This window comes from Mauremys reevesii, linkage group 25 (genome assembly GCF_016161935.1).
Source record: "Mauremys reevesii isolate NIE-2019 linkage group 25, ASM1616193v1, whole genome shotgun sequence".
NCBI classification, from domain to species: Eukaryota; Metazoa; Chordata; order Testudines; family Geoemydidae; genus Mauremys; species Mauremys reevesii.
The window spans coordinates 13,673,538-13,734,951 of NC_052647.1; the positions used below are offsets into that span (position 1 = coordinate 13,673,538).

General features: G+C 46.5%; 2 protein-coding genes across 8 annotated transcripts; both read left to right on the forward strand.

The window, feature by feature from the left end:
* The first annotated feature begins 3,539 nt into the window (after window positions 1–3,539).
* NIBAN3 (niban apoptosis regulator 3) lies at window positions 3,540–28,420 on the forward strand. Of its 5 annotated transcripts, none has more exons than XM_039513995.1 (16): window positions 3,540–3,676; window positions 3,799–3,973; window positions 4,499–4,749; window positions 12,982–13,112; window positions 14,536–14,667; window positions 15,114–15,228; window positions 16,341–16,508; window positions 17,443–17,558; window positions 17,652–17,756; window positions 18,345–18,507; window positions 18,920–19,107; window positions 19,818–19,976; window positions 20,286–20,402; window positions 20,634–20,741; window positions 21,716–21,827; window positions 23,831–25,469. In XM_039513995.1, the coding sequence occupies exons 3-16, from the start codon at window positions 4,695–4,697 to the stop codon at window positions 25,402–25,404; spliced, it is 3,243 nt and encodes a 1,080-aa protein (XP_039369929.1). In that variant the 5' UTR covers window positions 3,540–3,676; window positions 3,799–3,973; window positions 4,499–4,694; the 3' UTR covers window positions 25,405–25,469. The 5 variants fall into 5 exon arrangements, 4 of the variants coding, with proteins under 4 accessions (XP_039369929.1, XP_039369927.1, XP_039369930.1 ...); XM_039513993.1 differs by having other exon boundaries at window positions 4,629–4,749; XM_039513996.1 differs by lacking the exon at window positions 3,799–3,973 and having other exon boundaries at window positions 4,629–4,749.
* Window positions 28,421–33,525: 5,105 nt separating this feature from the next.
* On the forward strand, window positions 33,526–56,177 carry COLGALT1 (collagen beta(1-O)galactosyltransferase 1). Of its 3 annotated transcripts, none has more exons than XM_039513998.1 (12): window positions 33,526–33,889; window positions 37,462–37,572; window positions 38,828–38,945; window positions 40,126–40,260; window positions 40,421–40,625; window positions 42,144–42,263; window positions 44,187–44,263; window positions 44,530–44,636; window positions 45,296–45,428; window positions 46,346–46,473; window positions 47,574–47,780; window positions 54,048–56,177. In XM_039513998.1, the coding sequence occupies exons 1-12, from the start codon at window positions 33,684–33,686 to the stop codon at window positions 54,313–54,315; spliced, it is 1,815 nt and encodes a 604-aa protein (XP_039369932.1). In that variant the 5' UTR covers window positions 33,526–33,683; the 3' UTR covers window positions 54,316–56,177. The 3 variants fall into 3 exon arrangements, with proteins under 3 accessions (XP_039369932.1, XP_039369933.1, XP_039369934.1); XM_039513999.1 differs by lacking the exon at window positions 33,526–33,889 and adding an exon at window positions 35,739–36,326 and having other exon boundaries at window positions 54,048–56,173; XM_039514000.1 differs by lacking the exon at window positions 33,526–33,889 and having other exon boundaries at window positions 37,505–37,639; window positions 54,048–56,173.
* The last annotated feature ends 5,237 nt before the right edge of the window (window positions 56,178–61,414 follow it).

Here is a 61,414-nt window from a genome sequence, read left to right on the forward strand (position 1 = left end):
TCATTGTCCAGCGGACCTGGTCCATCACAGAACACGGACATCAGTAGTAGTTGCATGTTTTTGGACCCTGGTTACACTGTTTGTGAATGGACTCTCTCTGGAGAGGTTCTCTCCTCAGGTTTGCACTAGGTACTGGCCAGAGTTACCCTGTTTGATTGGTTCATAGAATCATAGAATCTCAGGGTTGGAAGGGACCTCAGGAGGTCATCTAGTCCAACCCCCTGCTCAAAGCAGGACCAAACCCAACTAAATCATCCCAGCCAGGGCTTTGTCAAGCCTGACCTTAAAAACCTCTAAGGAAGGAGATTCCACTACCTCCCTAGGTAACCCATTCCAGTTCTTCACCACCCTACTAGTGAAAAAGTTTTTCCTAATATCCAGCCTAAACCTCCCCCTCTGCAACTTGAGACCATTACTCCTTGTTCTGTCATCTGTTCTTTTGTGTTTAAGACAAGCAAGGATTTCACTGTTAAGCCAAGCTGGTCGCCTGCCATATTTACTTTTCTTCCTACACATCGGGATGGTTTGTTCCTGCAACCTCAATAAGGTTTCTTTGAAATACAGCCAGCTTTCCTCGACTCCTTTCCCCGTCATGTTATTCTCCCAGGGGACCTTGCCCATCAGTTCCCTGAGGGAGTCGAAGTCTGCTTTTCTGAAGTCCAGGGTCTCTGTTCTACTGCTTTCCCTTTTTCCTTGTGTCAGGATCCTGAACTCGACCATCTCATGGTCACTGCCTCCCAGGTTCCCATCCACTATTGCTTCCTCTACTATTTCTTCCCTGTTTGTGAGCAGCAGGTCAAGAAGAGCTTTTCCCCTAGTTGGTTCCTCCAGCATTTGCACCAGGAAATTGTCCCCTACACTTTCCAGAAACTTCCTAGATTGTCTGTGCACTGCTGTATTGCTCTCCCAGCAGATATTGGGGTGATTAAAGTCACCCATGAGAACCAGGGCCTGTGTTCTAGCAACTTCTGTTAGTTGCTGGAAGAAAGCCTTGTCCACCTCATCCCCCTGGTCCGGTGGTCTGTAGGAGACTCCCACCACGACATTACCCTTGTTGTTCATACTTCTAAATTTAATCCAGAGACACTCAGGTTTTTCTGCAGTTTCATACTGGAGCTCCGTTACGTTGTGCATAAATCTGGTTGCTACAGGATCGTATACATTGAAGATCTTCATAGGTACACTTTGGGTTAGTGAGATATGAGAGAACTATACTTTTAAGCTTCTTGTCATCTTGCATTTCAGACAGTCATGGCCTTATGTCCTTCTTTTCATCTGTGACTATTTCTGCTGATGTCAGCATTAAGTTCTCAGGAACATACTCCTAGGACTGCAGTCAGTCTAGGAGGAATAATAATTTGCCAAAGAGCTGATTAATATTATATTGGCCTCAGAGCTACCAGTCCTGCTTTTTGTTCTCTGGAACCAAGACTAGAAGCTGGTAGTAATTCTACTACTACTATACACATATATAGCCTCGAAGTGTCTCCAAGTGATTTATAAAGGGGAATAAATATTATTTAGTCCTATTTTACAGTTGGAGAAACTGAGGCAATGAGGGTAAGTGACTTGCCCTAGGTCCACAGCAAAACTGGTAGAACTGGGAATAGAATATAGGAGTTAGGACTTCTAAACCGTAGATCATACATATTATGTAAATATGACATGCAGAAGCTGGACAGAACTTTGATGGGCATTTGTCTGCAAGCAGAGATATTGAAGCCAGGACTATGATCCAGAACATCAGTCTCTTCTCCTTCCATGGATGTTTTCCTTTCCTTTCCTTTCTTCCAGGTAAATCTGAGAGAGAGAGCCCTGCCAGGGCATTAGGATGACAAGTGTTCATACCTCCATTAATAGATCAAACCCACAGTTCAGTGTCCCTTCTCATCAACCAGTACTGTATAAACATACCACCTTCCTCCCCAAAAAACCTCCATGCGTCTCCTGCATGGTTCTGTGGCTTCTCGATTTGTGGTGCACAATCTTCTCTTTTAGGGCATGAATTCCAGCAGGCTGGGCAGAGTGTAGGGCTTGTTAGTGAGCTGTATGCTCTACCCTTCCCTTAGGTTGTTAAAGTTAGTTTACAGAGATCCAGATAGCTTCTAACAATATTCACAATAAATAAAAAAATATTCACATCCGGGGTTCTTACCACTCCTTGGCTCAGACTCTTCTCTCTGAAGGCAGCTGCAGTGCACACACTGGAACAGGAAACAGATTTACTAACAGTACTGTGAGGAGGAAATGCACCTGTACTTTTCTGCCTCATCTGACTGAGTGAAAGCTGGGTTTGCGGGACTTGGAAGCTTTTTTGTTTTGTTTTTCCCCCCCCCAGCCGTTAATATCAATCCTCTTGCTTTATTGCTGTTTTCATCTTTCTCCCACTGAGGGTGTAGGTTCACCTCATGCTTCTCCCTGTGTCTGGAGCAGTCCCCCTCTGTATCTACCAAATTTTATGTTCTCTTAGTCTGTGAGGTGCTGAATTCCTATTGACTTTTGTTGGACTGGAAGTCACAGATCACCTTCCAGTATTAGGCACGTAGAATAGAAGCTCTTAAGGGCAGAGGATGAGACTTGCTGTGTTTGTAAAGCACCTGGTACTTTTATGCAGCTGTGTAAGTCATTTTACAGAGTCCCTTAATACTATTTTAAATAACAACCCCCACCCCCTTTAATAGGATTCTCATTGTACATCCTTCGCAGAAAAGATGCAACTACCTATTTCGCCATGGATTTATTTAAGCAGCATGAGAAAGTGGGATCTCCTTGGAACTTTGTAATTGGTTCCGTGAATAAAAAAAAGAACTGAAGTAATATTTTATTAATATTAAACTTGGAAACTAACATAGAACACATGTGCAGAATGGGACTTTCAAACACCCAGAATCCTGGTTATTGCTAACGCACATCTCTTCAGACATATGAAATGCACTTGTCCTCGCTCAGGACTCTTACAAGCTGGAAATTTTAATAAGCAGTTTTTGAGCTACCTGAGTTCTAAGAAAGTGTTTGGAAATGCTTCTTCATTCCATCAGAGGAATTAAGTTTGTTTCGTCTTACCCTCCAATGTTGTGTGTGATGTTTTTCTAGAACATTGTAAGCATGTCTCTTCTGCACACTTGCTGTGTGGTCCTGGATCACCTTTTGGATGATTCTCAGGCCCCTTTTATATTTGTTTATTTAATCGTCCCTACTGCTCTGTCATGCATAAAGGGTTATCTTGCTTTTTATCTAGCACAGGAGCTAATGTAAGTGCTGAATGCTTCAGCTTAAAGAGAGGGTGGAAGATTTCCTGTTTCTACATATCCTGGAGGGCGTCACTGAAACTGGCTATCACATAATGTTAAAACTGGAAGGTTACTGAATTAATCTTAATCAGGAGAAACTAAGTACAGAAGGGAACTGAGAGTTGAGAGCAGGTGCTGAGCACTGACCTGTGGCATTTCCAAGCGAAATCAGTCTTTAAATAAATGCTTTCAGGTTCAGAAATACTTCAGAAAAGTCCCACAGTGGCACTGCTAGATTCAGTCATTGGTGCCTGGTTTGCAGATGAACTATCTCTGGCTTTTGGTGCAGTTGGAGGAAGCCCCTGAATCACTGTGAAATGCTCTGTATGGATGGTGTACAGAAGGGTATAGAGCGGGAGGATGCCCTAAGTGAGCATAGGACAGAGGTGGGCAAACTACAGCCCGCAGGCCACATCCGGCCCGTGGGACTGTCCTGCCTGGCCGCTGAGCTCCTGGCCTTGGAAGCTATCCCTGGCCTCTCCCCTGCTGTCTCCCCCCTCCCCTGCAGCCTCAGCTCGCCAGCGCAATGCTCTGGGCAGCAGGGCTGTGAGCTCCTGGGGCAGCACAACTGCAGAGCCAGGCCTGACCCGGTGTCTGTGCTGCGCGGTGGCGGCGGCGTGGTCTGGCTTCAGCTGGGTGGCGCAGCTGTAGCACCGCCAGCCACCAGTGCTCCAGGCAGTGCGGTAAGGGGGCAGGGAGCAGGGGGGGTTGGATAGAGGGCAGGGGAGTTCGGGGTGGTGGTCAGGGTGGATAAGGGTCGGTGGGGGAACAGGGGATTGAATGGGGGCAGGGGTCCTGGGAGGGCAGTCAGGAAGGGGAGGGGGATTGGATGGGGCAGCAGGGGGCAGTCAGGGGCAGGGGTTCTGGGGGCAGTCAGGGGATGGGGAGAAGGGGTGGTTGGATGGGGCAGGGGTCCCGGGGCCCTCAGGAATGAGAGGAGGGGTTGGATGGGGCGCCGGGGGTCCCGGGACGGTCAGGGGACAGGGAGTGGGGGTGTGTGGATGGGGCAGGGATCCTGGGGGGGGAGGAGGCAGATAGGAGGTGGCGGCCGCCCACAACCCTCTCCCTTAACCAGCCCGCCATACAATTTATGGCCGGAACTCTTTTAACATTAAAGGTTTAAGGATATTTTGAGGCCTGTTTCTGTGTCGGGGTGTGGGTTCATGGGCCGCAGTGCTGCTGCCCCTTTAAGGCCTGTTTGTGTGTAGGGGTGTGGGTGCAGGGACTGCTCTGAGACAGAAACATTATTTGAATATTTATGAGCTGATGATCTGAAGGCAAGTGTGACAGAAAAAGACAATCCCTGCCGCTCTTGGAGCCTAAAAATCACTTTACCAGGCAGCTTCTCTCTGCCAAGGACTCTGACTGGAAGCATTGGAAACAGGCAAGATACTAAAGTGGAAGATGGGAGGAAGGTATTCAAGTCTACTGGACGGAAGACAGCGCAGGTACCTGAGAGGTAAGGAAAAGCTTTGATGATTACCATTTCCAGAGTGATGGTTCCTTTTAAAAATAAAACTATACAGTTAGTTCAACGTATAAACATGTAATCTGAGGTGGCTGTGTCTGCAGGTTATTGGGATATGGTAAATTACCATAGATCCATCTCTGGGGCAGGAATGCTAAACAAAGAGGACGGGAGAAGGGGGTTCAAGATGCATCTAGTGGACAACAGCAAGTTAAAACATAAATGTCCCAAACAAGTTATGTTGCAGATCGTTCAGATATAGTGGTTACTACTTACGGTGACTTCTGTGCAGGGAAGCTGATGGCAAAAGAGATTTGTTACAATAAGGAAAGAAGACTTTTTCTACCTGTTTTCAGAAGTGCAACCACATTTTAAAAAAAACAAAAACCAGGAATGAAAATGCACAAGTCCTACAACCATGTTGGGAGGGATAGTTAAAAGATCCTCCCACCATGTTTGAACTGTTGCTTATTTGATCACGACATTAAGGCTGGAAAGAAATATGTATCAGCAATGTTCTACACAGTGGTTAAATCTAACTTGACACGACAGTCAGGTGAACCTCTGTAACGTAACTTGTGAGTCTTAGTGTCATATGGGAATTCAAAAGTTGGAGCCTGGCCATCAGTTAGATATCAGTACTCGCATTTTTGCCAAGCTATAATATATGGTGCTGAGAATCCATGCTTGCCAGCAGAGTTGATGAGCCTTTTATGAGCACAGAGGCACCAATAAAGTTATCACATCTGTCTACATTGCTTCAGCTGTACATCACAACCTGGCACCATATGTGAGTATCTGATACTGAATCACTAAGGTTCCCATCCTGGTATCGGTCCAGTTTGCCTCTGCTCACAAGGGCAGCTGGAGAATTTGTCTGAAAATAGCTGAGCCGTAATCTTAGCAACAACTCATCTTTGTTTTTAGGGCCTGTCTATGCTACAAAAATACTATGTCAGAGAATCTGGTTACAATACAACTAAGACAGAAAAGTCTTTCATCTTGTAGTGTAGACAGGAACTGGAATGACATATTTTTAATCGTGCAAGAATTGTGCTGCAGCCCTATTCTGCCCATGGCCATTTCTCTACTGTAGTGTTGGAGACTCTTTCAGGTGTGTTCCAAGCTCCAAAGTGTTTTACAAACTATATATAGAAGAATCCCTTCACCACTGGGCCAGGACAAGCACCTATGGGTGAAACAAAGCGAGAGTGTAATGATACTTGGCTTTAAAAGTACAGTGCTTTTTAAGTATTCATTCAGTTCCATGCAAGGTAGGGTTGTATAAGTCCCTTAAAAGGTTGGTATTATTAGTACTAAGTTAGTAATTACTTTTATTATTTTACAGATGGGGAAACTGAGAATCAGAGTTTAATAACACAACTAGACACAATAACTTAGGACAGAAAGAGAAGACCTGGCAGGGACCTTTGGGTTATTTGGTTCCCTCTGGAGCATTGAAAAGGAGCATCTATTAGGACCAGGTGGGAGTATCCCATATAACTGCCTGTGATTGTAGGGGTGCAGGTATTGGAGGATCTGTTCTTCTAATTTTATATTTCTGTGTTCCTACTTGAGCGACTTTGAGCAGACAGGGTGTAATGGTCTGAGCTGCAGTTTGGCCAGGACACTATTGTTAATACCTGGGCTCATACAAACAGCACACAGGACCTTTAGTGACCATGGCTGGACAGAACTTTGGTTTTGTGTGTCTAATCCAAACTACTGTTAGTTCTCAGGTTACTTTTAAAAACCTCCGTTGGCTTGTGGAGGGTGAGTGAAGGATACAGCAAGAGAGAGAAAGAAGTCATCTGAAGTGACTAGGATGGTATTCACCATGATTATTTACCTCATGTAAAAACACAGATGTCAGGATGTTCCTCAAACATCAAGGGGCGAAATATACCCCAATGCAATTTGATTAACTCCTTCCTAGATACACCAGGGACAGCTATGGCCAAGTTGTGTGTCTTGTGGGGTGTTGTTCCTTCTCTGGCATGGCTGTAGCCTCCTCTTTCTAAAAGGATTCTGTCATCCAAACATCATTCCTCCATCACCTCACTTATGGAGATCACTGTCATTGAATCATAGACTTAAAGGTCAGAAGGGACCATTATGATCATCTAGTCTGACCTCCTGCACAACGCAAGCCACAGAATCTCACCCACCCACTCCTGTAACAAACCTGTATCTGAGCCATTGAAGTCCTCAAATCATGGTTTAAAGACTTCAAGGTGCAGAGAATCTTCCAGCAAGTGACCTGTGCCCCACACTGCAGAGGAAGGCAAACCCCCAGGGCTTCTGCCAATCTGCCCTGGAGGAAAATTCCTTCCCGACCCCAAATATGGCAATAAGCTAAACCCTGAGCATGTGGGCAAGACTCACCAGCCAGACACCCAGGAAGGAATTCTCTGTAGTAACTCGGATCCCACCCCATCTAACATCCCATCACAAGCCATTGGGCCTATTTACCGCTAGTAGTCAAAGATGAATTAATTGCCAAAATTAGGCTATCCCATTATACCATCCCCTCCATAAATTTATCAAGCTTAATCCTGAAGCCAGATATGTCTTTTGCCCCCACTACTCCCCTTGGAAGGCTGTTCCAGAACTTCACTCCTCTGATGGGTAGAAACCTTTGTCTAATTTCAAGTCTAAACTTCCTGATAGCCAGTTTATATCCATTTGTTCTTGTGTCCACATTGGTATTGAGCTTAAATAATTCCTCTCCCTCCCTGGTATTTATTCCTCTGATATATTTATAGAGAGCAATCATATCTCCCCTCAGCCTTTTGGTTAGGATAAACAAGCCAAGCTCTTTGAGTCTCCTTTCATATGACAGGTTTTCCATTCCTCGGATCATCCTAGTAGCCCTTCTCTGAACCTGTTCCAGTTTGAATTCATCCTTCTTAAACATGGGAGACCAGAGCTGCACACAGTATTCCAGTTGAGGTCTCACCAGTGCCTCGTATAATGGTACTAACACATCCTTATGTCTACTGGAAATACCTCGCCTGATGCATCCCAAGCCCGCATTAGCTTTTTTCATGGCCATATCACATTGGCGGCTCATAGTCATCCTGTGATCAACCAATACTCCAAGGTCCTTCTCCTCTGTCTTCCTCAGTGGATCCCTTTCCCATCTAGGCAATAGCCACCTCTAAGTCTGACAGCTGAAGTTGCTGGCTTAAATTCACCTGTCATGGAGCCCTGTTCTCTTTTTGTCAGGCCAGCAACCCTGGCTAGCATAGACTGTAGGCTGGATACCTTGCTTGCCGTCTCACTGACTGACTTCCAGTTGCACTGCAGGAGCTACAGTCTCTGTTTAAAATCACTTGGATGTACTCAGTGGCTTTTGTTTTGCTGGGCATTTTGCTGGGAGGTGCTGAGCACCTGCCACTCCCAGTAACTTCAGTGCAGGTTCAGTGCTTAGCATCCCCCAGTACCCTTTTAGTTTCTTCTGAAATTAGCCAGTCGTGGTTTACTTCAAAATATTATCCATAGCCATCATCATCCTGGTAATAACCGTGTGGAACCACAGGGGAAACAAAAGGTAGGTTACTGCATGGCGCTCAGCCATTATTCAGGGACCTTACAAGGTTAAACAAGTAAAATGGGAAAAACACTCAGCACAGGCAGGGAATAAGAACAGGAGATGCCTTTTGTTCCACAGCAGGTTGAATATCCTCCTGGGTCCCAACTTTAATTAACTTGTATATTTGTTACATAGAGTGTGTTTGCACATCAGCAGGCATTGCTGAACTCTGGGCCAGGGAGACGAGACTAGTTCGTAATCTCTATCTAGATCGTTAGGCACTGCTGCCAATGCATGTACAGGGTATCTAGGTCAGGTGAGAGAGGCTTATAAGAGAGACATGACTATCCTTAGGTCGTTGTTATAGTTTCACTAAACACTAGCACATTCATAGATGTATAGATTCTAAGGCCATTGTGATAACCATCTGTCCCCCTATAAAACAGGCCATAGAACTTCCCCAAAATAATTCTTAGAGCAGATCTTGATTTACAAATTGTCAGTGTGGAGAATCTACCACAACCCTTGATAAATTGTTCCAGTGGTTAATTCCTCTCACTGTTAAAGTTTTATGCTTTATTGCCAGCCGGACCTTGTCTAGCTTCAACTTCCAGCCATTGGATCATGTTAGACTTTTCTCTGGTAGACTGAAGAGCTCATTATTAAATATTTGTTCCCCATATTGATACTTATAGACTGTAATCAAGTCACCCCTTAATCTCGTCATTAAGGTAAATAGATTGTTTTCTTTGAGAGTGTCACTGTAATGCATTTTTTTTCTAATCCTTTAATCATTATTGTGATGGGTTGGATCACAGAAACCCCTTGAGAACTGCCAACTGATGTGCCAAGACTACTTCTGCCCTTGCTTTCCCTGCCAGCCTGGGACTCCAGCACCCTGTCTTGCTGAGCCAGACGCGCCAGTCTGCTCCAACACAGACCCAGGGTCTGAACCACGTGCCCCAAAGCTGCAGACTTAACTGAAAGTAACTTGAGAAGTGTTTCTGTCTTTAACACTCAGATGCCCAACTCCCAATGGGGTCCAAACCCCCAAATAAATCCGTTTTACCCTGTATAAAACCTACTGATAAAGATATGCACAGCTGTCCCCCCCCCAGGTATTAATGCATACTCTGGGTTAATTAATAAGTAAAAAGTAATTTTATTAAGTACAGAAAGTAGGATTTAAGTGGTTCCAAGTAGTAGCAGACAGAACAAAGTGAATTACCAAGCAAAGTAAAATAAAACATGCGAGCCTATGCCTTATACAGTAATAAAAATGAATACAGATAAAATCTCACCCTCAGAGAAGTTCCAGCAAGCTTCCTTTTACAGACTCATCTCCTAGTCTGGGTCCCGCTATCACTCACACTCCCTGTGGTTACTGTCCTTTGTTCCAGTTTCTTTCAGGTAGCCTCTCCACCCCAAGGATCTCTCTTGAGCCAACTGAAGACCAAAATGGAGGGATCTCCCAGGGGTTTAAATAGACTTTCTCTTTCTCTCCTCTCTCCTATGCAAAGTCCAGCTCCAAGATGGTGTTTTGGAGTAACATGGGCAAGTCATATGTCCATGCATGAGTCATTTTTTTCAGGCAGCAGCCATTGTTTACATGTTACCCTGAACGTCCTCAAGTAGACTTCTTATGTGGATTGGAGCCTTCCAAGATTCATTGTCCTTTAAGTGTTTCTGGACTGGGCACTTAATTTGCACATTCCTTTCTCAAGAAGCTGACCAAATGCTTTACTAAGGCTACTTAGAAATCAAACAGGTACACAGCCAGTATTCATAACTTCAAATACAATGACACATGCATACAAATAGGATGAATATATTCAGTAGATCATAACCTTTACATAGATATGTTACATGGCATATGTAACATAAAACATATTCCAGTTGTATCATATATACATTCATAAGCATATTCCCATGAAGCCTTATGGGGTATATGTCACAATTATCATGGCTCTTCTCTGAACCCTCTCCAATTTATCAATGAGTCTCTTTGTTAGTGAGCTCTCACAGATAAATCCTTCTAACCTCTGGTGAGATTTCTGCTGTTGCATCATCATCTCCCTGGGCAGGGTGAATGAGCCCACAGGAAATTTTAAAAAATGAGGAGCCCTCCCATAAAGCGTTGGAGTGAGTGAGGACTCAATCTCAGCTTCTATTTTTCTGTGCAATTTGCTGTAATGATTTGGTCTGATAAGAAATAAGACAGTCCCCCAAGGTTTTGACTTATCAGTCTCCTACGTCCTTGGAAGGGGTTGCACTATTTGCACTATTCAGAGCACCTTCCTGAGGCCCATTTTGCTGGCCTCAGTACAGTGGTCTGAAGCTCTCAGGTGCTCACTTTTCATATTTTTGCATTTGAGGTTGAGGGTGGAGGTCTGTTTAACTAACCTGCATCTGTTGGACCTGATTGTCCCCTGCCTGGTACCTTGTGTTGTCATTTACACCTATGCAAAATAGTTGTAAAATGTTGCTATTTTGATTTGGTAGCAGTCTGCATTCATTTTGCAGAGGTGCAGATGACAACGCATATGGTGCATGGGGATGGAAAAGGAGGTTCATTCATCAGCTGTGTTGGGTCACAGATGTGGTTACTCCAGCTAAAGCTGTTTGTGTTGCTTTGGCGGAGTAGCTGTGGCAAAAGGAACTTGAAATCTCCACTGCAATCATTGGCTTTACTGGAAATTCCACCCTCAGTTCCATTTAAGCAGCTTTAGTGGTCCCATCAAATTCAATCCAGGACTCCATAAAGAGGGTAGTGCAGTAGCATACGTTGTCTTCCTCCCAGAAGCTGGCAGACTTTTCCAGCAGTGAGTATGACCACATCCCACAACTTGTTCTGAATTTTTGGAAAGCTACTAATGCTGGCTGAGTGCTCACTGAGCTCACATTTGGGCTGTGAAACACCAAATCTAATTTAGGGTTTGATTACTTTTCTTTTCCATAGTAAATCAGCCAACAGTTCAAAGGCATTAGAATATGCAGGCAAACACACACAATTAGTTTGACAGTGAGAATGGCCCCTCTGGTGGTGTGTGTGTGTGTGTGTGTGTGTGTGTGTGAGAGAGAGAGAGAGAGAGTTGGGAAATATCTTGTTTTTATACTTTTTGTCATTCCTTTTTTCCCCACTCACTGTTTGAGCCACATTTTTCTCTCTGCCTCTTTGAGTCTCCAGGCTAAAGGGGGTGGGCTGGGGAATGTATCACAGGAAATCTTCAGAAATTCATACTGTGGCAGCATTGTCAGCTTTGCCTGAAGTCACAATAGAATGCAGGCATGACCTTTCAACAGCTTCTCAGTTATTAGTGAATTTGCTCTCGTTTTATTCTCCCCTTCTAAACTATGGAGAGAATCTGTTTGGAGAAGCAATGGCACATAGGAATCTTTTATCTTTTAATTGCATCAGACCCTCTGACATTCAGAGCCATCTTCCTAATGATTCACTGTTTGCCATTTTCACAGGCTGCTTTGGTTGGCTTTTGCTTCCCGCAGCGTAAAAGTATAGCAGTTCAGGAGTGTGATCTAGTGGTTAGAATAGGGAACTGGCAGTGGGGGTACCTGGGTTCTCCAGGCTGTGGTTGACCAGGGAAGGTTTCTTCATATTTCTCTGCTTCACTTTCCCCACTGCAAAATCACATTAAGCTACCTCGTAGGGCAGTGTGAAGCTAAAATGTCTGGCAATCATATTACAATCCATGCATCCGATTAAGTGGATATTCACCCACGAAAGCTCATGCTTCAATACGTCTGTTAGTCTATAAGGTGCCACAGGACTCTTTGCTGATATTACAACCTGTGACTGTAGGTGGAAAGAACCTTCGGGTTCTTCCTATGCTAGATACTGGTGGGGCAGTGGCAAGACTCTTCCAAAAGAAACTTACTGTCAGGCCAGGGCAGGGAGCATCTCCTTTCTACATTTGTACAACAGCTACCACCATGGTGTCCCAATCTTGACTGGGGTTCTTGGGTGCTACCATAATATACATGTAATAACACCAGAGATGCTATAGTAAATCTTATATCTCAAGTCTGGCTCCTCTGTTGTGGTGCTCCCCCCATTCCTCAATGAAAGTAGAAGATTCCTGCCCCGCGTCTGCACACCCTGCATCATGTCAATGTTCCTTGGTCAAAGAAGGTTAGATGGAATCTCTTGTCGGAACCTATCAGTGCTGCTGCTCCTTGCTCAGCTGCAGAGGTCACTGCAGAGTGACACATTTCCTTCCCCCATGCCAGCTGAACATGGTCCTCCTTATGTTTGGTAGGCACACGGTACTCATCAGCCAAGAGAGGGACATAAAGGCCCATAGCGTGCACCTCCTAGGCACTTTTAGAGTCAAAGGGTTCCCCAGCATTGTCTGCCTGCATGTTGTTTGTTCTGATTCCTCCTCTGATGAGCATTAGTTGCTGTTAGAATCTGGTGGTAGCCTTACACTGATCCTGAGAGTCTGGAATATGTGTAGAGAGAGCCCAGATTAGAATTTCCACATAGGGGTGCTCATGAACTTTGGAGAGGTTTGGATCTGGATCTGAACTTGTTGGCCTCATCCTTGGGGGCCCACACTGGCAATTCACAAGCTATTGGGTAAGTGAACAATGCTAATTAGACACAGAAGCTTGTATCACCTCCCGCGGGAAAGCACTGAAACACCATGATCATCTCTCTTCTCACTCCCCAGGTCGCAGCGATGCCACAGTGAAGAATTTCATGCCCTATTATCAGAGGCAACTTGCAACGACCTTTCTGAGACGGGTCTCAAAGGAGCTGGACCCGCAAGGCAAACCTGCTCTACAGCTGCTGCAGAGCAAAGTAAGTATCACACCTCCTGTACATGACACACTGCCCCTACTACAGACACCTGATCCCAAGGGCACCGGTGTCCTTTTCATGGCTCCGTTCCTCCAGAAACAACATTCTCTTAGCAGTTCTGTAATGTGGAAACTACAGCTGCTTCTTCCTAGGCTCTAGCAGTCTCATGTAATTATTTGCTAGGGTGTGAATTGCTGACCTAACAATAGGGGCTTCTTTGGCTTCTCATGCCCTGGAAATAGGTCTTTAGGGATATATTTTAAAATGCAGATAGCAGGTGTGTGTGTGTGTTTGTTTAGGGGCAGTTTCTGCATGTCAGAGGCCAGTGGTGGCATGGCTCAGTTCACTTTTGAGGGACTGACTAAAGTTTCAGATAATTCAAAAGGTCTTCTTTTCCTGCATACCACCCCCTCTTTCTCCCTCCCTCACTGATCCCTGCTGACTCCTGTAGGAGCTGTGAGCTTGGAGAGAGGGCAATGTATGGCTGTTGCTAGTGTTCTCAGAGATTTCTCCCCCCCCCCCCCGCCGAGCTGTTGCCTTCTCCCTGATCTGAAGACAACTTTGCCTTCCTCCCTCATTCTCTCTAGCATCTTGAGGTTCTTTAGGGCTCCAGTTCTATTAATCTCTGACACATAATTGTGTGTGTTGCTGAATGAATCAAGCGTGAGGATACACACCCTGGTGGCCCAAGCCCGGGCATAGGAGGTGGCAACTTCCAAGTTCTAATCTTCACTGCTGCCCTGCTGCCACTAGAAAGGTTTAAAAATTGCCACTCACTGTTACTTGCTCATGCTATCTTTCATTCCGTGCTAAAGAAACAAGGTGGGTGAGAAAATATATTTTACTAGACCTACTTCTTCTGGTGAAAGAGAGAAGCTTTCAAGCTTACACAGAGCTCTTCTTCAGGTCTGGGAAAGATACTCCGAGCATCACAGATAAATACAAGGTGGAACAGATTGTTAAGCATAAGGAGTTAACACATGTTGCAAGAGACCATTCATGGTGAAGTGGGCTGTTAACACCTCTGCATGTGTCTCTAATAATCCTGGGATGAACACAGCTAAAACACTGCAATTCCATACTACATATAGTTTTATAATTTTATATACATAGATGCAGCTGATAAACTGTGACCTCTCCTCTGGTTAGACTGAAAGACCTTGTAAGTCCTCTTCAGAGCTACTGTGACTGTAATTACAGTGTGTGTTGTTGTAGATGTTTTATTTACTTTCAGTGTCCGCTAGATGTCCTCATTCAGTTGTCTCATTATTTATATTGTGGTAGCAGCCAAAGGCCCCAGTCAGGGTCCCCTTGTGCTAAGCACTGATAGACACAGATGACACGGTCTCTGTCCCAAAGAGTTTACAATTGCATCTGCACTTTCACTGGGACTTCTTTCCTGTCCTCTCTCATCCATTCCCAGCTCCAGAAGCCACCTGATGCTCTTCTGCATGAGGGATTCCTGACGCAGTATAATGGGGACACCTGCAAGTGGAAGAAGAGTTATTTCATTTTGCTGGGAAACTGTACCCTGGAGTGGTTTGATAGTAAAGAGGTAAATGTGCTGCTTCAGCTGCTTTGTCCCCACTTTATGGGCTGTAAAATGTATATGGATCTTACGTACTGTTACCCCATTCAGATGTGTTTCCTGCAGACACATGTACACTCGGACATCTGAACATGGGTTCTCCTTCTCAAGGGACAGTTTGTCCCACTGTTCTGGAAAGTTATGTTCTGACCCCCGCTAAAATTCCTCCTTCTGGCTTATAGGGTTACAGTCTCCTCCTTCATTTCCTCTCCAAAATGAATGTGTGGTGTTTATTAAACAGCTCCTGAATTCCACCTCCAGAGGTGACTGTATGCTGTCAATGAGTGAAGTTAAGAGAGAGAGATTTGCTGTCAGTCACTCAGACCCTAAATACCAACAGCAAGGTGTGTGTGTGTGAGGAGTTTTGCCCTTGAGCCCTCATTAAGATAGTTCTGTTTGGATTTCTTTTCCAGGCCCAGGGAAAAGGATATAAGCCCAGAGGATCCACCACTCTGTCCGGATACTTGCTGGTGACCTCACTCAGTGAATACAACAGGCTGATTGACAGTCTCTGCCAGGGATTAGTAGGTAAGTCTGTGGTGTGCCCTGTTTGAGAACTGTGCCGTGACCCGGAAGGGAACAGAGTCTTACTGGTCCCTCACAACATTATACAGAACAGCAACTTCAAGAACTCTTCAGCAACACCAGCTCTAAATAGAAAGGGCTCCATTTCTGAATTCTGGACTTTTTTTTGTTGCAAGGATGGTAAAGTCCAACATATAGAAAAAAGAATATTGATTATACATATGCAGAAGCTCCATTGCTCATGGGGCTGCTGTACTGCTCAAAGCTAGAGACCACAAAATAAACTGAACATACTGATGTCTCTCAAACAAGATTTTCAGGACCGTGTGCTGTTTAAACCTGTTTCCTTTTTGCCATGCTGTTCTGTCCCTCCTTTTTCTCTCTTTGAAGGAGTACATTTAGTACTGTTGGTGGGTTACAGGGCTTTATTCAGCCAGATGACGAACCCAGATTCCATAGTGAAGTGACATGAAATTAGAAGCAGATGCGGAGAGATGTTGCCAATCCTTGGACTCGTTTGAGACAGCTGCTCTGTTCCATTTCTCAGTGCTGCTTGCCAGCTCTGAAAAGAAAATGGCAATGTACCCTAAAAGTTCCATCTGTTTGTAACAATATGTAAAATGCTGATCTTTTTATTTCACACAATACACATTAAAAATTTCTAATGAAGCAGGAATCTTTCCTGTCTGCTCAAGAAAGGAAGTGAGACTTCAATAATCACTTTCAGAACAGAACAGATTTTGTTAATGGCAGAACAGAAAAAATCCTTAGTGTATAATTTTGGCACAGTATTTTCTAGTAAATACTAACTAGAAAAATGAACATGCCTTAAAGTGACTCTGCAAGTCTCAAGCCTGAGTCAGTGCATTCAGATTTCTCAAATTATGGGCTGAATCTTAGCAGGTACTGATCACATGTAGTTCCCTCTGATGTCTTAGAAGTTGCTGGTGCTCAGGTGTCTGTCAGCAGACAGGATTTCCTTCTGGCAGTAAACTGGCAGCTGTGAGTGAGAGACATTAGGATCATTAAGAGCTGTGGAGACATTACACAGTATTTCTAGAAACAGTCAATTCTAACTCATTGTTGGAAGCATGTTCTGTGTTTTTCTTTTCAAGTTGACTACACCCACCGAGACCAAGACCCCTTAAATGGGCCTCCAGAAGAGTTTCTGCTGTTCCTTTATCATCCGTTCCGAAAGTCCTTCTGTTTCTGCACAAACTCTGCAAAATCCCAGCACGCCTGGAAATCCGTCCTTCGAGATGGGATCCGATATTGCAGCACAGGTAACACCTGGAAGTGCCTGCATTACTAGACCTGAGGCAACATCTGCAAATGAGGCTGACAGCAGGCGTTCGCTACTGACATGAGGATCCTTTCCTAAAATTGTGTGGAGTCCATTTAGTGAGACATCACCTGTGAATTGAGGGCCCAGTGAAACCCTGAGGACCACTGTAGACTCTTGGGTTTCTGAATCAGATACGCATGTGATACTGATGAAAGTCCAAAGAGTGTGAAAATTTCCTACATTTTTCATTCTTCCCTGGATTGAATTTATTATTTTAAATTTGAGCAAGTTCAGGTAGTTAGGCTTTCATTTCTTTAAAGGGAGAGGCTGGTGCACTCAGATCCACAGAAATTTCCAGAGGTTCTTCCCCCTTCTTTGTTGTTAGTGTAATGTTAGTCTCTGTCATAGGTTTTATATAGTACTTATTGCCATAGCATTTAAGCACTGCTTGTAACCAGCAATCTTAGTTACATGTAGCCAGATTTGAGTTTGGAAAAAAGAAGACTGAGAGGGGACATGATAGCAGTTTTCAGGTATCTAAAAGGGTGTCATAAGGAGGAGGGAGAAAACTTGTTCACCTTAGCCTCTAAGGCTAGAACAAGAAGCAATGGGCTTAAACTGCAGCAAGGGAGGTTTAGGTTGGACATCAGGAAAAAGTTCCTAACTGTCAGAGTGGTTAAACACTGGAATAAACTGCCTAGGGAGGTTGTGGAATCTCCATCCCTGGAGATATTTAAGAGTAGGTTAAATAAATGTCTATCAGGGATGGTCTAGACAGTATTTGGTCCTGCCATGAGGGCAGGGGACTGGACTCGATGACCTCTCGAGGTCCCTTCCAGTCCTGGAGTCTATTACTGTGCTAAGAGTGGATTGGACTTTTCTGATTAACCTCAGCTAAATGTTGCTTGGATTGACTGGTATTTCGGATTCAGTTTTACAGAGACAGGACTCCTTTGAAGTAGAGGCTTTCCTGGAAGCTGTGCGATTTTACAGGCAAGAGAAAGGTAGTTACGGAGCAGGGGATCTCCTCCTGGGAACACAGCCTGAGGTTTGTAAAGTGCTGAGCATTCCAAAGCTGGAGTATTTAATGCATGCTCTGTGCTGGTAACTTGGTGAAGATGGTCTTTTTCTTTGGGTTTAGATTCTCAGTAATGTGCTGATGGAGGATTTGCTTCCAGTGCTGCAGTCTCAAGTCCCCCCAAATCTCAAAGGATCAGAAAGCAGGAAGAAACAGACCTGGTGCCAGGTAAGTCCACAGAGCAATGCTTACATTTGAAACCCAAACAGTGATGTTTTGGGAACTAACGAGTGACACACAGCTAACTTTTTAGACTCTGGTTGCGGAGACCACATTAGGAGTTTGTACCTTGTGTTTATTTGTCTGCCGCAGAGCAAAGAACAACTCCATTAGCTACTGCTCTCAAATCCAACTCTCAGCCTCTGCCTTTCATGTCTCCTGTGAAACTGCTGCCTTTGATGTAGTGTGTTGTGCAAAATTTAAACGGGGTATTTGTGGGGAGTGAATAGCATCCTGCTATCTATAGCTACATGTAGCTACCAAGTAAATGATGGCCCAGGAGTGATTGGATTGGCCTTTGAGTTGGGTCAGATGGCTCTGCATGAGTCAATTAGACCCCCATGCTTACAGATGTAATATAGGTAGAAGACAGTGTGCTAATCAGCTGCAAGTAGAGTGACCTGACAAGGACTGTGCACCCAACAGCACCACCAGAAACTTCTCCTGATCTCTGCACATGGCCTGTATGATGCCTCTTACTTTTCCCCTGTTTTCTCCTCTCCTTTTGCTTATCTGGTCCCTGCTGTGGGTGGTCAGTTCCTAGAGGAGGTTTATACATTGGTCCTCAGCCAGGTCTCCAGCGAATTTCTGGATTTTCAGAGGGAGAATGAGAAACTCCACATTCAATTGGAAAAGAAGATTCGCCCTGATCTGGATCAGATGCTGATTTTAAAGGATCAGATATCTATGAAACTCCAAGGTGAGAGGAAAGGGGGTGAAGGGATGGGGTGTTTGGTTCTTTTCTGTTAATCCATCGGATTTACTTTGCTTTAGAATTCTAACTCTCTCAAGTGTATTTGAAATTCTAAGAGTGTGCAGCATTATCTGCCACTAGAAAGGTTGGATTGGGAATGAGTTCATTATGTCTTACTGTTTTAGACAATGCTATGTGAATCTTGATTACTGTATTTATGATTAGATGCTATTGTGATGGATACCCTAGATTCATAGAAACTACAGGGATGGGCACATCAGAAATAAAGGATAGGTGGATGAATGAGTATTTCACATTCCAAGACCTTGCAGTCGTCTTCTTGAACCTAATTAATCCAGGGCAACCTGAGTTCCTCTGTGACTCTGTCAGGCTAATTGAGGGGTTTCCATCTTGGCAGCGGTGATCCAGAACCCAGTGGAATCCTGCTGTCACCAAGGAGTAGAGCCTGACCTGGACTGTGTGATGGAGGAGCTCATACGCCCCATTAGCTTAGGATTTGACATGGTGCGTTCGCTCTTCACAGACAGAATTGATGAGATGATCAGACATGTGCAGAGTTTGCCTACCACAGTCTTCCAGAAAGAGGTAAGATATAGATATGAGAGAGGGACCATTTTGTCTTATTCCTCTGGAGACCACATTACACGTCCACTTTCAATATTGTGGATGGCAACTTAATTCCATCTATCCCATAGACCCCAGAACACCAGTGATCCACCTGCTCCAGTATCCTGCCTCCAACAGTAACCAATGTAGAGTACTTGTAATCTCCTCATCATAATGATGTATCTAAATTGTGCAGAACTGTACAATGGGAGGAAAAGTTTCCCTGACCCCCAGCTAGAGAAGAAATTATGCCCTTAACTGTGCAGATCCTGAGCTCTTGTAACTTTCACCTAGCAGCTGTTGTAACTGCACAGTGCAGCTCATTCAGATCAGTGCCACATGCTGTTTTGAATCTCACTACACCACAGAGGCAGCTTGATAAAGGGAAGCAACTTTGTTAGACAAGAATATGGCATCTGAACTTGTCTGAGTCTGCTCGGGTATTCCACTGCCTGTTCATGGATCACCCATAAACAGGTTTTGTGGGACAAACATGGCTCCAGAGACAAGTAGTCAATGTCTTTCTGCAAAGAGATGCCATCTTTTCAGTTTTACATTGCTTGGGCATGGATAATGGCTTTAACTCAGATCCTTTCCCATATAATAATAATTCTTAGCATTTAGGTAGGGCTTTCACTGCCTCTAGGCACTGTACAGACCTTAACTAGCTGACTACTGGTCTGATGCAGGTTCTCACACTTGGGGAAATGCCCTGGAAACCTGGATTCATGGAGCCATGTTACGAGAAGGCTAATCTCTACAAAGACAGTCTGCAAGGACTGAAGGAGAAATTTCGCTTTCACGGTGTGACAAGTTTAGTCCTTGGAGCCCAAAACCTCATGCAGCAGGTAAGTGGTGATACTTTGAGAGAACAGACTGGGGTGAGTCAGCCTCTTAGTGGAGATGAAGGGAAGGGGCAGTGCATTCATTCCCTGCGTGTTCAGCTCTGAGCTGATCTATTTTTACCTTTATTTTGTGCGGGGTCTACTTTTTCCCTTGGGCATCAGCAGGGTATGAAGGGATTATTTAACCAATCTTAGAGAGAAAGCAGGTTGCATTATCCAGAGGGTGGCTGCTGAAGATATGGAACTGAGTCCTGACTATAGTCTCTGAATGTGCTGGCTCCCCTACTCATCTGATGATTTTTTCTTTTGTAGCTAATGCAGAATTCGGTCCATACGTTCCACCAGCTTTCAGAGCAACATCTGAGCTTGGCAACTAACCACAGCCAAATCACCCAGACTCTGGAAAAGATCAAAACTCGTGTGCTGAAGGTAAGGTGTGTGATGTTCTTACCTTCTGTTTGTGTAAAGTCCTATTTCATTGGATCATATTCTCTCTGCACGTGTTGGCCTTTCTGCTCTGTGTGCTGCCTTGGACACTGCGTTCCTCACATGTTCCAGTCCCTGAGCTGCTCTAGGTGGATAGATGCAGAAGTTGTTGTGGGGAAGTTTCCTGACTGTTGCGCTGATTCCTTTTTCAATTTGGTTGCGATTGGTTTTCAGAAATTTGACCATGACAGCAGTTCCACCAGGAAGCAGTTTGCACAAGAGTGGCTGGTTCAGATCTTTCTTCCCTTTCTGCTGAAGAATCTGGAGCCGAGATGTAAACTGGTGAGGCCTGATTCTGAATGAAGGTGAAGGAACCCAAACCCCATATATGAACTGATGGCGCTCATACAAGCTGATTTTATCTTATCAAACTATTCCATTTTAGTCTTCAGAAAAGCTTTGCTAGCCCAGTGAACTTCAGTGGGCTTATAGGAGAATCCCCTTCCCCTCAGTGTCTTTCACAGAATTTAAGACCAGAAGGAATCATTAGATCATTTAGTCTGACCTTTCATTATAGCTTTCCAGAGTGGCAGGGCTGGACTGTGACTCCAAAGAGAGGAGAGGACTTAAGCAGTATTATAGGTTCTTCAATGTCACCAAAATGCAGGCCACTCTCACCAGGCAGCCAATAAACTCCCTCCAGAGGGCCATGAATCTACTTCTATTTCACATCATGACTCTTACTGCCATGTAAATGTACCCCAAAATTTTCTCTTCTGTTTTATCATTTTTCTGCACTGCTACCACCCTAACTTAGTACCTCGTACCAGGACAATGGTTAAGTTTGACTCCCTTTGAAGGTAGTCCTGGTGCATGTCAGTGGGCTATTGGTGGTAGAGGGCACTGTGTCCTGAAGAGATTTAAACTTTGTCTTTAGTTATCAGGAGTCTGGGAAGCTTGATCCTAAACTTTCCCCCAGATTTCTGGAGAGTTTGAACTAATTCCAGTGAACACCTTCCATTCTGGCTGTTTAACCATGAGGCTCCACTTTCCTTCTGAACCTGTAAATACACACAAAACATTGTGCAGGACCAGCATTAAAGGTTGGACAGGCAGTTCAGGTGCCAGAAACTACAGGGTGCCATTGGAATTTCAGGTCACTATTTATTCCAAGGTGAGGGCAGAACACCATATTTTGGCTCACTTCAGGTGCTGTGTAATCCAAGGCTGGCCCTGCCTATGTGTGTGTGTGTGTGTGTGAGGTGCATCTGTAACTGACGCTGGCTGATTTTCCTCTCTTCTACCTCCTTTGATAGGAGCTGCCCAAGTATGAAAATTACGTGTTTGCTGACTTCAGTGGCATCATCAATGTTGAAAATATTTATGAAGAAATGATTCTGGCTGTTTTGCAGCAGGCAGTCACCAAAGGTGAGTAGAAACTGGGTTCCATCCTAAAACAGGCCAAAGTCAGCACTGTTAGGTCCTTATCTTCTGCTAAAGAGCAGACAGATTATCCAGACCAAAAATGTTTACAGTTGCCAGGCCTGTAACTTCCCCTCTGTTGACTACTGTTGGGGTTTTTTTTAAAGTGATGTTTTGGGGTTCAGTCCAGACCAATAATGGGTTGTCACTGCCTGCCTTGGAACTTTGGGTGCCTTAAATGCTGGGTTGCTGTGGCTCACAGCCCTGACACTAACAGCCAGCCTTACAAGCATGTAGGCCACACCCTGCTTGCACTAGCCAGTTAGTGTTTGCAGAGTGACCCCAACACCCTGCCCCCCATTCTGAATTTTCCCCAAACTGTGTTCCTGCAATGTCCAGCCCTCTCATGGAACACTCGGGACTCTTTTAAAGAGACAGAAACAACAGCTGGTTATCTTGACTTAACAACCACTTCAGTTCAGCCAAAGCACTGGATTGGGTTTGGTAAAGAGTAAAATAAGTTTATTCAATCAAAAAGAGAGAGGTTCTAAGAGTGTTCAAGTATCAGGAATAAAGAGAGAAAAGAGTTGCAAACAAACACAAGTAAAACTACACTTTCTAATGGTTAAGACCTATCTTAACAAGCTATGGTCTTTGTTCAAGGTAGTTTCCTCATCAGTCTTCCTTTTCCTGCAACAGTTGACTAGCTCTTAGTCACGATCCCCACAGAGTCCAAGGTGCTGGTTTTCCTTGTCTTCTCAGGTGAAGAATAACTTTGGGGCTCTTTTCACCTCTCTGTATAGTCCAGTAAACCTTGGAAAAGTCTCTCTCAAAGTTCATTGACAGTGCTTCATGAGGCAGAAAGTCTTCCTGGGGTGTTGTCTTCAGACCCTGTTGAAATTAAGTGATCATTTCCCCCCCCCCTTGCTCTTCTGATGGTTTTGTTTGCCTGGCATGCAAATGTGCTTTTCATTGATCACACTTTGCTCAATTTACATGGGAGATGCATTCAAACAAGTGGAACCGCATTCCTCTGTCTTGGGGAAAAACTGTTTTTCATCTCCCCCTGACATGCCTGATCTAAACACATTTTAGTCGTAATTCCAGCACAGCTGAATAATCTTTTTGGGTTGACCTTACAAACATCATGCAAGAATATTAGTGATCAGTGTGTTATTGGGTTTTCCAATGACATATAACATGACACCTTTTAGATACAGATCATAACAATAGAGAGTTGGAGTAAACCTGAGCTGGTGAGGCCAGCTGAAACTCTCTGCTAGATACCAGGGAGCCAGTTGCCTTCTGGCATAGGAATGCTCGTATGGTCTCACACATCTATAGGAATCTTTATGCTTTTCTGTTCAAACGACTTTCCATATGTTGTTTGTGGTAAATTCCAGTATTCCTAAATTGAAATATCTTACTTTTGCCAGACTCCGCCTTCTCTTTCTGCTCTGATTGTAGCCAAAACATTTCCCACTGGCTAGTGTGGTAAAATAAAATCCCATTTTACAGACATGATGTCATTGCATGGCTGCATGTTACTAGTTGCTTTTCAAGTGTTAAAAACAAAAGAGCTTTTATGCTCAGGATAAATGGTTAATGTGGTCATTTTAAAGCCAGGCATCCTGCTCATCTGCTTGCATTGGCTCCTCTGATCAAACCAGCCCCAAAGTCTATTTTTAACTCTTCAGATATGTTTTTGGTTGGGGATAAGCCAGATGGAGCATGTGACTGAGCTTTCAAAGCCTCCAGGGCAGTCACAGACCCTTGCTCCTGGCTACCACACTAGAGCTGGGGATAACCTGGCTTCCCCTGTGGAAAGAAAAATGTCAAGAAGGGCTCATAAGAACTATGACACAGGACAGATGGAATATTAATGTTTGGGTTTGTGCTGCACGGGGAGTGTGACTATATAGACACATGCAGTAGGGAGGGAGCAGGGGTAGAGAGCAAAGCAAGATTTGGTATTTCTTTCTCTCACTTTCTGTTGTTCTTTGTTTCAGCCTTGAAAGAGGCTTCAAGTCAAAACAGACATAATCTTTACAGTGATAGCTTCTCCTGTGTTCTGGATAGCGTGGACAACTTGCTGCAGCAGGACAGAGTCCAGGAACACCCTGAAATAAGGACAGGAGCCTTGGGTGGTAATGCCACATCAGACACCGTGAACCTCATGTCCTGTCAAGTCAGTGAGACCATTTCAGACAAGAAAGCATGGAAAGATGAAGGAAGCTCAGCTGAGGCTGAAAATCCTCCCAAAGATAAAGGGCAGATCTGCCCAGTAACTTCCCATTGCCATAAAGAAGCAGAAAAATCTTTGAGGGTGTTGCCTGATGGTAGGAATTGGAGACACAAGAAGGTCTTGGAACCAGACATAGGAAGCAGCTGCATTACTGAACCTGCAGGACATGTTGCAGAGAAGACTGCAGTTGTGTCTGAGGCTGAAAGCAATATGTGCACAGAGGACCCAAATGAAAACAAATGTAATAACAAGTCATGGAACCCTTTTGCAAGGAGCAAAGATCTACAAGAGCCACAGAACATCATAAATGAACATTCTGTAGACAAAGCTGCTGTAGAGAAAATACGAGAGGAATGGGGGAGGGCAGTGTTTGAGCAAGGAGGTCAAGGGCAGGATGGAGAATTAGAGTTAAATCCAGCTTGGATTAAAGGAGCAGGACAGAGTGGTAAGAATAACCAAAAATACAGAGAGTTATTGCAGGATCAAGAAGGTCCCTGCGAGGTATCTTGTAACTACACTTTTTTTGCAAGTACAAGTATGTCCAAGAACCAGAGTCCAAGCCCAGATAGTACAAATTCTGACAACTCTCAGGCTAACTGTTGGCCTAATACCAATTCATTGCAGGTTATAGGTTTGGACAGAGATACATATAGGGACAATGGAGGTTTAACAGGGGGAAAATTACAAATATCAGCAACAAATCATGTGGCATCAATTGAGTGGGACGGAGACAAGTTAGGAGAAAATCAGAGCAGTTGGGAAATGCAAACAATATCAGTGGGTGAAGGCAAATGCAGGGTCAGGGAAGCTTGCAATGGGCAAATGATCTCTCCCGGTCAATTTTCTGTGAAAGAAACGAGGGATGCCACTTGGACACACCGACTTCAGGAACATGGTGATGAAATGATCGCAGAATTACGTGTCCAAAAGTTGGTTCCTGCGGAGGGTCTGGAAAGAAAGATCTATCAGCTGGAGCTAGGGCACAATGTTCAGGAGGAATTCAAGGGGCATAGGCATGCAGGTGGACTGGCTGAAGGTAAGTCTGCTCCCTTTTTACTCACTGGAAGCCTGAGATATGAAGATGAGCATGAGGGTCCTGTCCCTGGGCACCAAGAAGAATCTAGTCAAGTAACCTGCCAGACCTTGCAGTCCCAACAGGAAATGAACAAGGAGGAGATGACAGAGGCAGACTTCAATGAGCTAGACAAGACTGTTTTTCTAGAGTGTCTATCCATAGCTATCGAAATGGAAATCTTCCAAACAGATCTGCTGGAAATGGATCTCGAAGACAGCAGAGACCAGGGAAGTGGTTGTCAACAAACTGAACCTCTGAAATAGAAGTACAAGGAGCAAGATCCAACTGACATTGACCCTCATGGAGCAGAGACATGACAAAGCTTAATTAGGGTGACCAGCCGATTTCTGTTTATCGGGACTGTCCTTGTTTTGTTTGTGTCAACCTCGGGACACTGCCGGGTCTGGACGAACAACCAACATTTTGTGCCGATCTCCGACCGCGGACGGAGAGGGACCCCCTTCCCCCCCACCCCCCCCACCCCCCCCCCCCCCCCTCCGCCCCCCCTCCCTCCCTCCCCCCCTCCCCCCCCCCCCCCCCCCGCCCCGGCTCCCAGCCCCCCCCCCGCCCCCTCCCCACCCCCCCCCCCCCCCGCCCCAGCCCCCTCTCTCCCCTCCTCCTCCTCCTTGCACTGGGGGCCGGCCAGGGGAGCTGGCCAGGGCAGCTGGGAGGCAGCTGCAGCTGCAGGCCCTGCAGGGCAGCAGGCAAGGCCTGTGTGGACACGGTGGGGTGCGAGACACACGCTCCTGCCAGAGGGCCCGGGCCCGGCTGCCTGGTGCCCCCCCTGCCCCCAAGCTCCCCTGCAGCAGCCGCGGGGGGGGGGCTGGTGGTGTCCCGGGCGGACAGAGTGGAGGTGGAGCTGGCTCTGCTGCTGGGGCTGCCAGGAGCAGGAGGGGCTGCTGGGGGAGGAGCTGCAAGAGGGGGCTGGAGCTCGGGCTCAGCCTGGGGCCCAGGGCCAGGAGGAGGGGGGGGGGGGGGGGGGAGGGGGGAGGGAGAGAGGTGAGAGAGTTGGGTGGAGGCCACGGGGCTGCCCCACTGCCACTGGTTTTTTTTTTTTTTTTTTTTTTGCTCCCCCCCCGCGTCCCGATATTTCATGTTTGTCATCTGGTCACCCTAAGCTTAATACACACATTCAACTTTCCTGATACAATGATGGATGCTTCATATCCCTATATTAGCAAATAATGGAGAGTGCCAAGGCAACTGAGGCTATGAAGGGGCTGCCAGTTACATGGCAGTTGCAGGTTCACAGGTGGTTCAGCAGCACTGACCAAGACTTAGTGGGAGATGCAGAGATTTTCAGTCTCAAGGCCTTACAAATGTGAATTGAAAGAACTGGAATTGGTCTGGCTTCTCAGAGCAGAAAACTAAGCAAAAGCTGAGGGATTGGAAAGGAATGAACTGCTCCTTTGTGAACATTTATGTAAGACATGTAATATTTATGCATATCATATAGTGTATCTTAATACCCTCATGCTCTTAATTCTCACCTTTCTGCCCTTTGTCCCGGTGTGGCTTTTAATTCTATTAGTAAGTGATAATACTGAAGGTGTTTGTAAGGGGCCTTCAAGTCAGGGTGTGTATACAATACAGTATTCTGTGGTTATCTCACGGTATTGATGTCCTGGAACAGTGTTTCAGAGAGAGACAACAGAAATTCTGCAGCTACGAAGACATCACCAATAACCCTTCCCAGTTTCTTCAAACAGCAGCATACACTGATACAGTTTCTGTCCTGTTCCCAGGGCCAGCTGTAGGCACCAGCGTTCCAAGCACGTGCTTGGGGCGGCACTCCGTGTTTGTTTGGTTTTTTTGCTTGGGGCGGCAAAAAGCCTAGAGCCGGCCCTGCCTGTTCCACTCCCTTTGTGACTCAGGCAGTGCAAAGAGAGTGAAGCCTAGCCCCATTCCGCTAACTTGGGGCTTCCTGCGAGTACAGAGCTGACACAATCAGATCCTCTCACCCTCCTTGGAGCCCCCAGTGCAGTAGGGAGGATGGAGGTTATTAGGAATGGAAGAGGGAGTAGCTGGAGTGTGCTTCGCTACAGCCATGCTCAGGTGGAAAAATGGGGCTCCACATTATGCATTGCCAAGCATAAACTCAAAACAAAAAATCTGCTCCACTGTATCTAGCTTCTTTGAATTTGTTTCTTCCAAGGCAGTTATAGCAGGGGAAGACAGTGAAGTGGTGTCATCACTGATACTTTGGGCCCAACCCTGCTGCTGTTGAAATTAACAACTCATGGAGTTCAATGAGCAGGATTGGGCCCATTGTGTAATAAGGCTCAAGGAGACTGTCTTACAGTGGCCACAAGGATACCTATTTAATCCGTTTATTACGTTTTGCTAAGCTGGACTGACCCACAGAACCTGAAGTTCATTGGAATGGTTGCCATAACAGAGGTAATATCTGTTTTATATGTAAAACTTCACCCCAAAATAGAAGCTACTAATTTAAAACTTCAGGTATGTAAAAACCTCTTAGTGAATTTTTAGTAATGTTCATGCCTCATGCTGACCTGTAATTTGCTAAGAGAAGGGAACTCTATCTAGTGTTGTCTTTTTCTAATCCCCACCATGCTGTTAAACTTTAAGTTTTTAAACTTTTATTACAATATATGGCTTATTATTTAATCCATAAAAGCCTATGTATCTTATACCAACAGGTGTTTACAGTTAAGTACTAATATCGTTAGATAGTGATGTAAAAATATGTAATCTGGTGTAGTTATTTGAATAAACCTATTAACATTCAAAGTGTGGTGTTTACAAAACTGTCACTTTATAATTTTGTGGTTTTCAAAAAGGGAACAAATGCATTCATGTTTCTGTATTTCATAAACACAATTTCTTGTGCATCCACCCCACTGAGATGACTCTTAACTGCTAATCAAATGATACTAATGATTTTCCATGGACTGAAGTTGCACTGATTGATAAGAATCAAATCACCGGCTTTTAGGTTGCAATTACTTTACTAACTGCATTCATTTCACATCTTGCACTTTGAAATTTGGTCTTATTGAAACCACGGTCTTTTAAGACCCCCAGTGCTAACCTAGTTATTCATTCTCTTCAGTACAGGTTTTGTACAATTCCACATGGTCCATTTGTAGGAAACTGGAATTTATGCCTTACTTCTTGTTCAAAACATCTGTTTTACAGTTTGAATTGGTTGCACTAGTGAGTTGGTGGTGGTTGGTTTTGGATGATATTGCATTTTAGCTGTATATTTTTAAAGAGAAAATGTAACATTAGCCACTGTTGTCAGCTGATACTGACCTTGACCACATGATGAGTTTACTTCTTGCAACCCTCTCCTGCCACAAGAAATAAAGACCACTCTTTAACCAGTAGGCCTGTGTCTGTCACATTTCCTGTCTGGCATTAAATATGAGGCAAGATGGTATAGAGTTATTCATTATATTGATTAAGCTTCATACTATGAGCACATTTGGTAGTGGATTAAGTGATGTGATTAACATCTGTCTCATGGTTGTTCTCTCTTCCTCTCCCCCCGGGGGAAAAGTGTGTGCAGTGGAATTTTGTTTTGGAATTTTTTTTATAATATATATTGCACTGTTGAAATAACTGAGCCTACAAATTTAGCCAAAGTGTGAACTCAACTTTAAAAAGTATGTAAAAGTTCATAACGTTACAATAACCTATAAGAAGTGGTGATGAGAAAAGTACAGAAGGCAGACAGACTCTAAATTAGTGCAAACATACTAGGCCAACTCAATATGATTCAAGGACTGTGTTGAACTGAACACTTGTTAAAAACAGGAAATGTAGAGCTGGAAGTTAATGAGCCAATTGGTGTGTTGGATATTAGGCCTATTGGTAGACAAAATAATGAAGGGATGGTCTATACCCCCCCCCCATCACTCTCTTTTTGGGTCCTTAAAAGAAAGATTGCGTGGCGAAAGTATTAAAAAACAAACAGAGGCTTTTGGAATGAGCTTCACCATTGTGGCTGCTATCCCCATTGTTTCCTGGGACCCTGGGCCTTTGTCACCCTGATCCTGAGAGGGGGGGACCCAAATCATCACCCCTACAAGCTCCACATGAATCCCAAAACCACCTCGAATAACAGTTACCATCATCTTTGGTACCAGCAAAGAGACTGTCAAACAAGAGGGCTTTTCCTTCTAAGACTGGACTTTAGCAGCAGCAGCAGCAAAGACATCTCCAGCCCATCTCAACTACTTCTCTTTTCCTCAAAAAGACAGTTATTACCATCTTTGGTAACATCCAAGATACTGTCAAGCAACAGGGTCTTTTTCCTTCTGAACACTAGATACAGCTAAAGAAAAAAGGAATATTGTTAAACTAAAGCCTCCCTTAACACTACATTTCAAATGCTTTTAACTGTTTTTTCTTCTTTTCTCTAGCTTTAATAAAAGGTTAACATGATTTCTAATGACAGGTTTCAGAGTAGCAGCCGTGTTAGTCTGTATCCGCAAAAAGAACAGGAGTACTTATGGCACCTTAAAGACTAACAAATTTATTGTAGCATGAGCTTTCGTGAGCTACAGCTCACTTCTTCGGATGCATAGAATGGAACACACAGACAGGAGATATTTATACATACAGAGAACATGAAAAGGTGGAAGTATGCATAACAACAGGAAAAGTCTAATCAATTGAGATGAGCTCTTATCAGCAGGAGGAAAAAAAACTTTTTGAAGTGATAATTAAGATGGCCAATAGAAGGTGTGAGGAGAACTTAACATAGGGAAATAGATTCAATTAGTGTAATGACCCAACCATTCCCAGTCTTTGTTTAGGCCAGAGTTAATTGTATCTAATTTGCATATTAATTCGAGTTCAGCAGTTTCTCTTTGGAGTCTGTTTTTGAAGTTTTTTTGTTGCAAAATTGCCACCTTCAAGTCTGTCACTGAGTGGTTAGAGAGGTTGAAGTGTTCTCCCACTGGTTTTTGAATAACAGATAGCTCATGCTGCAAAACATCTGTTAGTCTATAAGGTGCCACAGGATTCTTTGCTGCTTCTACAGAACCAGACTAACACGGCTACCCCTCTGATACTTGGTTTTTGAATGTTATGATTTCTGATGTCAGATTTGTGTCCATTTATTCTTTTGCATAGAGACTGTCCGGTTTGGCCAATGTACATGGCAGAGGGGCATTGCTGGCACATGATGGCATATATCACGTTGGTAGATGTGCAGGTGAACGAGCCCCTGATGGCGTGTCTGATGTGATTAGGTCCTATGATGGTGTCACTTGAATGGATATGTGGACAGAGCTGGCATCGGGCTTTGTTGCAAGGATAGGTTCCTGGGTTAGTGTTTATGTTGTATGGTGTGTGGTTGCTGGTAAGTATTTGCTTCAGGTTGGGAGGCTGTCTGTAAGCGAGGACTGGCCTGTCTCCCAAGATCTGTGAGAGTGAGGGATCATCTTTAAGGATAGGTTGTAGATCTTTGATGATGCGCTGGAGAGGTTTTAGTTGGGGGCTGTAGGTGATGGCTAGTGGCATTCTGTTTTCTTTTTTAGGCCTGTCCTGTAGTAGGTGACTTCTGGGTACTCTTCTGGCTCTGTCAATCTGTTTTTTTCACTTCAGCAGGTGAGTATTGTAGTTTTAAGAATGCTTGATAGAGATCTTGTAGGTGTTTATCTCTGTCTGAGGGATTGGAGCAAATACGTTTGTATCTTAGAGCTTGGCTGTAGACAATGGATCGTCTGGTGTGTCCGGGATGGAAGCTGGAGGCATGTAAGTAAGTATAGCGGTCAGTGGGTTTCCGGTATAGGGTAGTATTTATGTGACCATCGCTTATTAGTACAGTAGTGTCTAGGAAATGGACCGCTTGTGTGGATTGGTCTAGGCTGAGGTTGATGGTGGGATGGAAATTGTTAAAATCACGGTGGAATTCCTCGAGGGCTTCTTTTCCATGAGTCTAATGGTGTTTTTGCCATAGTATAAGTAGGGTGATGTCTGTATTCCAAGCTTTGGACCTATTTAAGCATGTTTAATGTTGTACACTGTCTGGGTTATGTTAACCCCTCTGATGCATTTATTCCATCTAAATTAAACAAAGCACCAGCTGGGTGGTTGTATTATCTCAGAGAAGGCAAGGTCAAAGAAATGGTCCTTGCCATTGGAGAAGGTAGGGAGGTTTGTGATAGACCTTGTTTGTGGGGGAGTTAATTCCACACTCTTGGCTGGGACCTCCAGAAATCTCTTCTACACAGATAAGCTTTAGTCTCACTGTATACCCTGGGGGAATTCTGTAATAAAAAAATTAAATTCTGTACGCTATTTTAAAATTCCACATTTTTTTGTCAAAATAACAATATAATCATGCCAGTTTCAATTCTTTAGGTAATTTCAAAATACCTGTCCACAAGTATGTCTGTAACAATATTAGAACAAAAAGCGATTCAGGAAATGTTTTTTGGCATATAGATTCCTTACTAGGCGTAAGAACAGCCATACTGCGTCAGACCAAAAGTTCATCTAGTTCAGTAGCCTGTCTTCTGACAGCCGATGTCAAATGCTTCAGAGGGAATGAATAAAACACGTAATCATCAAGTGAGCCATTCCCAGCTTCTGGTAAACAGAGGTAGGGACACCATCCCTACCATCCAGGCTAATGGCCATTGATAGACCTATCCTCTGTGAATTTATCTAGTTCCTTTTTGAACCCTGTTTTAGTCTTGGCCTTTACAACATCCTCTGGCAAAGAGTTCCACAGGTTATGCATTGTTTGAAGAAATACTTACTTTTGTTTGTTTTAAACCTGCTGCCTATTAATTTCATTTGGTGACCCCATAGCTCTTGTGTTATGAGGAGTAAGTAACACTTATTTACTTTCTCTACCCCAGTCATGAGTTTATAGACCTATCATATCCCCCCTTACCTTTCCAATCTGAACAGTCCTTATTAACCACTCCTCCTATGGAAGCTGTTCCATACCCCTAATCATTTTTGTTGCTCGTTTCTGAACCTTTTCCAATTCCAATATATCCTTTTTGATGGGAGTGACCACATCTGCATGCAATATTCAAGATGTAGGTGTACTTTGGATTTAAACAGGCAATATATTTTGTCTTATCCATTCCTTTCCTAATGAGTCCCAACATTGTTAGCTTTTTTGACTGCATATTTATATGTAACTGAGTAATAGTTAATTTAAACTACAATACAGACACTATTTCCCACACCCCTCAGAAGCTGTGCAAAGGCGTGGGAGAGTCAGGGTTAATGGAGGAGCTGAGGGAAAGAGAAGTAATTGCTGGGAAGGAGCCTGGGAGTGAACTTGGACAGTTGTTGTGCATGAGTGGGAGAAGTATAGAATAGATTTTTTTTTGGAGGGGGGGAGCGTTAGGGAGCATCTACCTCCGCTGACCCATTCAGTCAGGCGTATAAGCCCCTGTGTCCCTACACCCCCCCCCCCAGCCACCCCTTCTCCCCTCATCTCCATGTCCCTATACCCCACTCAGCTACCTCCCTATGTAGCCTTGCACCCCCACTCTGCCCCAGCTGAATGCTGTCACCTCACTAGCTCCTATGCCCCAGTCTGTCTCCCCCACATTAACTCTTCTGACCCCTAGTCTGTGAAACACCACTGCCCCCCACGCACCCAGTAGTCCCCACTCTGTCCATCCCTCCTCACATGGTCCCAGGAGCAGGGCACTGTGGGGAACTAACTTCTCCCCAGCAGGCTGCTCCACCGGCCTTGTTCTGGCAACAGCAGCCTCTGGTGGGCGAAAGGTGTAATTGCAGCCCCTCCCCAGGAGAATGTATTTTCTGTTGGGGGGGGGGGGGGGAGTCGGCAGGGGACAGGGGCTGCTGCAGGTGCGCAGTGACTCACAGAGGTTCCCCCTAGAAATAAGACGTCAGCGGTAACCAAACGTCATTAAAACCACAAGGAATCTGGTGGCACCTTAAAGACCAACAGATTTATTTGGGCCTCAGCTTCCGTGGGTAAAAAACCCACTTCAGCTTTGTGCTACCAGACGCCTCGTTGTTTTTGTGGCTACAGACTAAGCCGGCTCCCCCCTGAGACTCAAACTTCATCGCATTGCAACCCCCCCCGCTGCGGGCCGGGGTGGGGGCAGAGCCCGAGCCCCGCCCTGGGCACGGCTAACGCGGGCTCTGGTGACCCGCTGCTCGGTGACGGGGCCGGGGCTGGAGCGTTACAACCCCCAAGCGGGGCCAGGCCCTGCTCGGGCAGCGCCTCGTCCCGGGAGCGGCCCCCGCGCCGCAGGGCCAGGCTGGGAGCGGCCCCCTCGCGGGCCGGTTCGTGCTCCGCCCCCTCGCGCGGCAGGGAACGTGGCTCGTGGGGGGCAGCCTGGCCCCATCCCTTTAAGGCGTTACGTGTAGGCTCTACCCAGCCCCGAGAGAGGCGAGCCGGGGCGGGGGGGGGGGGGTCTCTCCGGACCCTTTTCTGTCGGCGTGTCAGAATGCCTGTTAAAGGGGAGGTGCCCTGGGGGAGACCGCGGCCAGTACCGGGCTTGTCTTCCCTTTGCCTTTAAGTTCCATTTCTTGTCGGAGGGCAGCTGCGCGGATCGTGCGACGCACCATGGCCCCGGCCGCCGGGCTCTGGCTCCTGCTGCTGCTGGCCCCGGGCAGCGCCTACTTCCCCGAGGAGCGGTGGAGCCCGGAGTCGCCGCTGCAGGCGCCGCGGGTGCTGGTCGCGCTGCTCGCTCGGAACGCGGCGCACTCGCTGCCGGCGGTGCTGGGGGCCCTGGAGCGGCTGCGGCACCCGAAGGAGCGAACGGCGCTGTGGTGAGAGCCGCCCCCGGGCACCCCCGCGGCATCCGGGACCCGCCCAGCCCCCCCGCCCCACGGCATCCGCCGCCCGGGCATCATCCCTGCCTGGTCCCCGGGCACCCCCTCCGGCATCCACCCTCCCCGGGACCTGCCCAGCCCCCGCATCCCACGGCATCCGGCCCCGGGCATCATCCCTGCCTGGTCCCAGGCACCCCCTCCGGCATCCACCCCGGGACCCGCCCAGCCCCCGGCATCCCCATAATCCGCCCCGCCATCCGGCCCCCGGGCCTCATCCCTGCCTGGTCCCCCGGGCACCCCCTCCGGCATCCACCCACCCGGGACCCGCCCAGCCCCGGCATCCCCGTAATCCGGCCCCCGGGCATCATCCCTGCCTAGTCCCCGGGCACCCCCTCCGGCATCCACCCCCTGGGACCCGCCCAGCCCCGGCATCCCCACGTAATCCGGCCCCGGGCATCATCCCTGCCTAGTCCCCGGGCACCCCCTCCGGCATCCACCCACCCGGGACCTGCCCAGCCCCCGGCATCCCCCACGTAATCCGCCCCCGGCATCCCCACGTAATCCGGCCCCGGGCATCATCCCTGCCTAGTCCCCGGGCACCCCCTCCGGCATCCACCCACCCGGGACCCGCCCAGCCCCGGCATCCCCCACGTAATCCGGCCCCGGCATCCCCCGTAATCCGGCCCCGGCATCCCCCACGTAATCCGCCCCTGGCATCCCCACGTAATCCGGCCCCGGGCATCATCCCTGCCTAGTCCCCGGGCACCCCCTCTGGCATCCACCCCTGGGACCCGCCCAGCCCCGGCATCCCCACGGCATCCGCCCCCGGGCATCATCCCTGCCTAGTCCCCGGGCACCCCCTCGGCATCCACCCCCGGGACCCGCCCAGCCCCGGCATCCCCACATAATCCGCCCGGCATCCCCGTAATCCGGCCCCGGGCATCATCCCTGCCTAGTCCCCGGGCACCCCCTCCGGCATCCACCCCGGGACCCGCCCAGCCCCGGCATCCCCACGTAATCCGCCCCTGGCATCCCCGCCACGTAATCCGCCCCTGGGCATCATCCCTGCCTAGTCCCCAGGCACCCCCGCATCCATCCCCAGGACCTGCCCAGCCCCGGCATCCCCACCCACGTAATCCGCCCCGGGCATCATCCCTGCCTAGTCCCCGGGCCTCCCATTCTCTGGCATCCATCCCCGGGATCTGCCCAGCCCCTGGCATCCCCACCTCATGGCATCCGCCCCTGGGCATCAGCGTCATCCCTGCCTAGTCCCCGGGCACTCCCTCCTCCGGCATCCACCCCGGGATCCGCCCAGCCCCCACGGCATCCATCCCCGGGACCTGCCCAGCCCCGGCATCCCCACGTATCCATCCGCCCCTGGGCATCCTCCCTGCCTAGTCCCCCGGGACCCGTCCATGCCCCCGACATCCCGGCACCCCCCCCCCCGGCATCCGGTGTCCGGGCATCATCCCTGCCTAGTCCCCCCCAGTCATCCCGCCCCTGCGGCATCCATGCCTGGGACCCATCCATGCCCCTGGCATCCTGGCACACACCCCTTCCCCTGTGGTATCTGGTCTCCGGGCATCATCCCTGCCTAGTCCCCCCAGGCATCACCCCCCGGGCATCCATCCCCCGGGACCTGCCCATGCTCCCTGGCATCCCTCCCCCCCCAGGACCCGCCCAGCTCCCCCCCCCACGGTATCCACCCCCCGGGCATCATCCCCCACCTAGTCCCCTGGGTGTCATCCCTGCCTATCCTTCCCCCCCCTCCCTCCGGGCATCCCCGCCCAGCCCCCCAGGACCCCTATCTCTGGGAATCTCACGCACACACTAGCAGGACACACCCAGCGACCGCAGGACTTGCTCCCTCACCGGGCCACCCAGGTCCCTAGGATCTCCTTGGCTTCTCTCCACACATACTTGTTCCCTTCCCTGGCCCTAGCAGGAGCTGATGATGCTTGGGACCCGCCTGGGATTTCCTCCCGCTGCCGTTCTGGGGGCTGGTGAGATTCAGGCAACTCCCTTTCCCTGCTCCCTGCAGCCCCACGCTGGGGGCCTGGGGCCTTTCTTGAGCACAGACAGGAGTCTAGTGAGACCCTGGGCCAATCTGGGTATCGTTGGATGGGAGGGTCCTGTTACCTTTTCTAGGTTGCAGATTAGCACTTTAAAGCCACCTTGGTCCCAGTGAAACGCTTGCCAACCTGCCCCAAGTGTCTGGACATTAACAGCTTCATGTGCATGTAGCCAGCACTCAGTGCGGCTAGAGACACGGAGCAGAATGTGGCTGTTACATGGACAAGCTGGGCAGGTAGTGTTTTCAACAGGGAAGGTATCTTCCCCAAGGGATTTAGTACCTGCTCTGAAATTCCCACTGGAGCTTGCGTTACAGCAGGAGGAAAGAAAGGCACTACTGCAAACTCTCTACCACTTTGAGGTAAGTATAGACTGAGGAAGAGAACTTTTCCTGCCACCTCATGGTGGCTGAAGGAGCGGTCCCAGGGCTCCGTGAGCCCCTTTTTCCTGGTGGATGAATTGTACGCTTGGAAAGAGGAGAGTGAAGGTACGCCCACCTCCCACCCCCATTAGCTAACAGGGTTAAAGACTGCTGTGCATCTTGTGTTGGGGATCCATTCTCAACAAGACTGGGTTGGAGTAGGGTCTGGGATGCTGATTGCCTGGTTTTCTTACATTAGGGCAATACCTTGCACTAGAGAGGGTGAGAGAGGCAAGAGGCTCCTGGTTCAATAGGGTATGAGGAGGAGCAGGGTTAGAATGGAGAGCCCAGAATTCTGGGAACATGGGTGTCTCCTGTGGGCTGAGTGGAACCTAGAGGAGAAATGGGCAGCTTTGCAGATGAGAAAGTATATGAGATGGTGGGATTTACCTCCGACTCTCCTGCAGGGTGTGAGGGGAGGCAGCATGGACTAAGAGTAGGGCTCCATGTCTGTCATGGAGGTCGCGGAAGTCACAGATTCAGTGACTTCTGCAGTGGCCAGTGTGGCTGATCTCAGGGCCGCCCTGGCTCAGCCACACTGGCTGCTGCTAGAGTGGCTCTGCAGCCAGGCGCTTGGGCGGTCTCACAGCCAGCGGCACTGGCCGCTGCTCTGGTGGCCCTGGGCAGCTGGCCTCAGGGACTGCCTGAGCAGCTGCCAATGCGGCTGGTCCTGGGGCTCCCTCATCCCTGGCAGTGACTGGAGCCGCAGTGGGCCTCCCAGGACTCTCCGCCCTGCCCCCCATCCCCCCGGGCGTCAGCCACAGCAATGTCCCACGAGGCTTCCCCCCTCCGGCAGTGCCAGGTCCCTGGCTTTGCCCCCGCAGTGCCCCCTGCCCCAAGATTCAATCATGAGTATCTTTAGTAAAAGTTATGGACAGGTCCTGGGGCTGTGAATTTTTTTGTTGCTGTTGTTTTTTGCCCGTGACCTGTCCGTTACTTTTACTAAAGATACTCACGATTAAATCGTAACCTTAACCAAGAGCATTGCTCCAGCTTCCCCTGCAGGGCGTGGGGGAAAGTGCCAGGAGGGTTCATGTCCCTACTTAGCAGTGTGTCACTGTTGGGTGTTTTTCAGGGTGGCAACAGACCACAACACTGACAACACAACGGCTGTGCTACGAGAATGGCTGATAAATGTGCAGACTTTGTATCACTCTGTGGAGTGGAGGCCGATGGAGGAGCCCAGGTGAGACCCTGCCTCAGAGACTGTTACCAGCACCTGGCTAAACTTGGGAAGAGAGACAGCTGCACAGGTTTATTGATTTCCTCAGTAAAAGGGTAAATTAAAAGGTGGAGTTAACCTCTGTGGGATGGGTAGGTGTTGGAAAGAACCTAACTGAGCCCTGTGAAAGACTGCCCCAGGGCCAGGGAGCAGATAGGGTTTGTTGATAAGCCTTGTTTCTCTGGGGCATGTGATTTTGTTAAGTTTCATCTTAGCCCCACTGAACTCTCAAAGTGAGGATGGGTGAATGTCTGAACCCCCTTTCCCCCCAGCAAGTGTCCTGGCTCCCTTCTAACCACTGGCTTCCTTCCCACGAATGACCTCCCTTGACCTCACAGACATGCACTCAGTGAGATGGGGTGCCAGGGATGGGAGGATGGTTGATGCAGTGTTTGCTCCAGATAGGAAAGTCAAGCTGCCCTGCCTTGCAACTGTCAGAAGCCCACCCTGGTCATACAACCTTGCAGACCTGCCTGCAAATTACTGAACAGAGCCGGTCTCCAAGTGCTATCGAGAGTCCCATGTAAATACTTCAATAGTCTCATTTTTTTGAATATAGAAGTAAAAAATATGTTTTCCCTTTTCAAAATCTGCAGACACCAAGGAGACAGCATTAAATTCTGCCTTATCTGGTCTTGCTTGTTTTAGAGGATTCAGGATGCTTGTCACTTGGGAGTAGTGCGCTGGAAAGCAGGTCAGGGCTCTGATAGAAGTCACTGTTTGTGGCAGGATTGGATTGGCTGCAGTTCTAGACAAGATTGTTCAGAGACGCTCATAAAACTGGTGGGTCAGAGCAATTGACTTTGCTGCATCAATGATCTCCACTGCATATAGAGGATATTCTGTTAGCCCAAGGGTTTAATTGGATCCATGGAGACCAACAAGACATGTCTGTCTGTCAAATGCCTTCCCTTTTCTCTAGAGTCTCAGGGGCCTCCGTGATATTACTGAGCCGAAATCTTGCTGTTGTCTATGGAGAAGACTCCAAAACCAAGCCGGAGGTCTGTTAGTTCCTTGGCAGAGAAGGCCACTTGGATTGTGGTGTGGCTAAAGGGAGGCAGGGCATCTTTTACAACTAGCTTGCCTTTCACCTCTCAGATTTGGCACTTGTGCTGAGTTCATTCCAGCTATATATTCACATCATGTAACTTTTGGGAAGGGAAAGCAGTGAGGAGGGATGAACCCAGCTGGGACTTCAACTGAGGCTAATCCCTGGCAGGTCCTATCTGGATGAGGAAGGCCCGAAGCACTGGTCAAATTCTCGCTATGAGCACGTGATGAAGCTCAGACAAGCAGCCTTGAAATCTGCCAGGGACATGTGGGCTGACTACATCTTGGTAAGAAAATCTCCCTGCCTTTGGTACTGTGGTGACAGATGCTATGTTTATGTCCAGTCATTTTCAGTTTGCAAACCAAATCCAAGTTCAGTTGTGCAGGTTTCTGTTCGCCTCTCACCTGGGCTAATGCTGCTGGCCCTGCATACCAGAGCTGCATGAGCACAGGAATAGCCAGACAGCATTCAGGCAGGCAGGCCATGGCCCATTATCCATGTACTTTGGTGTCCTGCTTTTGGGAGCAACCAAATGTATGATGATAACCTAGTGGGTGGAAATAATCCATATGATGTCCTTGACTGGATCCCTGCAAGCACTCTGTGTCCCTCATCTGCATGAAGTTGGGCTCTGCTGGTGCCTCTGTTTGACCAATGAATTGCTATCAATGAACTAACTATGTTGGTGACAGTGGCATGAAAATGAGTGTTTTGTAAATGTTCCTGGTGTCTTCCCCCCCTCACACGCACCCCCAAATGCAGCTGGTGCCAAGCACTTGTGTCTGCTGGCACTGGGTGCTCCTGCCTGCTTGGAGAAGTGGAAGCATCTTTAAAATATTGCTGTTGTGAAGATGTTGTTTCAGACCAGGAGGGCTTGGAGGCTGTAGCCTTCTTTAGTAGCTTTATGATCTCACTGGCTTAGGTATAAATGTAGCTAATGTACATATAAATGTCCGTCACAGCTATCTTTGTGTTTCTCATGTCTAAACGGGAAGGACTGTAGTTGAATTTAAGGAACTTCTCCCTTGAGGGTGCACTTCTTAAGATGGGTCTCTTTCTCTGTTTTGAATAGCAGCTGCCTTTAAGGGAATTTTGTGACTGGGCTTTAGGTAATAGAAATCCATTTGGACTCAAGTACTGCCTATGCCAGCACATCAGTATAGCATGGGATATTTTGTAGCTCAGCAGTCCATGTGTTTCCAGGCTTGGCTGATGGATCCTGCCTTTCAGGTCTCAGAATGAGGAACAGAAATGCCTGTGTTTATCAGAATGAAAGCAGTAATACCTAGTTAGTGAGGAGCGCCTAGGGTCAGTAGACATCCTGAGAGTATCTTTAGGAGTAGTTGGAAAGCATTCACAGGGTTTACACAGGAATGGCTCAGGGTGGAGCACACCAGGCTGATGCAGGGACCAGACTGGCTGCATTAGAATTGACTGTGCTTGTTGTTTCTCTTTGCTGTTTGCAGTTTGTGGATGCAGATAATCTCCTGACAAACCCAGACACCCTGGGCCTGCTGATGGCAGAGAACAAGACTGTAGTGGCGCCCATGTTGGACTCTCGTGCTGCCTATTCTAACTTCTGGTGTGGAATGACTTCGCAGGTAGGAGGAGGCCTGGGATTCTGACATATGTTCCTCTTCCAGTCCCTGTGTACACCAGCACTTTGCACACAGGATCCATTGCATGCATGAGTAGTTCCCAGCTGCTTCCCCCCCCCCCCCCCAAGAGCTCCTGCAAGACTCTCCTTTTCCCCTTTTTTAGGGTTATTACAAACGCACTCCTGCCTACATTCCCATTCGAAAACGAGATCGCCGTGGCTGCTTTGCTGTCCCCATGGTGCACTCCACTTTCCTGATTGACTTGCGGAAAGAGGCCTCCCGGGACCTTGCCTTCTACCCACCACACCCAGATTACACCTGGTCTTTTGATGACATCATTGTCTTTGCATTTGCCTGCAAGCAGGCAGGTGAGTTAATGGATATTGCTGCTCATGCACTTCTTGCTAGCATAGGCTGGGTGTGTAGCTTTGCTCTGGATTGAGAGATGAGGAGCCTGCAGCCATCCTTTTCCGAAGGGGGATTAGGTTGTCTGCTGTGTTGGTAACGGGTTGTCTTGGGCCCAACAAGGGATAAGATATTAACAAAACCCTTGTTTACTGTTGTAGCGCTCAATAGTTCAGTTAGGAGACCCCCAAACCAAGCCTATCAAGTAATTGCTATGGCCCCTATTGTTGTAACACTCATTGTTTTAAAATCTTTTAAAGTCACAGAAAAAGAAGGAAAAAACAATGTAAGGATTTGAAATGTATTGCATTAACTCAGGCTTTCATTTTAATAGCTTTCCTTATTCCTTTTAGTTGTATAGAGTATTTTATGGGGGGAACACTTGCTTTACAGTCTTTTAGATGGTATTAGCTGTCCTCTTGTGGGAAGAAGAGGGAGAAGAGAGAAAGTTAGTTTAGATGGTCTGGAGCTGCTGCTGCTATTGAAAGTCCTGTTTCCTTTAATACCAAACAAGAGAAATGGAAAGAGAGAAGAACAGAAAAGATAGAAAATGCAACATCTGTCTCTGCTAGGTTTTGTGAGGGTTTGGGTTTTGGCTTGCAGCCTTGCTGCTGGGAAACTATAGGACCAGTATATGATCTTATCAGCTACTCTGAGACATGGCAAACGTTTACCAGTGTTGGTCTGTTTAAAGAATTGCTTTTTGTTGCTTCTCCTGTCATACCAGTGTGCAAATGTGGAGTTGTCTTGGCCAGTTAAAGCCTGACACTTGTTAGGCCAAAGGCAAAAAGAGAAGTTAGAAACAGGAGAAATAAGACAAGGAAGGAAAATGACATGAGGGAGGAACAATAGCTAGAACCTAACTCTCGGGTATTCAAGATTTAGACAAAGCTGATGGAGGGGATGTCATTTAGTTTCCTTTCTCTGGCCTGGCCAGGTCACAACATCTTTCAGGATCAAGATGACAAAGGCCCAATGGTGTCATGGCGGATCCCAGGGTTCCAGGAAATGGTAGGGGAGCCGCAACCATGATGGTGAAGCTTGCTCCTCCCTGTCTCTCTGACCTTTTTAGTGCCATAGTGAATAAGCAGTGTTCAAAAAGGAATGGAGACATTATTCCATGAAACAGTAACCAGGAAAAGCCATTTAAGTGATTTCAACTACAAACATTTCCTTTCCCAACTCAAACCAACCCGTGACTTTAGCACAGCTCTTCCAGCTTGACAGTCCAGGGAGTGTCAGTCTTTGTCTTGTACTTGTATAAACAATTGTACATAATGGGCTGGGTTGGCATTTTTGTACAGGTCACTGCACAATACACCCCTCTAATGCAGTTGTCTCATACAGGCCACGTGAGGTCTTATTGAGCTGACTTATGAAGCCAAGGACATGGGTGCCTTATGCAGTCCCATGATGTGGGCTGGGTTTGCCACTGAGTGGGTTTTGAGCAGCATCTAGCTCACTCTGTGTATTAACTTCAGAGGTCCAGATGTTTGTATGCAACAAAGAGGTTTATGGCTTCCTGCCGGTGCCACTGAGAGCCCACAGCACCATGCGGGACGAGGTGGAAAGCTTCATGCACGTGCAGCTGGAGATAATGGGTAAGTGCTGGATGCCAGTAGAAACAGAACATTCATAGGCTTGGACTGGGAATTGCTTAGACGGTTTTCCTTCTTCCCTCTTACTTCTGACATTCTGAATTTGGGACCTGTCTCTGTCCTGGGGATTCAGCAGCAGCTGCCTCAAAGCTGGTGGTTGGATGGAAGGAGGAAAATGTATTGAGGAATTGTGAAGCAGGATGGCTAGAATGGTACCGTATTTTTCCGTGTATAAGACTATACTTTTTTCTAAAATCCTTAGCCTAAAAATTGAGGGTAGTCTTATACACGGAAGTAAGCCTCTTGTTCCCCCCTCGCTGCCTGCACGTGGCTGGTGGCCGCTATCCATCATCTATCGCTGGAGCGGAGCGCGCGGGGGGGCAGTGTCGGAGCCGGGCATCCGGTAGGGGGGGTCGCGCGCTGCAGTGCCCCGACCACACTACCGAGCCGGGCAGCTGGGGCCGGCAGGAGTCGGGCGGCCGGGAGGGCGCGCCCGGGCAGGGCAGGGGGCGGCGCCGGAGCGAGACCAGCCGGGGGCCGCCCCTCCTCCTCCTTCCCCTACCCTCTCCGTCCTCTTCCTGGGCCTGAGCAGCAAAGTGGGGGGGGGGGGGGACAGCTGCAGCTGGAGGGAAAAAAAAAACAAAAACCTGAATTTGGGGTTAGAAAAGTGGGGGCGTCTTATACATGGGGGCGTCTTATACATGGAAAAATACGGTAGTTTCTATGGAAGCTCTACCTCAAATGATTCCACAGTTCCCTTGGCCATGTTGGAGCTGCTTGTGTCTGCTACAGGTAGTGAGGGCGTGGCATGGTGTCTTGCCTATTGACATCTGGGTAAATTGTTCAGCTCCTGTGGCTGCTGTTTGTACCACTTAAAAACAGAGAGCGTTTCTTCCTGACTTGACTGTGTTGCTTTTTCTGCTAACCTTTAGGGCCCCTCATCTCTTGTGACTGCAGCTTACCACACAGTCCTCTTTCAGTTTTTCCCCCTCTCTTGGCCTCTGGTGTCTGCAGGGCCTGTATGGCAGTGCCCATCCACCCTGTTGTGTGTGGAGTAATCTGAATTCTGGTGTGTACAGTATAGGGAGTGTGTTGGACTCCATGTTTTCTTCCCCTGGGTACATTCCTAGGTACGGTTCACAGTATCTCTTTATATTTGGTCCTGGCTGCACAGAGATTCTTTTACTGAAGTTAAGTATCTGACCTCTCCCTATCAACAGTTAAAGGGACGAGGACTGATTCCTAGCTATTTAAATACACATCTCTGTAAATTTGAGTAATGCAAGAGGGAGAGCCCAGGTCACAGGATAACTGTTTTAAAATAGTTTTATGTATCTGAGAATTTGATGCCAGAGGTTTATTCATCTGATTTCCCCCCCTGGCTGCACACAGAACATGGCTTCAGCTGCACAAGCTTGCATTCTCCCTGTCTTCAGAGACAGAATATTTCTGTAAATGCGGCTCTAGACAGTGGTTTCCTGTTCAAATCTGCCTGCAAATGTTCTCTAATTAATTGGTTGAATACTTTTTCCTCACTCCTTGAGACTGGAGAATCTCCTTCCAACAAGAGGAAAAACCTGAAGTAAATAATAAATGAGAGAGCAGTATGTCAGTCAACAGGACTAATAAGCATAAATATCTATGTCAGGCACTTGTGGGGCACTGGCCAAAGGCTAGCAGCGAGAAGGGGTGTAGGAGATCAGTTGTGGAATAGAAAATTAGAGGATCCTTTTCTTTCTCAAGCCCCAGTGGGTTGTTCGTACCTGGTTACTCTGTGGTGGTTTGTTTGGATGGCTGTTCCTAGTGTGGCGGTAGCTGTGCCCCATTTGGAGTTGTGGCGGCTAAGAGAGGTCCCTTGGCCTTATGTCTGGAAGATAATGTCTTACAGAAACCCATTCACATTCCATTTCTTGGTTTTTCCCTTAGTGAAGAACCCTCCAGTGGAACCTTCAGAATACCTGTCCGTCCTGCCCAAGGTCCCTGACAAGATGGGCTTTGATGAGGTGAGTCAGGACTCTGCTCCATACAGGCACATTACTGAGACGAAGAATAGTGTTTAGTTTGCACAAGCTGAGCCTATGGGCTTCCTCCTGTGGTCACCTCAGACTCTCTAATGCCTGAGCTGCATTTCTAGGTCTTAATAAAGCACAGGGTATCTCTTTCTTTGTGTTCAGTGCAGGATGCATCAAGGTTGCAGTTGAGTTCTTGCCTCCCTGGGTGTGGTAGGGACCTCCCTGCACATTCATGGCCATGGATTTTATTTCCTCAGGTTTTCATGATTAACTTAAAGCACAGGGCAGATCGACGAGAGCGAATGCTGCGGACGCTGTACGAGCAGCAGATCGACTGCAAAATCATTGAGGCTGTGGATGGAAAGTGAGTGCATCCAGAGAACAAGCATTTGCCCAGTCCAACACCTGATAATAAGGAACCGGGATATTCCAGTGAGGATTCCTGGAGGGTGTATTTATGGGGAAGAGCTGATGCTGTCTCTTGGAGATGCAGGGAAGCAGGGCAACTCCCTTGCTTGGTGGAAGGGAGAAGGAGGAGCCAGACACTCTGGGTGTCAGTGCTTCCCAGTCACTTCATAAAGTTCTCTGCTGTAGGAAGCCCCTTATGGATTGTAAGGCGTTGTCTCCCTTCATCCCACCCTGTCAATGGACAAAGAGGCTGCTGAGTGAATAGCCTGTATAGTTCCTCTAATAATGTCTTCCCTGCACGTGCACACAAGGCCCTTCAGAGTGAGGTAACAAGATAATGGCTGCGTAGTGCCTTGAGCTGTGAGCTGTTGCCAGAACAGCTGTTGTAATGACCTAAATTGCCTGCATTCTTTATAAACTGGCTGTGAGAATGAGTAATCCTAGGATCTTCTGTTCTGTTTTCCATCATCTCTTCTGCAAAGAGAGAGGCTTAAAATAAAGTGGCCTGGAGATTTCTTGGGGAGAGAAGCTGCATTCATGAGCATTAGCAGAGACTCCAAAGCCAGCTGCTGCTCTGTGCTGATGGAGGCATTAACCACTTTGTGCTTGTTGCAGAGCCATGAACAGTAGTGAGGTGGAAGCTATGGGGATTCAGATGCTGCCAGGATATAAGGATCCATACCACGGCCGTCCACTCACCAAAGGGGAGCTGGGTTGCTTCCTCAGTCACTATAAGATCTGGAAGGAGGTGAGTGAGTCTGCATACTCAGGAGAGCTCCAGGGATCTTGGTGCTTCTGACCCCTTCAGGACACTTGTTCTGTTTGGGTGTGATAGCCAAGCCAGGACCTTTTCAGTTTGTGCTCCTGCCATGGTTCTCCCACTTCCAGCGTTCCCACTGCTCTTGGCAGGGTTTGCAGTTGCACAAAGAATAAGCAGGGACATATGGTCTGGTGGGGGTGGGGGTTTTTGCTCAGGACCATCCAGAGACTTAAATCATTCCTGCACTGAGCAGGAATTCACATGCTGACACTGTTATTTTAGCTGGGTGAGAGGAGTGTGTAGGTAGCAGGGTGGTGCCCTCCTCTGTTTGTTTTTTTTGGGTTACTATGTGAGCCACAATGGGTGTATTTATACACAGCAGTTTGGGAGCAGTCTTGCAGATGTCATGATTAAGGATAAGATTGTCATGGAGGGCACGGGTTCCGTGGCTTTTAGAGATCTCCATGACATTTTCCTCTACAGCCACTGTGAGTGGCGGGGGGCCCTGCCGTGGGTTCCAGACTCTCATCACTTCTTCCCCCACCCCTGCGCTCAGGCTTCAGTCATCCTCTTGTCTGGCCTCCCCCCATTATTTTTTAGTAAAAGTCGCACACAGGCCACGGGCTTCCATGAATTTTTGTTTGTTGTCCGTGACTTTTACTAAAAATAACTGTGACAAAATCTGAACCTTACTCATGATGCCTAGATGTGCCCTAGAAGTGGTAAAAGGGAATATACATGGAAGAGGTTGGGAGGCAAGAGAGCTAATTCCTCAGCACTAAAAGTCAATAGATACTAGTGCTGTGAAAGAAGGGGATATAAATTACGTGTCATGGGGGGTGGGGCGAAGGAGGTGCAGGCATTTCAGGTTCTCTGACTTGGCTTCTGTTCTGCTAAATTGCTAGATTGTGGCGGGAGGGCTGGAGAAATCAGTCGTGTTCGAGGATGACCTGCGGTTTGAAATATTCTTTAAACGACGGCTGATGAATCTGATGTATGACCTGGAAGAAGAGGGTCTGGATTGGGACTTGATGTAAGTGCAGAAGATCAGAACGTTCTATGGATGTTCTACTCAGCTTCCCTGGGCACTTGTCTTTAATTATTTGTTTACCTCTGGCAGTACACTCAGTGTTGTAAAATACATAAATCCTGCCCTAAAGAGCTTGCAGTCTAAAAAGAGAGAAGAGTAAGAGGACACTGGGAGATCCAGAGTGGGAGATAACCTACCCTTTGATTATTATAAACTTGCTTTTTGTAGGCATTAGTAGGAAGTGGCATTCTGAAAGGGATTTGAATAAGGAGAGGGTGATACTTTGATGGCTTGGCAAACTGGGAACAAAGAGGTCATTGATTTCCCTGTTACCAACAGCTCCAATGGAGCAACTCTGACAGAGCCTGGGTGTTGGTGAGAATGCTGAGCTGCACTCAGTTCAGAGCATAGGCTCACCCACTGACGATGGCAAAAGATTTCTGTACCGCAAACACATCATCAGAGAGGACCACGTACCCTGTTAACCAGAAAGCAGATTTATTTTTATGCCAGAAGTTGTTGCCCTATGCTACAAGGGCACCTGCCACCTCTGTTCTCCACCTATGCTGACTGATTCCAGGCATGGGGACTTCATAATTTTTTTATTATTATTTTTTTTTTTGAGGCCAGCAGGGACTATTACGATCATCCAATGTGACCTCCTGCATAAAGCTGGCCAGAGAATTCCACCCGATCTTTCCTTCATGAGGCCCTAGCTGCTGCTTGCAGCAGTTCTCAAACTGTGGGTTGGGACCCCATTTTAATGGGGTCACCAGGGCTGTCTTAGACGGGGCCCAGGGCCCAAGCCCGAGGGCTTCAGCCCTGGGTGGCGGGGCTAAGGTTACAGGCTCCCTGCCTGGGGCTGAAGCCCTTGGACTTTGGCCCCCAGCCTGGGGCTGTGGGGCTTTGGCTTTGTCCCCTTCCCGTCCCCACCCCCCAAGTGGTGGGGCTTGAATGAGCTCAGGATTTAAGACCCCAGGAGGGGGACTGTAGTAATTTTTGTTGTCAGAAGGGGGTCGCAGTGCAATGAAGTTTGAGAACCCCTGAGCTAGAGTGTAAGTCTTTCTAAAAGATAATCTTGTGCTGCTGTCTGTCTCCCACAGTTACATTGGGAGGAAGCGAATGCAGGTGGATCACCCAGAGAAGTCTGTGCCTCACGTGCGGAACCTGGTGGAGGCAGATTATTCCTACTGGACTCTAGCCTATGTGATTTCACTGCAGGGTGCCCAGAAGCTGCTGGCAGCTGAGCCACTCTCCAAGATGTTACCTGTGGATGAATTTCTTCCTGTCATGTTTGACAAACACCCTGTGTGAGTCTGGACTGCATCCTCTGGGGCCTAGTGCTGGGGAAAGAAGGGTGTATCAGCCTATAGGAATGGTGAAGGGAGCATTGTGTTCTGAAATGAGAAGCCTGTTGCAGGCAGAGCTTTGAACAAACACTCTTTGCTGTTGCTTCAGCAGTAGTGAGAGATGGAGTCTGTAGTCAGCAGCTGTAGCTGAACAGGGATTAACCCCATGTTCTGAACTTGGCAGTGAAGCCTCACATATCCCAGTAGTAGCATATGGAGTTGGTGTGAGGATACTGAAGAGTTTTCCTGTTTGTCCCCGGAAACAGAGGTTCTAACTAGAGCTAGTTGGGAAATGGTTATTGCTCCTGTGATGGGTTGAACTCCTTGGGAAGCCACCTGATGTGCCTAGATACCACCGAGTCTACCTGTTCTGCCAGCATGGGCCCCCTTTAGCCTGTCTTGCTGAGCCACAGTCTTAAAACCTCCTCTAACACACACAGGCAGGGACACGCCCAGCTGCAGATCAGCTCGGGGAAGAATCAGCGTAAGGGACTTGCTCCAGCACTCAGATGTCCACCTCCCTTGGAGCACAGACCCAAAGATATACTATGAAATTCGCCCTGTCCCTCAGTGTGGAGAGAGATGTGCACACTTCTTTCCCTCCCCCATTAGAAATTAAAGAAAGTGGGTTTAATAATCAACAAATTTTATTAACTATGAAAGGCAGATTTTAAGTGGTAAAAGGGGTAACAAACAGAACAAAGCAGATTAAGCAAATGAAATCAAACACGCAAACTAAGCTAGTTTCACTAAAGAAATTGGTTACAAATAGTATTTCTCACCCTAGATATTGTTGCGGGCAGTTTGCAAAGCTTCTATGGTTCAGAGTTCCAGTTATAGTCCTTTTCAGACTAGACCCCTGTCTCAGTCTGGCAGGGCCAGCCCACAACATTTTGGCACCTGAGGCGAGGAGCTCAAATGACGCTCCCATGTCCCCTTGCTTGGGCCAAAACTTTGAAAGGTCTCAATTCTGCCTTCTTCCTGTTCTTCTCCTCTCATGGTACTGCTCTGCTACCTACCCCAATAAAGGAGAACTAACAACTTAAAATGCCTTGTTCAAAATTTTTAAGTAACACTTAACTTTCAAACGTCTGAACAGCAAATGTAACTTTTTTTTGTCTGCATAGTAAACACTGGCATTTTTATCTGTTTTGAATAATGAAAGTGGTGCTTTCGGTGCCTTCTTGGTTCCAAAGATTTGAACTGCTTTCTGAAGGTCCACAGTCTGGGCCAGCTCATGCTCTGTTGAGATGGTTGCAAGGCCAACCAGCCTCTCCTGTGTCATTGTGGAGCGTAGATGTGTTTTTATTATCTTCAGCTTGGAGAAGCTGCGTTCTCCATTGGCAACTGTTACAGGCAGTCTTAGAAGTATGCGCAGAGCAACAAAAGCATTTGGAAAGAGAGTGGTCATCTTATTTGTGGACGTATATTCCAGAACAGCCTTTGGAGTTGATCCTGCTGAAATGTATCTTGAAAGGGCTTTCAGTTAATCACCTAAATCACTCGCATCAATATCACGCATGTCATCATGTGTCAACACTGTCTCTAGTGCCCTGCATTGCTGGTGTAGGTCTTCTTCAGGTATAGTGAGGAGTTTTGGAATATCATATACAACATCCCATATACACTGCTGTGTTCCTTGAGCTGCATGAAACATTCTTCAACTGACTGTATTGCACAATCTAGCACCTGGTTAAAGAATTCAACTTTGAAATGTTGTTTGGGGTCTCTTATGGGATTATCCCGTGCCTCGTAATCAAGATGTCGTCATCTTTGGTGACTCTGTTATTCTTGAAAGGGTGGGAAAATAGCTTCAGTGTGAAGTTCCTCTGCCAACTTCTGTGCACTCTTCAGAACATTTTGAAATCCCTCATCTGACCGGTAAGACTGTAGGTCTGACTTTGCTTTCTCCAGTTCTTCCATTGCTCCAGATATATCAAGTTCAACACCTTGGAGTCTCTTGCTTACAACATTTATTTCAAACAGTATGTCATGCCACAACACTAAACCACACAGAAATTTGAAGTTATGTATGTTTCTGGTGATTCCATTTCCCTCTGCCACTGTTCTCCCACGAACAGTTCCTGTCATAGCATTATCCTCCATAATGGCAACTATAGCATCATCTATCTTCCCAATTTGGTGTTTGATAGGCTTTATTGCCTCCACTCGACTTTCCCATCATGCGGCACTCAGTGGTTTCAGTGTTAGAGAGGATGTTCCCAGATGTTGCTTCAAAATTTTCCATTGATGAGTTGATGCAGAGAAAAATACATAGATGCTTTGAATTACATTAAAATATTCAGCAGCCTCACTAGAAGCTGATGTTGCATCACTGCCCACCAAGTTCAATGAATGAGAACTGCATGGGACAAAAAAAGCTCAAGGGTTTAACGCTCGGATCCATGTCTGCACTCCTCTGTTCTTTTTTTACTCTCGTGTTGGCACCATTATTGTAGTCCTGACCTCTCATGTCAGCTATCACAATTCCCAAATCTTCCAGCTTTTTAAGAAGCACTTTTGTCATACCAGCTCCTGTAGTAACATCAATGTCAATAAATTCTAGAAAATGCTCTCTGACAATCACCATTGCAGGGACATTTTCACTAGGTTCTGTTGTCATTACAAAACGCACTATTAAAGTCATTTGTTCCGTATGGCTGATGTCAGGTGTGCAATCCCGAATAACAGAGTAATATCTTGCTGACTTCAGATCTGCCACAATCTTCTCTTTGACTTTTGCCAGTAACTGTATGATCTCCTTTTGAATTGTTTTTCCAAGGTAGTGGTGTGTGTACATTTCTTGGGTCGTGACTCTTCTTAGATGCTCCTGGAGTACAGCATCAAACTCAGCCATCAGTTCCACAGTTTTAAGGAAGTTTCCATTGTTTGGCACATACAGCTGATCTGAAGTGCCATGCAGTGCTAGGTTTAGGTTCTCACAATAGCAATGAGCCTTTTCAGAACATTTTGCCAGTAAAGAGACTCTGATGCAATCTTCTCTTGATGCTGATCTATGGTGGCCTTTAACCTTAGTCTTATCTCAAGCTCTTTCCACCTATGGAATGCTCTCTGGTGATTTACTGCCTTCTCATGGCATGCCAGATTTCTAGCCAGATTTTTCCAGTCCTTGGAACCCAGTGTGGCTAGAACATTAGACTGGAAGAGTTTGCAACCAAAACAGTATGCAGCTTTCTGGGTTTTTGAGTACATAAGCCATGGCCTCTCCACTTTGTCACCATTGGGAATTTCATACCAGCAATGTGTTAGATAGAAACTTCTGTTTTCATTGTCTTTTGGGAACATGAAGTTTTTCACTTGCTGTGGCCCATTCAGTACAAGGAAGTCCCTCAGGCTACTGCTCAAGTGAGTCCACAGTCCTGGGTGATCTAGATTTAAGGAACTAAACTCAGCAGCAGCTGTTTCTTGTGCCTCCACCACACTTTTCTCTGACATACACTTTTTCTTCAGGAATGTGCATGGTTACATCCATTTGAGATGGAGATATGGATGCTGCAGTAGCTGCCAGGTCACCTGCACTCTAACTGGAAGATCGGGCATCTCCTCACCACTCACAGCCTCATTGACCCGCAAGATTCACCCTAAACATTTGTGTCTATGTATCTCAGGAGAGCTCCTTCCTGCTTAGATAGAAAAGCTTCCTTTGCTTTTGCTTTTTCTGAATGCTGCCCCAGAGTTGCATTTTCTTCTTTCACTCATGACTGCTGTTCTGTGCCAGCTATAGTGGCTCTCAACACTCAATTGAAGGGGACAAATAAGGAGGCTGGTAGCAGGGCCTGAGTGAGGGAAGATATCAGCGTCTTAAGGGCCTAACTGGCTCCTACTATTTCAATTGACGGCCTGTTCTCCTGAAGTGGGTTCAGGGAAGCAGCAGGAAACAGGAAGCTCTCTGAGAAGCTGGTGTTAATCAGGCCAGGCTCCTGGGGGTGCTAGAGAGGTACATAAGAGGGCGGCTCCTCCTGTCTCCCTGCAGCTCCTGCTGCTTTCTGTTATTCCCTCTCACCTTTTCTCCTGCCTGCCTGTTATGTCTCTTGTGCCCTCCTTCCTCCAGCACAGCACTCCACCATCTCTGTGCATCTAGAGCAGAGAGAATACATATGCACCAGCAGCAGACACAATTTTCTACACTCTGGGTCCTAGTGGTGCCCCCCCCCCCCAATTTTGGCACCTGAGGCAGCCATCTCAGTTCGCCTCATGGTAAGGCCAGCCGTGCAGTCTGGACTCCCACCTTGCCTTCCCCTTTTCAGTCTTTCTTTCTTCTTGGGCAGACATGCCATGAAGGGGGAGGAGTCTTGTTTGCCTTCCTCCCCACCCTTAAATAGGATCCACATAAGCTGGGAATCCTTTGTTTCCCAAGCTTGATTCCCCCTTCCTTTACAGTGGAAAATTACAAGAAGTCCCAGGTAATGTTTAGTATCAGTTGACAAGACCACCTGACTCTGTAGGATCACAACATCCATGAGTCAGTGGCAGTATGGAGCGTCCACAGGAAAGCCAAGCTTTTCACAAAAGCAGCAAAGAGTCTTATGGCACCTTATAGACTAACAGACGTTTTGGAGCATGAGCTTTCGTGGGTGAATACCCACTTCGTCGGATGCATGTGACACGGAAGCTTTTCATAGATCATTGTCCTCGCTGATGAGACATCCGCCCTATCTGGCTTTTCCATTATTGTATCTGAAGTGTTAGCAGTGGGCGTCATCCAAAGTAGCATAGTTGAAATACAAATACATAGTCAGTGTTCCTAACTTCAGATACAGAAATGATACAGGCATACAAATAGGATAATCGCATTCAGTAAATCATACCTTTCCAATGCTATCTCACATGAGCCCTCTGGCATAAAGTATATCTCAGTTATGTCATTCATATGATAAGCATAATTTCATAAAGAATATGGAATGACATCACAGTTTGTATGAAAAATTTGAATGAAAACTAACATTTTTCCAGGGCTGTTGCACAATTAAAAAATTAATAAATTTCAATTGGTATTCTATTGTTATATGTGCGATTAATCATGATTAATTTTTTTTAGTTAATTCCGTGAGTTAACTCTGATTAATTGACAGCCCTACATTTTTCTTATTTTTTCTTAAAGCTTTTTGATTTTTTTTTATTTAACAACCAGAAATGTTTGTCTTCAGCACCCATGGGGTTTTTGATGAATACCTGAGAAACTTGGGTGAAATCAGACACTTCCTGCCATTTGGAGTTCCTGTGCAGCAAAGGCATGAGCCTGCTCTAGCCCCATCACTGTCCACTGGCTTGATCACTGTACTGGAATTTCTGTGAAGGGACTTGCAGTCCAGGCTGCTCCTTGATATAGCTTCTAAAATCTGCCACTTTACTGAGAATCAAGTGGGCCACCCAGCCCTGTCAGTGAGAGCTGACATCACACCTTCAGACCATCTTGCTCAACACTGCCTGGTTCAAACAGGTTTTGGAGTAGCAGCCGTGTTAGTCTGTATCCGCAAAAAGAACAGGAGTACTTGTGGCACCTTAGAGACTAACACATTTATTTCAGCATGAGCTTTCGTGAGCTACAGCTCACTTCTTCGGATGCATAGAATGGAACACACAGACAGGAGATATTTATACATACAGAGAACATGAAAAGGTGGAAGTATGCATACCAACTGGAAGAGTCTAATCAATTGAGATGAGCTATCATCAGCAGGATAAAAAAACCTTTTGAAGTGATAATTGAGATGACCCATAGAAGGTGTGAGGAGAACTTAACATAAGGAAATAGATTCAATTAGTGTAATGACCCAGCCATTCCCAGGCAGTGTTTTTCCTGACTGTCCTAAACTCATTTCCCACATTGCAGTAGTAACAAGCTGGCTTCTGGCTTTACTAGTCTGTTTATGCCCCATGAGGCTGAGATCTGGTTGGAGCTACTTGGGTGGGGGTTGGAGAGGGTCTAAAACACTCATTTCTTAGGAATTGTTGGAGCTGTGATGTTTTTCTACAGCTGCTGTTCTTTTAGGGGAAGGGAGCGGACTAGAAGGGTTGTGGGTTAGAAAATTAAGTAAGTTGATGTGTGGTTTGAATGCCACAATGGGAGGATGAAGGGTGTCTGGAGTGAAGCAGGGTAAATGGAGGGATTAATGCACTGGTGCGGGAAGCTGAAGATGGACTGTAGGGTAAATGCAGAAGACGTGACCCCCCCTCCCCCTTTTCTTTTTCCCCTTTTCTGAACAGCTCTGAATACATGGAACATTTTGAAAACCGGAATTTGCTGGCCTTTTCAGTGGAACCACTGCTGGTTTACCCAACACATTACACTGGTGATGATGGTTACATCAGCGACACTGAGACCTCTGTGGTTTGGAATAATGAGAGAGTAAAAACTGACTGGGACCGTGCCAAATCCCAGAAAATGAAAGAACAGCAGGAGCTCAGCAAGGAGGCCAAGAACTCAGATGTGCTCCAATCACCTCTTGACAGTACAGCCCGGGATGAGCTATGACCAGAGCAGGCCCCTTCTAGGAAATGGATGAAGGGACTGACCGTGATAAGGAAGGGTGTGTGTTGGAGCCGGGGTAGAAAGCAGGGAAAGGGGTATAGCAGCATCCATCCATGGGGATTACTGGAGCTTCGGTGTGTCCAAGAATATAATGGTAAAGTCACTTAGATGACAAAGCCAATGAGGGTCATGGCTGAAGCCCTTCTGACCTCTGCTGTTGCAGGACTCTATGAGAGAGAATGCTGGAGAAAGTCAGGTTTGCTTTGTCCATCAATTCAGCCACTGCTCTGTGGTTCAGCACAGATCTTTACACAGTTGCTCGTCGTAGTGGAGAAGTTTTATTCTTTGGTTTAGGATATTGGTGCTTGATGGGACATTGGTCTTCCTGCCTCTGTTGCCATGTGTGTATCTCATGACCAGGGATCCTAGTTTTCTCTGATTTTAAAAAACAAAACAAAATTCTCCAATTAAAGAACCATAATTGGGGGGGGCATGGATTTTTAAAATGAAACACTGAACATTAGTTCTTAGCCACAATATATATAGGTATCAGTTGAACACAATGTTTTATTGATATATTTACAGTTGTAAAATGCTGGAATGATCCAGTCACAGTGCACTGTTTCTTTACTGTTGTCGAGGGCCCTGCTGTTTCAGCCTCTTTCATTTCTTTTCAGTCAGTTTCGCTCTTTCCATGTGTTCTGCGATTGTCTGCCTTCAAACGTCATCTACAGCCTTGCTGCATACAGTACAGAACAGCAGGTTACCATCAACATTAAATTTGTCCTTACCAAACTCAGTGACACGGTCTTTGGGGTGACTTTTAAAGTTTTCAGCATCTTTTTATAACTTTAATTACTCATGTGTGGAGGCTGAAGTGAAATTTGAGATGCATTAAAACGCGACCCGCTATATGGCATTGAGTAACTGCTATATGCCGCAAGCAGTTTATTGGCATATGTTTAGCTATGTGAATTTAAAGCACATTCAAAAATCAACCACAGGAGGGGGAGGTTGTGCACATTGAAAAAGTGACACTGGTACTTGCAGTAAAATTGAGGGTTTTGGTTTTTTTTCTCAGTGTAAAAACTAAAGATTCTCTGTAAAAACACCATTATGCATTTTTCCCTGGCAAATGGATTTCTGGGATCCCTATTCATGACCCCTGAATGTTCTCTTGGGGGGTGTCTGGGGAGGAGGGGTGAAATGCTGCCAGATCCTGCAGGTTCCTGCTAATGATGTGCCCTAATATAAGCTGAAGTCTTCTCTTTCTGTAAGACCAAAACTTTCCTGTTTTTATAAAATCTTTGGCTATGACTTGAACTGTCTCTTGCTTCTTCATAAACAGCCCAGAGTGCTGGGGAAGGAGCTCGCAAGAGCTGACTTCTTCAAGCACCAACTTGTATTTTAATCTAGTGCTGGCTTCACAGCCCTGGAGAGTGAAGTCTTCTATTGATCAACTTGGCAGCAGTGGTACAAACTTCCTTGCACTGCATAACCCATGTACCTCAACCCTGACCTGGAGGAGCCCTAGAAATGAGTGGAGCCTGATTTTCCCCATGGCCCTTTCACTCCATGATTTCTGCGGAAGGTGGTGTGGTACTGGCAATTGCATTGTGGGTCCCTGTCCTAGGAGCTGGAGTGAGAACACTGATTTTTTCCCATAGGCTACTAAATATATGGTGATTGTTGGGGTGCATTTGTATCAGTGACCAGAAGAGAGAGGTTATGAATCCTGGAAATGTCAAGCAAGTACTGAACCAATCAGTTCCATCCTGAAGTGTAACTAGACTTACTTCTACAACACTTAAAAAGTGCCTCCATGTTCCAGGGCTTCTTCCTCTGTGCTGACTTGAGGAATCCTCCAGGAAAGGAGCTGTGCTGTCCTCTTACAGGGAGAGAGTGGCTGCCTGCTTTCATGTGTATCCACTTTTCTTCTTTGTGAGGGACCTGAGTGATCCTTTAGTATTGCAATCATCCAGTGAACCCACTGGTTGTTTAGCAGGCTTCCTGCTTCTGATGTACTTAGCAAAATTTTTTTTGCTATTATTTTTTGAGTCTTTGGCTAGCTGTTCTTCAAATTCTTTTTTAGCCTTCCTAATTATATTTTACACTTTATTTGCCAGCGTTTATGCTCCTTTCTATTTTCCTCACTAGGATTTAACTTCCACTTTTTGCCTGTCACTGATTCTTTTACTTCGTTGTTTAGCCACGGTGGCACTTTTTTGGTTCTCTTAGTATTTTTTTAATTTGGGGTATACATTTAAGTTGAGCCTCTATTATGGTGTCTTTAAAAAGTTTCCATGCAGCTTGCAGGGATTTCACTTTTGTCACCGTATCCTTTAATTTCTGTTTAACTAGCCTCTTCCTTTTTGTGTAGTTCCCCTTTTTGAAATTAAATGGTACAGTGTTGGGCTGCTGTGGTGTTTTTCCTGCCACAGGGATGTTAAATTTAATTATATTATGGTCACTATTACCAAGCGGTCTCGCTATATTCACCTCTTGGATCAGATCCTGTGCTCCACTTAGGACTAAATCAAGAATCGCCTCTCCTCTTGTGGGTTCCAGGACTAGCTGCTCCAAGAAGCAGTTATTTAAGGTGTCAAGAAACTATCTCTGCATCCCGTCCTGAGGTAACATGTACCCAGTCAATGTGGGGATAGTTGAAATCCCCCATTATTATTAACTTTTTTTTTTTGTTTTAATAGCCTCTCTAATCTCCCTGAGCATTTCACAGTCACTGTCACTATCCTGGTCAGGTGGTCGGTAATATATCCCTACTGCTATATTCTTATTATAAGAGCATGGAATTACTATCAATAGAGATTCTATATGGTACAGTTTGGTTCATTTAAGATTTTAACTTCATTTGATTCTATAATATATTTTGACATGATATTACTGTGTCCCATTGATCATCCTCATTCTTGGGGGTTAGGGTTATGAGATACAGAGTTTGAAGTTTAAGTACATTCCATAGGGACCCAGTGCACAAAAAGGCCATGTGTTTTTACTACTGAGATGGCAGGGCTGTTGCATTCTGAACCAACTGAGCTTTTTTTAGTTATTTTCTTACAGTCAAAGCCTGGTTGGTTGTTGTATTATGAAGCCCTGAGGTTATGCTGCAAATCAGAGTGGCTGTTGTGCAGCAGGATTTCTGAAGACTCATGGCTTCTTGTTTTACAAATAGCAGAAGAGTGTTTGCAAAGTCCAGTTACCACTGAAGTTTGTTTATGCTGAACAGCATAGATCCTAATGAAGTGTATCCTTTGATTTACTGACAAAATCTTAATTATTTCAGAGTGTCAGTCCAGCTCAAAACCAAACTCAAAAAAAAAATGAAAAAAATAAAAAATAATGCAAATGCAAATCTTAACTCTTCCTCCCCTGAGCTGGCAATAGTCACTGGGAATGATCTGCATGCACTCTAGCTGCATTCACAGTGTTCGGTCTAGCTGTACTGAATGGTGCAGGCATTAGATAAAGCAGCTTAGTAGAGTTTTGACTGTGATATGAGCACATATGGGGATTAAAAGACGTTTACATGTATGTTGAAGGACCCAGTATGCATCATTTCAGCAGTGAGTTGTGTAGGTTGAGTCAGTAGCAGGGCACATGGATGTTCTTACCATGAGGGTTGTCAGTAATGAGGTGGGGTATGACAGCATTATGTGTGTCTAATGATGAGTAGGTGAAAGTATCATTTTAGATGGAATCCTGCGAGTAAGGGACCTGGGTTACTGTTTTTTTTGTTTGGTGTGTAGTTGCTGGTGAGTATTTGCTTCAGGTTGGGGGCGGGGCTGTTTGTAAGTGAGGACTGGCCTGTCTCCCAAGGTCTGTGAGAGTGAGGGATCGTCCTTCAGGATAGGTTGTAAATCTTTGATGATGCGCTGGAGAGGTTTTAGTTGGGGGCTGAAGGTGACAGCTAATGGTGTTCTGTTACTTTCTTTGTTGAGCCTGTCCTGTAGTAGGTTACTTCTGGGTACCCTTCTGGCTCTGTCAATCTGTTTCTTCACTTCATCAGGTGGGTATTGTAGTTTTAAGAATGCTTTATAGAGATCCTGTAGGTGTTTGTCTTGCTCTGAGGGATTGGAGCAAATGTGGTTGTATCCAGGGCCGGTGCAAGGATGTAGTAGTACTCTGACAACACGGGTGACCCCGACCGCTGATCTGGTGAGTAAGCGAACCTGCCGTGGTAAGAATCGCAATCCAACATGGCAGCAAACCTCGACCTAGGGAACCCCCTGATCCCCTCCCTTATGATCTCCATGGAGTTTGATAACTCTTGGACCCGCTGGATTGCCAGTAAAGGGGGGCCATATGAATTTAAAAAAGAGAGTGGGGAAACATGGACTGGCATATGTAGAGCAATGGTGGAAACCGAGGCTCTAAGAAATAGTAATAAAAGTAAAAAAGCAAGAATTTTGCAACTTATGTCTATGGCAGTGAGATGGCTTAGACAGCATGCTGGCCAAGCAAGTAACAGTAACAAAGAAAGAGTTAAAAGAATCAAAAGAAGCTACACAGCCCTGGAATGCTCCCACCCCCCTTGCAGGGTGGCAAGCAGCCCAGAGACAACCAGTACAGGAACAAAGTGAAACACTGGAAACAGCTGTAAGGAACCTACAAAAAATACATGTGCCGTCCCCTGTTATAAATATTGGTGGTAAACAGCAGGCTTCAGGTAGCTACGCTGTGCCTGAAGAATGGGGACAGAAATGGAAAAAGGTGGCCCTAGTAAAATTAAAAGATGAAACAGGGTCCACTGCATTGCAACCATCACCTTATGATAAAAGCCAGGTTCCAGTTAAACTTAAACCGGAACCTAGACTGGTGCCTGTCAGAACGGGACAAGTAAGTGCACAGAAGGAAAGAGTAGCACACAATACTCTCACTGAATTGGTAAATCAAATGAAGGAAAAAATGGAACAGTTCACAGAGCACATTAGGAGACAGGAGCTGCGACACGATTGCAGGGAAGTGAATAAAAAAGAATTTCAAAGTAAAAAACTGAAATTAAGTGGGTTGACACCTAGAATTGATGCATTAACACATGGAGTTGCCCAAAAACAGTTAACTGCAGCAAAAAAGGGCACTCCCACTATCCATTTGGCATACACACAAAAGCAACAGACACTGGGGGAACAAATTCAGGTTTTACAAGAGCAGGTAACTACCCCCAATCTCCTCTCAGAGCCAGGATAAAAACCAGGGGCACAATTCCCAACTGTGCAGGTTCCCAATTGCTTCAACCCATGGAACCACATTCCGCGCTCATATCTGAAAATAGAACCTTCTTTCTCAAATATTTTTAAATACCAGTTAAGTTTTGGCCTTTATATGTTTTCTCAGTTTGCTAAACTTGCTGCTGCTGCCTGTATTTTCGAATACCTTAATGGAGTTAATCTCTCTTGGCTCAGGTCTCGCTACCTTCCTAGGTTGCTCTTCACCCCCACTTTTCCCCTGCCTCAACTCACTTCTGCTCTCTCTTTATTTTAAAAGTTAAAAGTTATAGTTTTTACAGAAATCTCAAAAAAATAAAGCAATTGAAAACAGAACAAAACAAGGTAAAGAAACTAAGTTACATAGTAACTACAAATTGAGTAAATAAATTGCCTGTTAGTACTAGTCATAATTTGGGTCAGTAACACTGCATCCTAACTGAGGCACATGTTATTCAAAACAATCTTGTTCAGTGTCTGGGTACCAATATTAAATCCTGACACAGCAATATTTCATAAATTGGTTACTGTCCATTCAGTAGGTTATCTGGAAGACAGCATCCATAAGAAACAACTGGATCTACATCAACCAATGGAACAGAGAAGCTACCCACTTCTGTTTCCTGCCCAGTAAAGCTGACTAGAGGGTGACAACCAGCCTTAAGGATAATCTATAACATGAATGGACAGTACTGTGTAGTAACTAAGTACAATATATTTATATATAAAGGCCTCAGTGGTAGTGTCACTACTCCAAATTAATGACTAAGTAATCTACGGGGAACTGCCATTGTGTCCAAGATCACAATAAACGTAGTCGACGTGACTTTGCATCTTACTAGACTCTGTGGTTATTGGGGGTTCTTGTCGTGTCTGCTGTGTCAGCTATCTGCGCAGAGCTGGGGCAGCACACAGAGGGAACACATGCACGCAGCTGAGTGATATCAAGGTTTATATCTTAGGGCCTCCTCTTACTACAGATGTTTCGCGCCCTAGGCAAAACTTCCACTTTGCACCCCCCCCCCCGCAGCAGCTCCCCACCCCCACGGCTCACCCCATCTCCACCCACAAGCATGAGCACACCGTGACCGCTTCACTTCTCCCGCCTCACAGGCTTGCGGTGCCTAAACTGATTGGCGCTGCAAGCCTGGGAGGCAGGAGAAATGAAGTGGCCATGGCATGCTCAGAGAGGAGGCGGGGCAGTGGTGAGCTGGGGTGGGGAGTTCCCCTGCTTGCTGCCCCCCCTTACTTGCTGCAGGCGGCCCTCCCCGCACTCCCCTGCTCCAGCTCCCTCTGCCTAAATGCCGGCGGCAACCGGGGCGGCTGAAAATCCAGCTGCCACGGTCGCTGCTGAAGAAAATGGTGCCCCCCCCCAAATCTTAGCACCCTAGGCGATCATCTAGGTCACCTAAATGGTTGCACTGGCCCTGGTTGTATCTTAGAGCTTGGCTGTAGACAATGGAGCGTGTGGTGTGGTCTGGGTGAAAGCTGGAGTCATGTAGGTAAGTATAGCGGTCAGTAGGTTTCCGGTATAGGGTGGTGTTTATATGACTATCGCTTTTTTGCACTGTAGTGGCCAGGAAGTGGATATCTTGTGTGGACTGGTCCAGGCTGAGATTGATGGTGGGATGGAAATTGTTGAGATCCAAGAATTGTTTCACTTGGAGCAGCAGTGACACCCAGTGGACAGTTGGGCTAATGCACAGAGTGTTTCTCCCTTCGAGCATCAGTGGCACCTGGTAGCCAGTCAGGATGATACACAGAGTGCGTTTCCCTTGCAGCAACTGAGACACCCAGTGGCCAATAAAGAGCAGCAGTTCAGCATAACACCGGTAGCCAGTTCAGAATAATGCAGTGTTTCCTATGATACTTGTTTCCCA

Coding starts and splice junctions, on each gene's coding strand:
- NIBAN3 (XM_039513995.1), top strand. CDS start 4,695: ATGGGAGGAAGGTATTCAAGTCTACTGGACGGAAGACAGCGCAGGTAC. Junction 19,108..19,817: donor CCACAGTCTTCCAGAAAGAG/GTAAGATATAGA, acceptor GGTCTGATGCAG/GTTCTCACACTTGGGGAAAT. Junction 20,403..20,633: donor TCAAAACTCGTGTGCTGAAG/GTAAGGTGTGTG, acceptor ATTGGTTTTCAG/AAATTTGACCATGACAGCAG.
- COLGALT1 (XM_039513998.1), top strand. CDS start 33,684: ATGGCCCCGGCCGCCGGGCTCTGGCTCCTGCTGCTGCTGGCCCCGGGC. Junction 40,261..40,420: donor GGTGTGGAATGACTTCGCAG/GTAGGAGGAGGC, acceptor CCCCTTTTTTAG/GGTTATTACAAACGCACTCC. Junction 42,264..44,186: donor CGTGCAGCTGGAGATAATGG/GTAAGTGCTGGA, acceptor TTTTTCCCTTAG/TGAAGAACCCTCCAGTGGAA.